Source organism: Strix aluco, chromosome 22 (assembly GCF_031877795.1).
Source record: "Strix aluco isolate bStrAlu1 chromosome 22, bStrAlu1.hap1, whole genome shotgun sequence".
NCBI classification, from domain to species: Eukaryota; Metazoa; Chordata; class Aves; order Strigiformes; family Strigidae; genus Strix; species Strix aluco.
In genome coordinates, this window is record NC_133952.1 from 8,704,560 (window position 1) to 8,760,378 (window position 55,819).

A 55,819-nucleotide genomic window follows, 5' to 3' on the forward strand; every position below is an offset into this window, starting at 1 on the left:
AATAGGTGCTGTACAGTGTCCCTAAAGCAGTGTTTCACAAAGGTTTTCCTTTTGTAGGTTCCTGGGGGGAAATAGGCAGTGAGGGTGGGGAGGTGAAAGCGGATGGAGTAGTGGTGATCAGCCCTGGGAGGAGAACTGCCTCTTGGCTGTTTGGCCGGAGTTAGAACTGGGACGTTGCTGGTTTTCTCTAAATTCCGCTTCTATATGATTACCAACTTCTAAGCATATATTCCTCATGCTTACAGGAAGCAAAGTGTGTAATTTTGCTGTAAAAAAAACTTAACTGCAGCTCTGCCACTGTCATCTTCCTGTTTACATGCTTTCCTTGAAATAAATTCACTGGGAGTCTGTAAAGAAAAACAGGAACGTGCAGGAAGGCTGTTCTCGCACTCGAGGCCTCTCCAGAGGTGGGACTTTGCCCTATTTAAAACCACTGAGCGTTCAAGAAAGCCACAGTGCTTTTGTAATGACACTGATCACCTGCAAGTTAGGTCTGCTCATCAAATGAGGAAAAGAAACGTAGAAGAGCAAGAAAAGAGCGTGAGGATGGGCTCAGCGGATCAGGAGGGAGCGTTGAACGTTAACGGGCTATGGCGGTGTGTGGGGTATGTTTAGTGGTGGGAGAAACAGTCCGGATCAGTCAGGAGAAGGAACTAACATCTTCTGTACGGCCAGGACTGATACTTGCAGAAGATGGAGCGAGAACTGAAGTGGAGACCGTCCGTAGATGTGGGAAGTGCCAGTCGGAGACGTGCAAATAGGGAAGGAGAAGATGGTGGAATGTCCTGCGTGTGTTGTACGAGCTCCGAGAGCTGCCTGCCTGCATCTCCCAGTATGCCATTGAGGTGAACGTCGAGTCCTGCTGGTTTAGGGGTTTCCGTTGTCTTTATTTGGAGTAAAACTTAGAAGCAGGGGTGGGCTGGCAAAAATGAGAATATAAAAACTTGTGTAAATTGAATGTGCCCTTGGAGGAGTGTTAGGACAAGAGGTGGGAGAAGTGCAGCGAGTGCTGTCTTTGGGGTATTCTGGCTTCTCTCCGGAAAGTGATTGTGAAGGACTGAAATAATCTAAATTTTGAGTAGGAGAGTTGGGCATTGCCTCTTGGACACCACAGGAGCCTCCAGGGGCCGCACCGCTGGACCCGCAGGAACGCAGCTGTGGGCTTCCCCGTGCCACGTCTGCGCCTCCTCCTTCAGGAGGGTGGCGGAGCCCACGGTGGGGAGACTTTCAAAGCTCAACCTAAGCCACAGACACCCTGATGCAGTGTTGGTGAGGGTCCTCTTCCAACCTGGAGCTTGAACCAAGACCTCGAGAGCTGCCATCGCACCAACATCTCCAGCGCTGGCTGCCTCGGGGCACCAGCCCCTCTCTTTCGGGGGTGTCGGTTGTACCGTAAGTAGGAAGCGGCTGCCGCGGGTCCAGGCCCATCTGCACGTCGTTTTCTGAGGATCCCAGACTCCGCTCAGCTGAAGGTCCTCGCTGTGCGCTGCTGCAGTGTCCCTCTTCTCCAGGTCTTGGTCTTTCCCTTCCTCTACCATCCTCTTGCTGTGCCCTCAGCTGGTGAGTCAGCTCTGCAGGACCCTCACAGTCTCCATCACCCTGTTCTTGCTTTACCTCGGGGGAACCCCCTTCGTCCGCAGCGGCTCCGCTTGGGGTTTGGAAGAAAACCAGAAAACCTTCAGCCCCTGGTTTTGGTGCCAGCGGAAGCGTTTCGGTAGGTCCTTTGATTGTGCGATGGACTTGAAGCACTGGCCTAAAGGAAGCCCTAAATGCTGCGGGATTTGTGGCCGGGAGCGGGACCTTTCTGCTTCCGCCGGCACCGGAGGGAGAGGAGGGGGCGTGGCCGAGGGACCGGGGGCGTGGCCGAGTGCCCAGGGGGCGGGGCCTTTCCCGTGGGCCGGAGGGGCGGGGCGCGCGGGGCCCCCCGTTGCCATGGCGCCGGGGGTGGGGGGGGCCCCCGCGCCGCATGGAGGCGGCAGCCGCTGCCGCCCCGGTGGGTGCCCGGGCTGGGGCGGGGGGAGCAGGCGGCTCCGCCGGGCCCCGTCGCTCACGGCTTCTCTCGGTTCCCCCGCAGGCGGAGGCCCCGGTGCCGGCAGAGGCCGCCCAGTGCTGGCTGCGGGCGGAGGGCGCCGCCGCCCCGGCCGAGGAGCAGCAGCTGGGCCCGGCCTGGCGGCTGCTGCGACGCGCCGAGGCCCGGCTCGGCGACCTGGAGCGGCGGCGGGCCGAGGAGATGAGAGATGTAAGGGCCGGGAGAAGGGGCCGGAGTTACCCCGTCGGTGTTTAACCCCTCCGGGCCCAAACACGCCCGCTGCCCCCGTGGTTCGCAGCAGCAGCATCGCGGGCGTTCACTGCCAAAAGCCGCTTTCCTCGTGCCCTCGAGAACTCGGGGGGGCACGACCCGGTTCCTCGCGTTGGGGCACTGAAAAGCACCCAGCGAGCCCAGTGTCTGGGGTTGAGAGTCCTCTGCCTCCCAGCGCCTTCAAGCCCCCATCCCTTCCTGCCTTTGACACCTTTCAGTCAAGTTTTTACATCCCCAGGTGTTACAAAGGCATAAAGAAGTAGCGTCCTACAAATGTTTGATGTTATCCTGTAAATATAGGGGGATGGGGAGCTATTTGCACCAACTGCTTGCTGGTGAGACGTTGGTAAACACTCTCAGCTATAGCGATGTTTTCTTTATTTCTAGGTGGAAAGCTATGTGGGTCACGTCCGTAACCTGATGGAGGAACGGGATGCCATCACCACCGAATATGAAAAAGAAAACGAACAGCTCAGGCTTGAGCTGACGCGGCTGCAGCTGCAGCAGGGTAATCCTTTCCCTCTGAAGCAGGGTCCAAGGAGATGCGTTGGCAGGTCGCGGGGTACGGGTAGCAGAGCTGGTTTAAAACTCTGAGGGCAGAGCAGCATTTCTCAGTGAGTTCTGCTAAAGCAGCGCGTGTGGTGTGTTTGGGAGGCTGGCAGAAGTGTTAATGAAATATTAGAACTGATTTGTAATTGACTTAAAGGTTCTTGTCTGCTTTTACTACCTTTATTCAGTGAATTGGACAGTTTCTCATTTTGTGTGGCTCTGTTGTTGCACTAAGCATCTTCCAGAGGCTGTTTGAAGAACAGAATTGATGGTGCTGTTTGTTTTCCCATTCTAAATTATTTGACAGCGACTTCTCACGTCGCAGAGCGTTGAGCTGTGTTCCCACTGAAGTCAGTGAATTTGCCATTGGATTTGGTTTAGACGAAGTCCACGTGTTTTTAAAAACAGCTTTGAAGGACAGTGGTCTGTTTGTGATGGTGATTCAAAACTTGTCCTGGGTGCTTATTTTAGTACAGGTGTTTTGCTAAAACAAATTGTTTCATTTGTATTTCACTTCAAATAATTTGCTTTCCTCTCAAACCCTGGGGTCACTTCCAGTAAGGGCAAATAGGTTTCGCTGGGTTTAGTTCTTGATTTTCTTCAGTGTTCGTATTGTGTTATGCTTTGAGTGCTGCTAATAGCACACTGCATATTATCCTGGGCCTGAGGTAAAACTGGGGGCGATAACACAGCTTGAACAGTTTCTTTGTTACGCACGCTTTATTTGGGGCAGCAGCTGTAGGAGTTTTGGGAAACCAATTGCAGTTTTGAGTCTGTTCAGTTTTGGCCAGCTGCTGGGTTTCGGGGAGGGTCTGATGGAGAGACTTTTCAAAGATGTGTGTGCTTAAGCACTGCCTGAAAATCTGGTTGCTCTGGGCACGTAAAGCCATCGTTTAGTGTTGAAAATGCTGGTGCGCAAGGGTTGAAATGACATCAGCCTCTGGGAGCTTTGCTGTGGCAGAAAATGTTCTTACTGATTCTTCTCCCATCTTCCCCACGAGGTGGCAGGCGAATGACAAAAACGTCCCAAAAGCTGGCTTTGCATTCATTTCCTCTAGAGGCTCTGCTCCTTTGGACTTTTTCCTTTTTTTTTTTTTTTTTTTAAAGTATTCTTGTGCCTGTTGGGCAATGATTAACACTGGAATGGAAAGAGATCCCTTACCCTGGTGGGTGGCTAGTTTGGAGCAAGCTGTCCCTGAGGAGCTTTGGTGCCACATGGTGCTTCTATGAAGCTTTCTGGAGGGTTGGTCTGGGGTATCGCTGTCAGACTTTGTTTTTTAAGACTTGTTATTACCTTACTGACAGTATTAGCTGTGGTCCTGCAATACACGTTGATAACTTAGTGATCTGGACAGCAGATGAAGCCCTGCCTTCCACCAGGCTGTCCTCTGCAGGAGGGACGCCAGCCCTGATGTGTTCTGGGATGCTTGTAGATCTTTTTCTTGAGGTCTTTTGCTTCGCAGGGCAGCTTCTTCATGGAAAAAACCACTGTCCATCTCTGGCCTGCTCCGGGTCTCTAACATACCTCTGCTGCAGGGTTCGATGCCACATCGCTGTGCTTATTCCCTGGGCCTCTGCTTTTCATCAGAGTTTGTGCAAACCAACCCAGAAATGCCCCCTGAGCTCTGTGGAGTGTAGAACAGGCTGAAGGTCTTGAAGTAGGTCCCACTCCCCCTCTTATTTTTGTGGGGAAACTGGTTGTCTTTAGTAGGGACAAGATGAGCAGATGAGGCTGGAAATGGGGCTGGAGAAGGGTCTTGTGGAAAGGCAGACCCTGGTTTACTGGGATTGTTAAACAAAAATGTGAGCAAGGCAAGAACAGGGTGGTGGTAGGGAGCTTTTGGGAGGCTCAAAATGATAACGAGTTCAGATGGGAAAGGGCAGTTGAGGACAGAGGCTGGTTCAAGCCTGTGGTTACAAAGGAGGGGCCTGACCTGCGAATGGTGAGGTGCGGGTGGACAGGATCTGTCCTGATCTTCCTGGGAGTCCCTCATCGGGAAGGGAAGGGGCAAAGACTCAGGTAAATGCAGGAGGAGATCACTTGGGTGGGCTCTGGGGGCTGAGCACACTCTCTCTTCCAAAAGCAGCCCACCAGATCAGAAGCTCCTTGGTCTGAGGATTGCTGGGAGCAATTTGATCTGCTAAAAGCTATTTCTGATGATAAAAAGTAAGTTTCTACTTACACGTTTACTTCTTGCCTGGAATGGGCCTGAAGTGTTACTGCAGGGAGCAGCCACTGCTGGTTTCATGTTGAGCTATGATCTGAGCTTTACCTCATTTGGTACCTCTGCCCAGAGTGAATTTTTCCCTTTCCTTGAGGCACTTCATAATCCATTTCTGATGGTTCTTGTCAAATACGCCTCAGTGTTTTTGGAGGGCGGATCGATAACTCATACACTGCATTTACCAAAAGCCTTTCTGATAAACAAATGTAGTGGCAGTAAAACACAGTGCTGTTTGGCGCTTGCCTTGATTTGTTTAAGAAGTGAAACTAAAAGAATAAATAGTCATGGCCTGAGCTTGCTTGTTGGAACAGCTGCGCTGCTTCAGTGCACCCAACGTGGACAAGAGGATGCAGCTTCCGTGGTGGGTGTGAGGATGCCAGTGAACTGCTTATTTCTGAGAAACTTCCTGGAGTAAGACACCTTTGCAAAGATAAAACTGGCTTCCAAAGAAGCGAGGGCAGAGGCGGCGCAGGAGATACGTGCTGGTGGGAGCACATCAGCGCGCTGGTGCGACCTCGCTTGTGCGAGGTGTTTGCGCTCCTCAAACAGGGTGTTGGGTGGGGTGGGGAAGGTGTTTGAGATACTCGTAAGAAATTAGTGGCTTTTGACAAGCAGGTGGTCTGTGCTGCGTACAGCAGACTCCCCTCGTCCTCCCAAATCCTCTTCCTCTTCAGCCTGTGGAAAATTTCTAGGTCTTGTTACCCCAAACTCTACTGCTTAGGTGTAGGGGAAGTACTTGCAAGTAAAACTGTCAGTGCAGGAGCCACCATGCGAGTTCAGAGCACTGGTCCTAAAGGTTGTCCTGGTTTTGGCCCTAAAGCAGAGCACTTTCAGCTTATTTTAGATGAGATTTGGCAAAAGTGGGAGGAAACTGCAAGGCAAGTTGAAGGCAAGGGGGATTTTTCAGCTGAGTATGAGCTGTGGGCTCTTCGTAATGCATATGGAGCAAGTGGCCAGTTGTTTTTAAACTCCAAACCACAATATTTTGCTCTGCTTCACGGAGGAGAGCTGCAAGTCAGCCATGTTTGACCTCTTTGTTGAACGATTTGTAATTTATAGCCACAGGGGAAGGCAAATGGGCAACCGCAGGGTGTTTTCCATCCATAGGGCTGGACAGAGCTGGCTGCAAAATGCAGAGTGGAAACATGCGATTGATTTCAGCCTTAGGATGTGGTTACACCGGGTCCCCTGTTAAATCCAGCGTGTGGAAGTGAGGAACAGACTCATCCAGAGCTGTGTATGTATCCTGTGTAAGACTATGAGGAATATTTGCTCAGCTTAACTTCAGGTGTCTAACTCTAGCTCCCTAAGCGGTGAAAGAGGGTGAATATCCCTCCTTCCTCCGTACAAAGTCCACAACTCCCCCCAGTTCCCATCCTACAGCACTTGGAAACCTTTATAATCTGGTTTGGGCTAAAAATTAGAAGCGGGGTTTGTTGGTTTTCTTTTTAATATGAATTACATAGGGAGGTTTTGAAAAACCCTTCCTTCGCTTAACAAGCTATTGGATCCAGTGCAGGCGTTGCTGCTCCCTGCGGGAGACCAAAAGTTCCTCGTATTCTGGCAGATAAATTCCCAGCCATGCAAACGAGGGGCTCTTTTTAACAACTGTTTGTTGCACAAACACAGCCATGCTCAGCCATAAACCAGCTTCTCTTGCAAATGTTGTTGTCATCTGTCTGCCTTGGAGACCATTGAATCTTGAAGTTTTTTCCCAGTACAGAGTCTTCCTAGCTATAATTTTGGGATAAACGGTGAACAATTGGCAGTTTAATTCTAAAAGGATTTTTTGCTACTTTAGTCCTCCAGGAGACCTTCAAACAAGAGGTCTGTGTTACCAGAAGCAGCCCTTAGCCTGGGTTTATAGCTGGTTTTGGAGGAATGGGTCAGGAGCACTGTTCAGGGAGTGATTTCTAAGGTCATGTTTTAAGAAGTACTCTGAGTCCCTTTGTGCCACGGGGTGCTGTTTCTCTGCCTCAGGCCCTCGTTGGTTCCTTGCTGTGCTTTCCTACCACATCACATGGGGTCCAGCACCCCAGTCTCCACTGTGGGCTGAGCACAATGCACCAGGCACTGCTGTACCTCACTGCTGTGTGTGGGGAGAAACAAAAGATACTCAGATCTACCTCCCTACCAAACAGTCCTTAGGAAAGTAGTGATACTCTACTTACATGAGTTACATTTTGTGTCTCTTCTTCCAAAGAAGATGTTTGTGATTGCGTGTCCATCTGTTTCATTTCTCTGTTGTTTAGTTTTCACCAAGCTGTATTAAGGGTTCAAAGGGTCGAGGATAACCAGGTTGGTGAAACTTAGCTGCTGGGTAGAAGAAAATGGTTGTGGTAACTCCCCCACGTAAAACGAGGCAGGAGAACTCAGTCTAGATGTAGCAGGTCCTATCGCTTGCTTGGCAGGCAGGGTAGTGGGTGCGAGCAGAAGCGTTGGGACAGATCAGAAACATCAGGACAGAGGGAATAGGGCTGGGGTAATAGGTAAGAACAAGGGGTATGAGGCAGCAAGGGAGGTGGGAAGCAAGAGAAAAGACTTTAGGAGCTGTTGGGCTGCAGGAGAAATGGGGACTGTTGTGGTGGGGAGTGTTTCGAGGAGGTAGGACACGGATCTGCAAGAAACTGTGTTTTGTTTGTTCCTTTGCTCACAGCAAGCCTTGTCTTGCAGAAGCCCAGCTGAAGGAGGTGGAGGAGATGCTGGAACAGGAAGGCTTGTTCGAAATAGCTCACAGTAATGCCAGCGAACAGATTGCTTATTTATTAGTAGAAAGAACAGCGCTGCTGGAGAAACTGGAGATGGCAGATCAGAAGTTGAATTCACCCAGCTACACGGACAGGCTGCGTGTGGCACAGCTTCAGGTACCTCCTGCTTTAGCTGCTCAGGCTGACTGGACGCCTGCTGGGGAAAAGAATGGCTTGGAGATCTTTTTTTTTAAGTAACATTTCTCCTATCTGTGAGGAGGCTGTGGATTCTTAATGCTGAAGTTGATTTCTGTGTTAATTTTCACACTTGTATGTTTACACTTGATTTGCTCCCGCTTCTTGCATAGGGATAGTGAATAGGATTCATTTTAACAGAAGGTTGAAGAGTTTGTGCCATAGTTAGTCTGAGGATCTTCACTGAGTAATAATGACTTTCTGTTAATCCATATTTCCTGATGATCCAGTGCTTAATTTCGGGTGACTGAGTTCCCCTGAAAACCATTAATTTAAGACAAAACTTGCCCTGTACTTAAGGGTGAGCTTAAAACTCCCTTGTCTTCTAGCTGCTGAGCTAGAGGATGGAACTTAAGCAAGCCTCTGGTTACAAGCTGAGTTCAGTAAATAAATTCCACAGCATGACTTGATGATTGGCAGGTTAGAGAGGACCATCCATGTCTTGATTTGTTGCTTTCGGAGGTCGAGATGAAGAAGGCTGACAAATGGTGGAGGAGCAGCAGCTACTGCGTGTTGGAGAGAGACGGTTTGTGACCCATCACCTCAGTTAGGGAGATCTCCCTCTCACCAAGGCCACCGATTTCCACCTGCTCCTGAATATGTCTGTTCCATGGAACTGGAGCCCAGGAGCTGCTGGCTCTTGTAGCTGCTTCTCCTGCACTGCTGTGCTTGCTGGCCTCATCCATAACTTATTCTGACAGCAATGGCTGTCGGACGTACAGGAGCACAGAAATTGCTGTGTTGGGCCAGATCTAGAGCCTGTTTAAGCCCTGCAGTATTTGTGAGACAGTGTTAAGTTTTTTTTCTTCTTTTTCCCAATCTCCTTCTGCCAGTTCAGCAGTGGCCAGGCCAGATTGCTCCTCTGGAGGGAGAGGGGTTGTTCCTGCCTGGGGACCCAGTGGCTGAGCTTAGGGGAGAAGGTCCCAGGCTGCAGGGGGGACACGAGAGGGCCAGGAGCTGAAGCCCCTGCAAAGTGCAGCTGCCAGCCAGGAATCAGAATCACAGAATCATTCAGGTTGGAAAAGCCCCTTGGGATCGAGTCCAACCCTCAGCCCGACTCTACAAAGTTCTCCCCTACACCACATCCCCCAACAGCTCATCCAAACGGCCCTTAAACACATCCAGGGATGGTGACTCCACCCCCTCCCTGGGCAGCCTATTCCACTCTCTGACCACTCTCTGTGAAAAATCTTTTCCTCATGTTCAGTCTGAACCTCCCCTGTTGCAGTTTAAAGCCGTTCCCTCTTGTTCTGTCACTAATCCCCTGGGAGAAGAGACCAGCACCAACCTCTCCACAACGTCCTTTCAGGGAGCTGTAGAGAGTGATGAGGTCTCCCCTCACCTTCTCCTCCTCACACTGAACAGTCCCAGCTCCTTCAATCTCTCCTCACAGGATTTATTCTCCAGGCCCTTCCCCAGCCTCATTGCCCTCCTCTGCCCTCGCTCCAGCACCTCAATTCACAGGAAGGCCCTCCTGGGGACAGATGGGACTGGCAGGGTTTGGTGACCTCTGCCTTGGAGTTGGCTGGGGCATAAGCAGGTGGAAGACTTGCAGACAGACCATTTCATCGCTGTCTCATCTTCTGTCACTACCGTGCACTTTCCACAGTTTTAAGTTTCTTGTTTTTCATTCGGATAAAACTGATTTGGAGTTGAAAAGCTTCTTGGCCTTTTTTGGGCGAGCTCGCTGAAGGAGGGAGGCTCGGCAGACCCAAACTCGCTGTGAAGCTCAGCTTGGTTTGGGCTGCGTTGCACTGTCTGACCAGAAGCCAAACGCAGACAGGGCAAGTATGTCATGATAGTTCTTCACAAATGCTCCCCTTGCCTCCAGCGGCATGCAGTGTCTGAACCTGAGGTGCTATTGTGTCTAGTAGTCCTTGATTAATTTTTCTTTTCCATTAATTTGGTTGCTTGTTAAACCCATGTAGTTTTCTTAATGTTCCCAGTATCTTATAGCAGGGACTTTCATAGTTCAGCTACTGTCACATCAAATTCCTTTCCTTTAACCTACCATCTTCTGGCTTCATTTGACACTCTCCAGCTCTTGCATTAAGAGGCAGTGAACAATTGCCTTTTTATCTGTCTTTTTTGAGCCACTTGGGATTTTACCGACCTCAAGAGTTTCCCTTCCTGGCTGGAGAGAGCCCAAGTCTGCGTAACTGTCGTAGGGTTGGGTGTCATTCAGGATTCACCTTCAGATGTAAATATCCACCTTGGAATCAAAGAACCTGTTTGCAGTGAGGCAGAGAAACTTCCCTGACGTGCTGTCTCCTGCTCTTGGATAGAAGATGCCTCTGCAAATCCTGAATAGTCTCCCCGTGATGCCTGTCACTTGATACAAATATTTGCTGCAAACACACCGTTTTTTCCTATGAAGCATCATGATGGAAACCCCACTGTAGTTACGAGGGGGAAGCAGAGCTGTGACCTTCCAATGAAATGCCACTTAAACCACATCTGCTGCTGAGCGTTTGCCCGGTGTGATTGGGTTTGCTCTTCCTTCAGAGCCGTGGCTGACAAAGGGAAGTGTAGGGCCAGGGCAGATGAAGGATGCAGCTGCCTGCAGGTCTGCTGTTGAATACACACCTTGCACAGAGCTCATCCTGCTGAGGAGGCAGCTGACTCCTAGCAGTCCCCTCTCAGGACCATTCTTGCTAATAATCCTGTAATTAACATCTTTCTGTAACAAGACTGCTCTTGACTGGGTAAAGATGGAGAGAGGGTTGTTGCAGCTGGGCTGGGTGAAGGACAGAGCCAAGGCAAAATCTTGTACGTGGAAATAATGTAGGCTGCCTGTGTGTGAAGAACAATGTGGGGTTTACCTGAATGCCTCCTGCTTCGTGGTGCCAGAGTCCCCTGGCAGGTAGACAGGCCTGTAATTACCTGACTCGTACCACTTTTCCTGCAGCTGTTTAGAGGAATGAGACTTACTAAAGGAAAATGTGTTCTTGCATGATCAAAACACATTATAAGCTTAATGGTCGTCGTTTCTAATCAAACACAACTTCTCTGCAGTTCTTATACTGAGCACCTTTATTTCTGTGTTTTTAAAACCAGATGGAAGATACATTGGAGAGCTATTTCCCAGGAAGACAGTTTCTCTAAACCAGACTGTTTACTCTCCCCAGATGATGTCATTGCTGTCCGTATTTGTGAACTAGAAACTGTTGATTAAGCACTCCATTGTTTGGGGTAGCATCACACTTGTTTTACAGAATCATTAGAATCACAGCAGTGTTACAGGTTAATAGGTTAATTGCTCTTGTTACTCTGTTTACTGGGACGTGTAGCCTTTCTTATTCTCAAATGACCTGTAACTTACTTGTTTCACTCTTAAACTGAAGGTCCAGGCATGTTCCTGTCTGTTACAGAAATGAGTGCAGCTTTTAGCTAGACTGCTGAAGCATAACTGATTTTTTTCTGATGCATCCTCGCTAATGCAAAAAGCCAGGGGACAAACATGCATCTTTGTGTAGTCGTCTCTAATATATACTTGGGGAAATGCTGTCTCTGTTCTGGTAGAAGGCATGGCACGTACAAACACTCTCACCCCTAGAACTGAAGTGCAAAATATTAATGACAACCAAGCGTTAGCAAATCCTTGATGCTGCTTTGTGTGTGCAGGCTGGAGGGGAGCAGAGATCTGGTAACTTGATAGTGGCTCAAAAGAGGGGGACATGGGGAAGTAACCTGGTACTCTGGTAAAGTGAGTCAAGCATTTCTTTGGGCAAAGCTGAGCCCAGAGGCTCTAAAAGGACGATGCCAAGGAGATCACAGGTTTTAAGAAAAAAGTAGCAAACCCATAGAGTTCCCAGTCCTAGCCGAGACAACTGTGGGATTTTCACAAGGATTTGGGATAACTCTGCTTGAAATGTTCTCTTCAAATACAAGGTGTGATTACCAAACCCCTTCTAATCAAGATAGGTTGAAAGTGAAAATCCTACACACTGGTGTCGAGGGGTATGTGGCAGCATGCTTTCTGGTGGTGATTTATTAACATCTCTTTCTGTGCAAGGATGAGTTTGATCACATTCATCAGACATTAGAAGATGAACAACAGCAGCATGAATCCACGCAGCTTACTGGAGAGGCACTGAATAAGGTAATACATTTGCATGTTTTCTTGCTGATGATGTGACACATAGTTGAGATTTCAAGCAGTGGGTCTGTTCTTGAGCACGCTGTGAGGTTTTTTACTGTTTTCAGCTGATGGGGATGCAAGTGAGCTCTGAGCTTCAGGCTGTGCAACCACATCAGGCTGGTGCTACGCGTGAGTTAATTGCTTCTGCTGAGAGCCAGGGTGAACAGCTCACCAGCTTTGGGCCAGGGCTGGCTTGTAAGCACTCACCAGCCTTTAATGATAAGTTAAAGAAATTATATTGGAGATGAGTGGACCAAAGTCAAGGGGGTGAGAAATAGCTCTTTTTATATCAGCTGAAATGACTTTTCTGTAGCATCACGAGTCAGTGGGAGCAATGTCTTTCTCCTGCATTCTAGGATCAAGTGCAGACTGGAGGAGGAGGTTAGCAGTGCAGGCTGGCTAGGAACTAGCTCCCACAACAGCTGTGGCACCACAAATGTGCAGAATTGGCTTGTCCTTGGAGCAAACTCTCATGGGGTGTGGTGGAGTCCTCTGCTTGGAAAACCTCATACATTATGTGTTTGAAAATGTATCTTAATTAATGGCATTGTGTCAGGCAGGGAAAACCAGAGCCTTGTGTAGGGAAACAGCCACACTGTGCTGTTCAACAGCTGTGTTCTAGCATGTGCCCAAGGTGAAGAGGGTTATCCACTGTGTGTCTGTCTCCTGCCTCTGCAGTGGCTTTCCCAAGCTCCTCACCTGCTTTCTGTCTGTGTTGCCACCCTGTTCTGGTAGCCCAGGAGTGGTGCAGAGGGGAGGACCTGCCTTGTGATTGCATCGTGGGGAGGGTTATCTCATTTCTGTTGGAGCATTAGCCCTTGTGTTTCAGTCCTACAGGGAAGAGCTGGAGAGGGAACAAGCGTCACGTGCACAAATTGAACGAGAGCTGGATGAGGCCACACAAAGGTTGCTGGCGGCCCAGGAAGAGATCCAGAGGTTGACAGACAAGCTGGATGCACAAAGAAAGGAGCAGAACAAAATCCGTAAGGGCTTCTCTTGTGACTGCGTGCTGCTCCTAATTACTGGCCTGTATTTAGCCCACCCTGGTTAGTGTAAGCCTTGGACTTCTCACCCAGGGAGTTGGAGGCAGGCTGTCCCGTGTCCTCTCTGTTTGTCATGTGGAAAAATTGGTGTCAGATGTTAGCCTGGTACCTAGGAGATGGGAACGCAGTCATTAACAGTCACAAATCAATTCATTCTGAGTGGGGAAGGCTGAGACGTGGGGTTATCTGACCCGTGATTACAGCAGCAGGTTCCTGACTGACTTCCTCTCCCTGGCTTATATACAGGGAGAAGAAATTCATGCCCTGGGAGGGGATGGAGAGGAAATGATGACTTGGTCCAGAAGCAGAGTAGCTCAGTAGCCAGTGTTAGCCCATCTGGAGCACTCCTCGCTAGGTCTTCAGCTGCTGTGTTTGGGGTGCTGCCTCCTTAGGAGCTGTTAGCTGGTGCTCATAACCTCAGCTTAGCAGCAGCCTCGAGTGGCTGGTTAGATTCTCCTCGCTGCTAATATTTGCTTAACCTCCTTATTAAAAGAATTGTTGTTGACCAACCCTTAAGTACTACATTTTTTAAAAAATACTGACTGTAAAAATAAACAGTTTTCTGGAGGGAAATCAAACTACTTGATAAAGCTCCTATTGGAGTGGTTGCTAAAGCCAGGTGTTTCATTGCTACCTCCTACAGGAGATTTTCCAAGCAAAACACTGGTTTGGGGATGCATTTTCTCTGGGTTACTTACATTGTTCCAAAAACTGTGGTGCGGAATTTCAGTGGAGAACAGCAAAATGTGATGAGATAACACATTCCTGCCCCGTGTGCCTTTGCAGAGACCGACTTAAGGAGACTGGTACCACCTGGGTAGGGTTTATGTGTGAATCGCAAGTCCTGATGCTCACCTTGCAGCTCACACACAACGCTCAGGCCTAGCTAAACCTTCTAGCCAGCCTCCAAACCCATCATTTACAGCCTTTTAATCAAAGGCAGGGAAATGAGCACTCTGCGGGCATCTGCTTTGTGTATTGATTGATACACGTGAGTCCTGGGGATGGAGTGAGCGTGGTGTTGCAGCCTCCAAACCCTACTGCTCCTCCAGATCACGGACAGGCTGCAGCGTGCGACTCCTCTTGGTGGATCGTAGCCTGCGTGGGGGAATCTGTGTTTTATAATCTTCTTAAGTATCGAATGAATATAAGGCTTTCCAAACTGTGAGTAAGGGTTTAATGCTTGTTATGTCTGTGTGGTTTATTATGCCGTGAGTATTAGTATGCAAAATTAGTGTTACAACACCTTAGTGGCTTTCCTGATGATGGATGCCTGCATGCCTTTTCCTCCTGATGCACTTCAGAGCCAGCTGCTCTGTAAATAAATTGATTTTGTAATACAAACCTAAAATGAAATCTCTGATCTTTAGTAAAACTCCACTTAAACAGTGTATTTTGGTTCAATGCTAACTTGCAGCTGCTTGCTTGCATTGAAGGGAAAATCCAGGATTGCTCCTGGCCAGTTTGTAGCCCAGTTATTGGGTTTTTGGTGATTAGAGATTTTAAATTGTGTGTCTAGCTGTCTGCTGCTTTAATTTTTTTTTTTCTTGAGTTTTCCTTCAACTCTGTGTTTGATAAAGTGCATTAAAAATGTTGCAGAGTTCAGTGTTCAGAAGCACACAAATGGTCTGCCACAGCAAAACTGCCTCTTTATTATCCTTGTAGAATCAGCCTCGTGGTCAGCCCTGCCAGCGCCCGAGAGCCGGGGGGAAAGGGGGGACGAGTGGAGAGAGAGGGGTAAGTCACGCTGCTCACAAGCGGAGAAGATCCAGAATTTTATCCAGGCTTTCTGCAGTGGTAAACAGGCTTGTCAGCAAAACGAACGCTTTGGTAGAAGCTGTTCCTTGCCTTTTATTTTAGATTACAAAACTGAAAATGCAGTATCAAAATCCTTCTTTGAAACAGCGGTTTGGGCTGATGGTTGGTTTTTGGTTTTTGTTTGTTTTTTTTTTTTTTTTTTCCTGCTTGGGACCAAGAAAGAAGATACATTTTTTATTTTTGTCTGAATAAAAGTCAAATTTAAGCTGAAATTCCCTGTGCCCAGCGTTGAGCTGGAAGGGGAAGAATCTTTGTTCACCTCTTCTGTAAGGAAAACTGTCTTCTCACTGGTTTTAGTAGGACACTGGTGTATACTCAGACACGTTTCTGTCAGTGTGCTCCTAATACAGACAGCTTTTCCTGTTTCTTACACTTGAAATATGAGATAGTCTGCTGTAATTGGTGTGATGGTTGCACAGGTTTATTGATTCACACTTGAAGGGTTGGTATGCAAGCATAATTTTTACTGTGCTGGCCACTTCATAAATATTAATGCTAGCACAGCACTGATACATTAACTGTTTCTGCTTGTAGCAAAGGATGAATTTTATGATAAAAATAAGCAATATGGCTGTTTGGGTTTTTTCAAAGCTTGCTGCAGTTGGTTGTGAAGGCCATACCTAAATATCTGAGGTGAGGCATTGTCCATGATCTGGAGGTGAACTGAATCCCTGGAATAACTTTGGAGAGACTCCTGTAATAAACATAGCACTGCTGTTGAACCTGGATCCCCAGAAAGATAAACCTCTGTGATGGGGGGAAGGGACCGTGTTCCCGTATGTGTGGGGAGCTCCCTCTGTGCTGTTGCACTCACACGCCCGTGTGTAAGGGCAAGGCAATTCCAGAAATCTTCCTCATGATAGCCCCTCTCTGAGCTTGGTCAAGGGCCAAACTGGTGCTGCTGACCAGTTTTTTCTGTTCTGTACAGACAGGACTGAGCTGCAGAAGGCCATGGAGCACAACAGCAGGCTGGACAAGGAAATTCTGACGCTGCGAGCACGGGTCCAAACGCTCGACTTGGAACGAAAAGCATTCCTCGATCTGGTGAGTACCCATCTCCTGCTGCTGGATCTCCTGCTCTGCCGTGGCACCACGAGCCTCACAGGATCACTCAGGTTGGAAAAGACCTCATCACTCTCTACAGCTCCCTGAAAGGACGTGGTAGAGAGGTTGGTGCTGGTCTCTTCTCCCAGGGGATTAGTGACAGAACAAGAGGGAACGGCTTTAAACTGCAACAGGGGAGGTTCAGACTGGACATGAGGGAAAAATTTTTGACAGCAAGAGTGGTCAGAGAGTGGAATAGGCTGCCCAGGGAGGGGGTGGAGTCCCCATCTCTGGGTGCATTTAAGGGTCATTTGGATGAGCTGTGGGGGGATGTGGTGTAGGGGAGAACTTTGTAGAGTCGGGCTGAGGGTTGGACTCGATGATCCCGAGGGGCTTTTCCAACCTGAATGATTCTGTGATTCTGTGTGATTCTGTGAGTCTGAGGCCACCCAGCTGGAGCAGCCACATGATCTCAAAGCTGAGTGGTTAATATTAATAAATCTGCAGTTTATCTACAGCAAATTTGAAGGAAATATCAGTTCTCTAAGACAGCAAGATGAACATTCACCAAAAATAAAAGCAAGTGTTTTCCTTTTGAAGGTTGAACAGCTCAAAGAGGAGATCTGTGAGTATCAGAAGAGCGAGAAGCAAGGACTTCCCTTGCCTGCGCCAGCTGAGACTGAAGAAGTCGCAGCATCCTCGCTGCAGGTATTTTCAAGGGCTTTTTGTTTACTGTCCTAGAAAGCAAACTGAACACATAGCCCCACTCTGAATTCCAGCCCTCTGCCAGAAATGAAGACACATGGCTTGTGGTGCAGAAACGCTTCTGTTTTCCTTTCTACGTACGCGTGCGTGCTTCCTGTGCAGGTGTGACGTAGGATTTGTGCTGGGCACGATGAATATGGTGTAGTTGAGAACGGTCAGTGCGAGGTTAATGGTTGGACTAGGTGATCTTCAAGGTCTTTTCCAACCGAGATGATTCTGTGAATACACTAATGTGTAGAGCATGTCTGTTGGTGTAATCTAATACTCGCTAGTGCCTTCATATTATTATAGGTCATGGGGGGAGTTTTGCTCCTGTGGGTGGTGGAGCAGCTGATGTAGCTCATGTTTTCTGGTTGTCTTGTTTGTTTACGAGACACTCTGGTAGCTTTGGAATCACATTGTGCTAAAATTTCAGTCTTCATTATGTGCTTACTTTTCATTTTCTCTTGACACAGGGCACAAAGGATGAAGGGGGGATTGAAGGAGTCTGCGTTTCAGGCAAAGCTGGCTCCGATCGAGAAGACAGATATCAGGGTAGTGAAATGCTTCATAAAAGGTGAGCAGTGTAGAAATCCTTCATCTGTTGTATTTTCACTGTCTTGTCTGGTGCTCTGGTTGCTGGTATTCTGTCTTGCAGAATGGATTTAAGTATTGGATTCTTTAGACAACTCTTTGATACTAACTTTGTTCCTCTGCTCCCAGATTAGAAGGTTTGGAGGTAATGCAGTCCTGAGTGGGTCTGTAGCCCTTGGTATCAAGAATATGGGCTGTTTTCTGACACTTTCTCCAGTTTGTTGCTTTCCTAAGAGAACAGGGTTGGGCTTTTGTGGTTCTCTGCAGACAGAAGTGTTGGTTTTGAAACTGTTTTGCTGCTGGGAAGATTCCTCTGGATTTGGTTGCTGTCCAGGGCTTTCAAACTTAAATGTGTAAACCGGGATTTTTTAAGGGAAGTCAAAGCTTTGTTCTCCTGTGGCCTGCTCAGGAAACTGCTGCGCCTCTTCTAGCAGGTTTATGGAGGAAAGGGGATCTGATCCCATCCCTCTGACTCTTTTTTTTTTCCCTTCAAATGCCCAAGCCTGTTCCCCCACCTCAAGCAGCTAAGTTTGCCATTGCCTCTCTGCTGTTAGCATCCTCGTGCCTGACCAGCTTTCTCCCCAGAACTTGTTACTTGGATAGAGCCGGTTACCACTAATTAATCACTAAATCATCACCTAAGTAAGAGCAGGCACAGGTCATGCTGGATGTGAGACTTGAAATTAGCAGGACAGAAGCATTTCACAAACACATTGGCTTTTCCTCGCCAGCAGTAAGCGGTTTGGATGCGCGTCGATATGTTTGTGTGGCAGTTGCAGCCTTGGTGATGTCGGTCTCTGGTGCGTAGGTGCCGAGAGGTGATTGAAAACATCGAGGGCCGGAATTCGCAGCTTCTTCACAGGCTGAAAAAACTGGAGCAGGAACACGAGGATTTGGTTGAGCGCAATGAAGAGCTGGAATCAATTCTGGGAGAGACACAGCTCCAAACCAAGCAGGAGAAGGACCAGTTTGAGAGTGAGGTGGAGGGACTTCACCGGAAAGTAAGTACGGAATGGAAGAAATACAGTTTGGTTTTGTTTAATTCTAGCTACTTTTCTCTCTGCATATTGATTAGTAAAATAAAACAATGTTTGACCTAAACCTGCATGCTGCTTTGTTTAGTTTGACAAGAAATGCAACTAGCAAAATCTGCCGGTTTCGGGAAAGAAGGGGAAAATTCCAGCAGTGAGTAAATGATGCTTGCTTGGAGGTGCAGATTCCCCCAGTGTCACAGCAACATTGTCTTTTCAAGCTCCTGTTCCCCCTCCCTGGTGCTTGGGCAAGCAGAGTTAACTGGCTAATGGACCTCCTGCATCCCCGGGAGTGAGATCAGGCGACGCTCCCTTCCCTTTCTGTACGTGTGGGCTCTGCATCCTTCAGTTTCTTGGCTGAACTGAAGCAAAGCCTTTTTGTTTCAAATTCAAGTTGTGTCTTTTCTCTGGAGCTATTTCTTCTGAAGCTTTTATAGCTTAGAAGCTCTGATTTCCCCTGAGAGGCTGTCTTAGATGGCATCAGTGCTCCTGATGGACTTTAGTGTTGGTCTTCTGTAGGAACTGCTTTTCCATGTTGGGTGGTTGTTTTTTATGCCTGTGGTTCCTGCTGAAGAGCAAGTTCCAGGAAGCTCCAAGTCCTCTTGAGGCTCAGAAGAGAGGCAAGAGGTTTTCCTGAAGCCCAGGGGTTGTCCCTTAACCTGGCAGCCATGACAGAAGTCTAGGCTTTGACTTGAATCCCTAACCCCTCTCGAGACCTGTCCAACAGGTTTAAATGGTCAGTGTGGGACACTGGTGATCCATGATCCCAGGAAAGGTCACCAGTTAAGCATGCTGGTGATAAAAGATTGTGCTTTTGGCTTTTCCCCAAGCACAGCGTCTTGGAGACCTGCCAGCCCATGAGGCAAACACCTGGGTGTGTGGGGCCAGGATCTGGACTGCCGGGGGGACATCCCTGCTGAAAATAACAAATTGGAGGGGACAGTGAGTTTCTCTTGTCACCAGTTATTTCTTGCTGCAGCATCTGCTGTTGAATGGGGCAGGCGTGGCTGGACACGTTTTTTTTAAAGAGCTGCAATAAGCTAATTCATCTGGAGAAGCTCTGCTCAATCTTCATCAAGATGTGACCTTACCAGTTTCTTCCTAACTCATGTCCTGCTTGATTTTGGGCACCCTCAACCCAGGGCAATCTGGATCTTTTCCTGTTAAAGGACAAGACCACTCAGATCATCCTTTGACTTTAGGAGGTTGATGGAAAGTCTTTGTTGTTTCCACTCATTTGTGTGTGACAATCAGGGAACCTCTGGGAACTGACAGACACGAAGCATCATGTTGATTATCCAATTTACCAGAACCATGGCAATATTAGAGATCTCCTTGCGAGACCTTCAGAGCCATCTCCATCCACGTTTTAAGCAAGGATTAGGTTATTGCTGAGGCTTCTCAGCCTGATGCTGCCTTTGTCAGTGTGGTCTTTAGCCACGAATTACTGGACGGACTCTCGATCCCTCTGGAGGTCGCTCTGTGAGGAGCACCTGCACTTAGGGGACTGGTTTGTCACTGCTTGCCCCCAGGGAAAATACCGTTTGCAGTGTTTGTGCAGCATCACTACCAGGGCACGTGATCCCTTACAGACAGGGCAGCTGAAGAATTTGTAGCCAGAGAGAACAGAGGAAGCCAGGAGTTGGTCTTGCTATATGGGTGAGTGGGCTTCACCCCAAAAAGGCTGGCTGAGGAGGTCTTTCTTTTGGGTGGAGTCCTGCTGCCTGCCCCAAAGCTCTTCCTTCCCTGGGCTGAGTCACCCTCTCCCCTCTGTCTGTGGTTAGGAGATGCTCTCTGCAGTGGTCCTGGATTGCCGGGCAGCAGGACCAGTCTGTATCCCTTGAGGACCTTGGATTTCTGAGGTGAGGAGGAAGGGAGCACACAGGTTTTCAGTCAGGAGCGAGCGGTGCTTGCACACGTCCATATACTTGTTCCTTGGCTCAAGAGACTCATTGCCCCTCTCTGCACCCTCCTTTCAGGGAGTTGCAGAGGGCCATGAGGTCTCCCCTCAGCCTCCTCTTCTCCAGACTAAACCCCCCCAGTTCCCTCAACCGCTCCCCATCAGACCTGTGCTCCAGACCCTGCACCAGCTCCGTTGCCCTTCTCTGGACACGCTCGAGTCATTCAATGGCCTTTTTGGAGTGAGGGGCCCAAAACTGAACCCACTCATCGAGGGGCGGCCTCACCAGTGCCGAGCACAGGGGTAAGAGCCCTTCCCTGTCCCTGCTGGCCACGCTAGTGCTGATGCACCATGACTGTGCTTTTGTATAAATCAGGGTTTATTCAGCACAGATAAAATGTTTCCCACTTTCTCACTGAACTACAATAAATACAACCCTCTACAAATCAAACAAGATGTGTTTCCAGTTTGGAGAAATCCCTTCTTTGTTCAGTGTAGCGTTAAACAGATCCCTGGGATTGCTGCTTTGCGGGGTGCAGGGTGAACGCAGTGGGGAGCACCGAGTAGCCGAGGAGATGCAAGGCCTTGTGCCTGGCATGAGCTCGGCAGCCGCTGTAGCTGAAAAAGAGACAGAAAAGAGGCACGTGGGGCAGCGGGGGAGCGAGGGGCAGATTGCAGGATGGAAGAGGAGGTGGGTTAAACCTCAGCTAAGTCCGGCGCCTGCTCAGATGGAGGGCTGCAGAGCTGCACCCTTCATCTCCAAGGGGCTTTTGGGTGTGTTGGAGGTCCTGAGGGAAGGACTGCTCGCAGGCAGGTGTGCCTGAGCCTGGAGAAAGCAGCGCTGCTGGGTGTTTGCCAGGCTGCCCTATGTGAGAAGGACTTGGAAGTCTTTTCTGATTTGGCACACTTACAAAAATCTTGGCTGATTAGGCCACTGACTCGGAACGAGGACGCCAGGATACAATGTGAGTATTGTTCTGCTGTTGGCACAGGACTTCAATGCACAACTTCAATGCTTAAAAGTTAAAGTCTTGGAGGAAAAATAAGCAAAATGATGGAAATGTATAGCTGGGTATCCACTTCATAACCAAAAGTTGGCTGGGGGTGGGGAGGGGAGGTGTATTTTGCCTTTGAGATGCCTTCCAGAACTCCAAAGTCTTGTTGAACCCCAAACTATCATCTAGCCATGCAAGAGGAGGGGGTTTATTGCCCTCTAGCTCTTCTGTAAGAGGCCTGGGTGTTTCACCCCACTGATTTGCTTTCAACACCTAGGTTGGGTAGCATCATTTGTCTTAAAAACCAGTATCACATCTCTTGTTTGAGATCGTTCCCTGCTGGGAGCCTTAAGAGATGCACCTCGTGCCTGAAGCCTGTTGGTGAAAGCAAAATTTCTGAGCTTTGACATGCTGCTTTGTAACCACTTTAAATGGACTGGGATTGGCAGAGGCTGGGCGCTTTGGCTTCCCTTTGGAAATGAATGAAAAATGATCTGTGAATAAGTGCAAAGAAAGGAGGGTGAGAAAGGCATAAGGCATCTTATGTGCTTCACCACAGGCTCATCTGTATGAGTGGAGCGATGGATGTTGCACGTATGAGCACGGTGTATGCTGTGTGCAGAGGAAGCTGGACTTCATCTGCAACAGACTTTTATCTGCTTCCAGTGTCCCCGCTTGCTTTGTGGCCTTGTTCAGTGAAAGCTCAGCTCAGGCAGCTGGGGAGGCCAGCTTGCTGCTTTTAGAAATCAGAAAACCAGCACAAACTTTCTTCAGAGCATAAGGAGCTGAAAGGAAAGGCTGCTGAGCGCTGTGCTGGCAGGAGGCAGAGCAGAGAGGCTGTGAGTGCTGAGATCGGATTTAGCAAAAGGGTCTGCAAGAACCACAATGGGGAGGAGAAGCTGGATTGCTCCTGACCCCCTTAAGGCCTTTAAAACTGTTCCCACGAGATTGGTGTGGGCCGCACCTCGATGACTGGGATCAGTTTTGGGCCCCTCACTCCAAAAAGGCCATTGAATGACTCGAGCGTGTCCAGAGAAGGGCAACGGAGCTGGTGCAGGGTCTGGAGCACAGGTCTGATGGGGAGCGGCTGAGGGAACTGGGGGGGTTTAGTCTGGAGAAGAGGAGGCTGAGGGGAGACCTCATGGCCCTCTACAACTCCCTGAAAGGAGGGTGCAGAGAGGGGGGATGAGTCTCTTGAGCCAAGGAACCAGCGCCAGGACAAGAGGGAATGGCCTCAAGCTGCGCCAGGGCAGGGTCAGACTGGCTCTTAGGAAGGATTTCTTTGCAGAAGGGGTTGTTGGGCGTTGGAATGGGCTGCCCAGGGCAGGGGGGGAGTCCCCATCCCTGGAGGGGTTGAAGAGTCGGGTTGACCCAGCGCGGAGGGATCTGGTGGAGTTGGGAACGGTCAGGGTGAGGTTCATGGTTGGACTGGAGGAGCTTCAAGGGCTTTTCCAACCTTGATGATTCTGTGAGATCCCTCACAAGGGCAGATGCTTCGGGGGAAAATGGAAATGCAGAGTGAGCACTTGTCCAGACAAACTCTTGCCTGCTGGGAGAAGCACAGAGGTCAGTGTTTTGCTGGCACAAGTCAAGAGTCCTCAGAGCCTTGCAGGAGGGAGATAAAACCTTTGGGCAGTGGAGGGACCCAGGACAAGTCCTGGTTGACCGGGTCAAACGTCTACTTGGATGAGATGAGCTGTGGGGGAGCGGGCACTGCGACAGCATGGGACAGGAGGCTGGCCTGTTATATAAATCAGGGTCTCGTGGGGTCCTCCGTGTTGGGAGAGCAGCATGTAGAAGGCCCACAAGTTGGTGGAGGCCTTGAATTTTTACCATGTGTCTGGGTCATTTCTCCCCTTTTGTGGAGCAGGGTTCTTTCATTTTCTGACTTGCCCTTGGACGGCTTCTTCAGCCTTTGAAGCTGCAGGATGAAAGATGAGCTGGAGCTAGCCCACGCTGGTGACTGTCCACGTCCCCTCCTCCTTGCTTCCAGACATGGGGCTTATTCTTTAGTAGCAGCACAAGGAGCAATTTAGTAGTAGTTGTGCATTTAATACTAGTTGTGAGTACTGGTTTGGTTTTAACTTGTGGTTTGTCTATGTTAAGATCACAAGTTTAGAAACAGAGTTACTTGAAGTGCAGAAGAACAAAACTGAGATGAGTGGGGAAGAGCAGGCATCGTCTGGAGCACAAGAGATGCGAGAGGTAAGAGGTTTTCTTTGGGAAAGAGATAATTTTGTTTAGAAACATATTAAATGAGCATCTCCTCTGAATGCCTTTTGTCACCATCTTCTGAGAATTTGTAGCCCATCAGCTTGTGCAAGACAGATGGATGTCTTTGGTGGGAAGCAGCTGACATGCTGGTATGATCTCCATGATCTCCACTGGTCAGAGAGTGGAATAGGCTGCCCAGGGAGGGGGTGGAGCCCCCATTCCTGGGTGTGTTTAAGGGTCATTTGGATGAGCTGTTGGGGGATGTGGTGTAGGGGAGAACTTTGTAGAGTTGGGCTGAGGGTTGGACTCGATGATCCCGAGGGGCTTTTCCAACCTGAATGATTCTGAGATTCTGTGATAACTCATCTCTCTTATGAGATTGTCTTGCCTTCAGCACTGCAAGCTGAGGAGCTTGTTGACTCCCTGGTGAGGGTGAAGGGTTTACATGTGTAAAGGTGCTTGATTCTTGTTTAGGGCTTAGTGAAACCGAAGTAGGTGCATTTACAAGGCTGTTTGGGGCTGGCTTTGCAGTCGTTTTGTTACATGTGGGAGAGGGCCTTCCTAAGGTCCCAAGCATCTTGGGTCAGGTGGAGGCTCCAGGCCTTCAGAGATGTCCTGCCAGCCCTGGGTATAAGGTGCAGGAACCCTCTTGAGAACCATTTTTCCTATCCTTCTTTCTAGAAGACGCATTTTCTGCAGTGTGTTTCTCTTTTGCTAGAGTAAATGATGCTGTAGAAGTGACTCTTAATATTGCTTGTTCCAGATGTTGGAAAGCTGTCAGGAAACGATAGAGAAGTTGGGAAGTCATCTTGGAGAGCGGAGAGAATGGAGAAAGCAACTTGCATCTGAGCTTGAACTGTTACGAGAAGATCTGAAGGCTGAGAAGAAGGTATTGGGCAGCCAGGTACATAGAGCTCCTGCAGTGGGATTCCCTGCAGGAGACACTCGCCGTTGGATGACTCCATAAAACATCCCCAGTTGCTCCCCAAGTGCATGGCTTGACTTCTCTCGATGCATTTCTCTAGTCCAGCCTGTTTCAAAGCTTCTTTGGCAGATGTTTTTAAATCCATCTGCTTTAATGGAACTGTTTCTGACTGTAACTTATTCTCCCTTTCAGTGAATCTAACAACAAAACAGTAATTCCAACTTTGTAGCCAAAGCCCCCTTCTCTGGAGGGCAGAGTGGAAGTTTTCAGACTTAGGTATTTATTGCAGAGTTACTTGTGACCATGAGCCTTCGTCTCACCACGTCACGACATGGCAGGGTACTTGTAGATTTGAGCCAAGAGCTCCCTGCAGAGCAACAGCACGGTCACCCATTAGCAGTGATTGCTTTTCTGAGGTTGATCAACTGGCTAATTCTGAATCTGGTTAACGTGGGTCCTCTTTAACATCAGTAGTATTCTTTCTTAACCAGAATATGGCATGTGAAGAAGTCAGAACACGTATGAGTCAGAGAAGTCTACATGAGCAGCTTGCTGGGATCCCAGCGCTGCTTTTTGTTACGTGCCCCAAGGACCTCAGTCCGCTTTGGTTGAAGGAATTTAACTGCTGGATAGACTTCTGGGGGGTTTATCTCTCCTGGGAGAGTTGCTGGTGCTCTCATCTTCCAGTTGGGCCATAGAGGAGAGAGAGAATGTGACGCCAGCACAATTGCACAAGGAACAGGCGTAGGTAGGAGAGGGGCTGAAAATGGGGCTAAAAATGTAGGAGAGCTGCAGATGTGTGGCCTGGATCAGGCAGACAAGGGGGACCTGAGGGAGACTGGCAAAGGTGGGGGTTCCCTCTGTTACAAAACCCATTTTTTAGCACTCTGAGAGGCCTTAAACCAGCTGTGAGTCACATCATTTCCTTGAACATAAATAAAAACCAGTGAAAGTCCTGAACTGTTGGCACAACTGCACATACACAAGAGTCTGACTGGAGGAACAGTGGCATCTAGAGGACAGGACTTTTGTAGTGCTGTTAAGCAACAGCTTCACCTTGTAAAAGCTCGGGATGCAGACCAACCCTTGCTGAAGAGTGGTTTAGGAAGGGGCTAGGTCAGTCTGTGAATACGCACGTGAAAAGGAATTCTCTGATTTGAGGGGTGGTGGGGAAAACAGGAGGAGTCACTCTTTAATCTTTGTATCCCAATAGTTCAATCTACTCATAGTCCAGGGACCTTTTAATCAAAATCCTACTAAGTCCCTGTAAGCTTGGTTGCAATTCAGCCACCAGTTGCCTGGTGGTTTTGCCGAAGCAAAGGACTATTTTCCAACCAAAGAGATCACAAGATGAAATCCAGTGGCCTGTGTTAGACTAACAGTCTTTAAAATAGAGGACTTGGCATGTGTTTGGTGGGATTCCCAGCTTCACAGATGGGTTCATTCCCTTTCGATAGAGCAGCTGTATGGAGACAATTCGTTTACCAACGAAGTATTGGACGTTAGCTTGGTATGAAATCATTGAGTTCTCATGGGAGATACACACCTGGAGGTCAAGATTTGAGGTTGTTCAATGTTGTGTTTGTCAGGATGTCCAACACCTAGAACGGGCGAATAAATTGGATAGTATTTTTGGTTTTGTGAATTTTAATGGTGTGCTACGAACTGATGCTATGCAAAGAGCTCTTTGCATTTGTTGGGACCTCTCTTTTTGTTTTCAAGAGGTTTTTGGACATTTGAGAGGAGGAAGCTTTTTCTGAGCTTGTAGTTTGGAGTGTATTACATCCACTAACTCCTGTTGTTTCCTCACCAGGGGTTGCCTGACTCAAAATCAGAGCTTACAAGCCATTGTAATAACTTCCTGAGTCTCCAAAGAACATCAGCAAGCAGGGATGTAATTAATGTATCCCATGAGACACTACAAAAAGATAGTGCTTTGTTAGATACAAAGGTGAGGAATGTAAAGACACCATTGTTCTGGTGTCTGATGCAGACAGAAGCTGCTAGTGTGTGTTGCTCAAATTGATAAGTAAATTCATCTTGGTGTAGATAAGAAAACCTGGAATTGAAATATTAGTACTAGCATACAGTCAGGAAGAGCTATGGATTAAAAAGCTTTAGGAATCAAAGCAGTTGCTAGTGTTTAGTGGGCTGAGTAGTATTTTAATTTGAAGGATTTTGGTTCACCTCTGCTTAGCAGGAGATACTAGCCTAGGCAGATTCTGGTCCCGAGCCAGTCTGGGCGTTTCTGTGTCCTTATGCACTCCTTGTGCCTTCCTTTCTTGCCCCTTTTATTTTCTTGGTATCCTCTCTTCACATCTCAGGTTTTGGGTCTGCCATTGCTTGGTGTTAAGGGTTTAGGAGACGTTGAAAGCAGAGAGCAGCCATCTGCAGAAAGTTGTTTTGGGCTGACTTGGGTGGAGGATGCTCTCCATGTGCGACAGCTGAATACACACCTTGTACTCTTCCTGTTTTCCCAAGAGTTGTTAGTTTTGTAAAGAGATACAGCACATGATATAAAGTGCTGAGAACTGCAGATGGGCAACAGAAGAATGAAATCAAATAAAGAAATGTGATGTGATGATAGTTTAGACAAAGCTACGTCCCGTGCAGAAAAGAGGACTTCTTCATTTTAGCTGCAGAATCAGAAGCCATGTCTTGATGGAGTCCTCAGATTGCCTTATACTACTCAAAAGGTTTCCATGAAACCAAAGAAAATCAAAGTCGTGGTGTTTTCTGACCTTACAGGTCTCTGAACTCCTACGAGAAAAAGAACAGATTAACAAAGTCGAGCAGAAACATGAAGATCTATGTACAGATGAAAAGACATATGAAGAACAGATGGCTAAAGTAGTAATTTTGGAAGAACAGGTCAAAAACTTGAGGGATGAACAAGAACTGCTCTGGTAAACCTTAACACGGCCTGTGGTACTTTCTGCTCCTTATCTTTGCTGACTAATATTTTGTCTTTTACAAATCCCCGTAGTGCTGCTTCTGGCAAAAATGGGCACAGCAGCTTTGCATCTTCCTTACTGGGTAATCGTCCCTCTGCAGAGATTGTGGTGAATAAGCATTTCCCTTAGTGACACCATGATCAGTCAGGAGTAAACCTTCTTTTCTGCAGCTCTTCCAGATTCTGAATGGCATAAATGAGCGCTGTCCTTAGGAAGGAGGCTGCTTCTCTTGGGGTGAGGTAGTACTTGGACTAACGCCGTTGCAGAAAGCTCCCATCGTGGGCTTGGGCTCCCTGGGGCTAAGTGCTTCCAGCAGCTGCTCATACACATCCTGCTGTGGACTTCAGTTGTCCTTGGAGGGCAGGTGTCAGCAAGCATCAGGGTTGTAAATAAACCTCTTACAGGTCCCCTGACTCCCCTTTTTCAGCAGCTCAATACAAATTTGGAGTTGGAGCATCTACGCTCAGGCTCTCATTAGTAAGTAAAAGCTTGGGTTAGATCCAGTATACAGTCAGCTCAATTACCTGGATAACTAGGTACTCAGATAAGGTAAAACCAGGCTAAGACAGGTAGGTTAGCTTATAAGGCCATATAGTTTGGATTGAGATCAGTTGGACAGCCTGCCTGGGAGATCTGAGCCCGTACTTCCACACAGCGAGGCGTTGTGCGAGGGCTGCTGTGCTGCTTGCGAGCGCAGACCCGCTCACGTGGCCCCACACGAGTGTTTCCTTAGCTGGCAGTTAATAACCTACTCACGAAGGACTGAGAGCTCACCCTTCGGATGCTTTTTTTTTTTTTGTGGGTCAGTGTCCAGGGAAGACTGACCCTTGCCCAGGACTGCTAAACCCGGGATTAAATCCCCTTTGGAGCCTCCCGAGATGCTTGAGCGTTGCCTTGAGTGTTTCACTGGAATCTCATATCCCAAGTTTTTCCCCTTCCGAGGGTGGTTTCCCTTGGATGTGTATAGTTATCTCTCTCCTTTCCTATTTCTCCTTCAAGTTTTGAATTACTAGAAAGCAACAAGAAGAGGGAGGAGCTAGAAAAGCAGCTGAAAGAGAGCAATGAAGAAAAACGGTTGTTACTGGAAGAAATTGCCCAGCTAAAACAAGATATCCTGACTACCCGGGACCAGGGTGACAGCACGCTCAGAGAGACTTTGAGGATAAATCAAGGCATGGCACACAGAGACAACAGGTTTCTCGTGTCGCAGAGCTCTGCAGGCAGTTTAGATGGGAGTGTTAAACAGGTATGGGCAGCTTTGCCATCTGCACTGTACTTTTTTTCACTAATTTAGTGTCAAAACCTAATTAAAGTGGACTGGAAGCTGGTCCTGTAGGTGTTAGCACGCAGTGGGGAGATGAGGCTGACTGATTTCCTTGGAGAAAATGTTTGGAAAGTATGAATGTCATCGTCTCCTTCTGTTGTGTTTTTGGATGTAGCGGGAGTTTGGATACACTGAACGACCCCCTTAGTGCACACAAAAGAAAGAAGTTATACAGTCCTTCAGTGCTGTTTTAAACTTTTTTGGAGCTCTTTCTCAGCTCCTTGTTGAAGTGTGGGAAATAGAGCTGGCTGGGTATTCCCACAACAGCCTTGCTCTTGCTGTAGGCAGTTGTTCCTCCTCCCTGCTCCTCCTTGGGATTTTCTGCTCCTGCACTCCAGTGCTTGAACCCCTCGAAGCAGCTGGGTTCTGCTGCAGCCCCGTGCCCGTGTCTCAGTTGCTGCTCTCCGACTGCTCTGCTGGCAGGCAAGACCCCTCTGTGTCAGTACGTTTAGCTGCGTTTTAAATGCAATTTGTTCACCTTTCTTACCATGTGATCTAAAAAAGAAGGGGAGGAGCCCTGCCAAAAGGGGAAGAAATGATGAAGGGATCCAGGATGGGGAGTCTGTGAAGGAGCAAGGATTATATGCAAGAGTTTGGAAGAGAAGAGAGGACAGGGTGGCCTGTAGGCAGGAGAGGGAGTGGAAGGGGGAGGATCAGAGTTGTGTTGATACCAAGAAGCAGCAAACATGTACAGTTAGAGCAGACCAAGACCCAAGGTTTAGAGGGAATGCTGAAAAACCTCCTGGTAGAAGCAGGTGGGGAAAAAAACCCCACAAAACTGATCTTGAGGACAAATGACATTGCCAGGTCCTGCAGTGCTGGCTCAAGACTTCCCAGCTTGGGAATTTATCTGAGGATTTATCTGAGAAGGGAAGCTTGATCTTCAGAGGCTTTCATCTGGTCCCCAGAACAGAGGGTGAAGATGCAAAGCGGGAGTGCAGATCTACAGGTGGCTGAAAGCAATGCTGGGAAAAAAGGTTTTGATATGCCAAAGGTGGGAAGAGCTTTTAGACTGTGTACAAGGTACTTGCAAGAAGGTGGGTGAACCAAAGAGCTCAGTTACCTTCCGAAAGGTAGGGAGGCTCTGCAGAGGGATTTGGCCAGGCTGGAGCGATGGGCTGAGGCCAGCTGGGGGAGTTTCAATAAGGCCAAATGCCGGGTGCTGCCCTTGGGCCACAACAACCCCCAGCAGCGCTACAGGCTTGGGGAGGAGTGGCTGGAGAGCTGCCAGTCAGAGAGGGACCGGGGGGCGGGGGGGGGTGTGTGTGTGTGTGTGTGTGTGGTGTGTTGATTGACAGCCGGCTGAACAGGAGCCAGCAGTGTGCCCAGGTGGCCAAGAAGGCCAATGGCATCCTGGCTTGTATCAGCAATAGCGTGGCCAGCAGGGACAGGGAAGGGATCTCACCCCTGTGCTCGGCACTGGTGAGGCCGCCCCTCGATGAGTGGGTTCAGTTTTGGGCCCCTCACTCCAAAAAGGCCATTGAATGACTCGAGCGTGTCCAGAGAAGGGCAACGGAGCTGGTGCAGGGTCTGGAGCACAGGTCTGATGGGGAGCGGCTGAGGGAACTGGGGGGGTTTAGTCTGGAGAAGAGGAGGATGAGGGGAGACCTCCTGGCCCTCTGCAACTCCCTGAAAGGAGGGTGCAGAGAGGGGGGATGAGTCTCTTGAGCCAAGGAACCAGCGCCAGGCCAAGAGGGAATGGCCTCAAGCTGCGCCAGGGCAGGGTCAGACTGGCTCTTAGGAAGGATTTCTTTGCAGAAGGGGTTGTTGGGCGTTGGAATGGGCTGCCCAGGGCAGGGGGGGAGTCCCCATCCCTGGAGGGGTTGAAGAGTCGGGTTGAGCCAGCGCTGAGGGATCTGGTGGAGTTGGGAACTGTCAATGTTAGGTTAATGGTTGGACTGGAGGATCTTCAAGGTCTTTTCCAACCTAAACGATTCTGTGTGATTCAGTGAAAGCCATCGCAGACCGTCGGTGACCACCGTGACAGGTTAGTTTTAATAGGGATTTGTTCTCTTGTCCAGGTTATTGCATCGAGACCTCAAGAGTTGTATTGGCTTCTCTGAGGGGATGGACAGGGTAGGGAGCAGGATATAGTGTGGGGACAGAAAAAATGCTTGCCTGGCTCTACTCATCTCCGTACTTAAATACCCTTAAATCCTACTGGTATACTTCTACTTTTCTTAATTACCAGTCTTTATTTTTCCTTGAAATTAATTTCCGTGTAACCTTTGTTGTTTTGCTGTTTGCGCAGAGTCTGTCCAATGAGAGATTCCAGCAGCAGGAGGAAAAAATGCAGCAACTGCAACAGAACTTGCGTCGAGTTCAGAACTTGTGCAGCTCAGCCGAGAGGGAGCTGAGATACGAAAGGGAGAAGAACGTCGACTTACAAAAGCAAAATCTCTTGCTCCAACAGGAATGCACCAAGGTAGGAACCACAAGCAGGGAGAACTGCTTGGAAAGAGCATCACATAATTTTACAAGCTGTGGGAGGTCTGAGGTGCTGATTTCAACAGACTGGACCTCACTGACATTTGTACAGTATCTGGGCTCTCAAGCGTGCTCTGCCTCAGCTCCATGGAAATTGCACTGCCTCCAAATAAAACACCTTGTACTTGCTCCCTCTATTTCTCTTTTGTTCTTGTTCACTCTCTGGTAATCCCGTTGCCCCTTTCCTAATCAAGACGTTTTAGATTTTTTTTTTTTTTAGATGATACATGCTGAAGTGCAAACTTGATTTCTCCTTTTGAACCTCAGGTCAAAGCTGAGCTGAAGCAAACCCAGGCAAAACTCTCGGACACAACTGAAACATGCTCCTCTCTCTCAGCGCAGTGGGAAAAAAGCCAGCAGAAGGTCAAAGAACTTGAACAAGAGCTCCTGAAGTGCTCCCAGGCTGATAAATTGCAGAGCAGCCTGCAAGAGAAACTTGCACAGGAGAAATCCAAAGTATGTGAAGCACAAAAAAAGGTAACTCATCAGTGTGAGCTAAGTTAGCGGGAGGTGTGTTTTTACACCTTTTGCACAGTTTTGTGCAGCTGTAGTTCAGAAAAAACAAGCACTAGCAGCTCATGAACTGGTTCCTTGAAGACTATTTTGCTAGTCTGTTTTGAGATCACTTGGCTAAGTATTTTAGAAAAAATGTCTATTAGTGGAAGCATAATCAAGACAGTAGAAGCCAAATCTGATGGCTCAACTCCTGTCTCTAAAGCTCAGTATCTCTGAAAATACTGGTAGTAGGGCTGGCAGGTGCAGGGAGCCCCGATCACGTTCCTGCCAAGGAGATTTGCTGCTGTTTGCTATCTGATAAATGGGAGAAGTTTGTGTTTTCCGTGGTATTGATTCTGCTGTGTGGCTGCACTAATTGTTGGATTCAGTTTTGAAGTGTGCAGGATCAAATCAAGTGCAAAAGGGTTTGTTGTTAATTGATGATGTAGTGTCTGATCCAAAATCTGGTAGCCGTTGGAAAGGTTTTACTTTTAATGGACTTTGACACAAAGACACACAGAAGTACTTTTGAGTAGAAGCAAGCAAATCTTTCATTCCCGTGACCCAGATACTGAGGGATCAAAGGGATCTGAATCCCTTGGATTAAGATACTGGCCTATAAATTCAGAAAGTTTAATCTGTGTCCAATTTTAATCCAAGATTTCAAAACTCCAGCAAAAGCTAAAAGATTCACAACACCAGCTCCTGCTGGCAGAGGCCCATGTTTCAGACAAGAAACTCCTGGAGGAGGAATTAAAGGAGGCCCGAGAAAATGAAGCTCGTGTGCAGCAAGAACTTCATGAGGAGCTGATGAAAAGGTACCCAGGGCTGGGTAAGGCCTGTGCTGTGTGCGGAGGGTCCATGTGTGCCGGGAAATACTGCTGTGCCAGTCTGCAGCTCCCTGCCTGGCTCTAGGTGGCTTCAAGGAGTCGCTGCACCACTGGTTTTACCTCCTATCTCTCCTTTTGACCTGCTGGAGCTCCGCAGGGTCCCCTCTTTATGAGATTTAAAAGATTTTTGGAGGCTTCTGCTGCCTCGGAAAGTGCATGGCCCCTCCTGCTAGTCCAGTGATTTGTTTACCCTCTAGATTCCAGCAGGCCCCTTTCTTGTGCAGCTGGGATTGATGGTCCCAGAGACATCGTGCACCCTTTCCTGTGCCACTGGGACACGGGGACAACGAGGATGTAGTGATTTCTTTTCACAGAATGACAGAATCATTCAGGTTGGAAAAGCCCCTCGGGATCATCGAGTCCAACCCTCAGCCCGACTCTACAAAGTTCTCCCCTACACCACATCCCCCAACAGCTCATCCAAACGACCCTTAAACACACCCAGGGATGGGGACTCCACCCCCTCCCTGGGCAGCCTATTCCACTGTCTGAGAAAAGACAGTGGACACTCAATGTTGCCCGGGGCAAGCGCAGAGCAGCGTGATGTTTTTAGATCACAGCCAGCCTTGAAGTCACGGTGGCACGTCACGGGCTCGCCTCCATGTCAGTGTCTCACTGTCACACCATCTTGCTTTTAGGAAGCTCCTGGAGCAGCAGGTGGAGGAGCTGCAGCAGCAGCTCCGGCAGTCGCGGGAGACGGAGGCGTCGCTGGCCAAGATGCACATGGAGCTGCAGGCCAAGACTCTGCACGTCCTAGAAGATGAGAAGAAAACTGATTCAAGCGAGGTGAGCTGTGGCACGGGTGGGTCCTCATCACCCCGGGGGATGCTGTGCAGGTGGCTGACGCCAGAGCAGACCACTGAGCTGTAGGGGAGACGGGACCATCTGGGTGTGAAATCTGTATGCGGGAACTGCAGAAACAGGGTCAAATCCAGCCAGGTGCTGAGCCTTTGCAGATCCCACTGATTTGAACAGGAGCTGGAGGAATCACAGAATCATCAAGGTTGGAAAAAGACCTTGAAGCTCCTCCAATCCAACCATGAACCTCACCCTGACCATTCCCAACTCCACCAGATCCCTCAGCGCTGGGTCAACCCGACTCTTCAACCCCTCCAGGGATGGGGACTCCCCCCCTGCCCTGGGCAGCCCATTCCAACGCCCAACAACCCCTTCTGCAAAGAAATCCTTCCTAAGAGCCAGTCTGACCCTGCCCTGGCGCAGCTTGAGGCCATTCCCTCTTGTCCTGGCGCTGGGTCCTTGGCTCAAGAGACTCATCCCCCCTCTCTGCACCCTCCTTTCAGGGAGTTGCAGAGGGCCATGAGGTCTCCCCTCAGCCTCCTCTTCTCCAGACTAAACCCCCCCAGTTCCCTCAGCCGCTCCCCATCAGACCTGTGCTCCAGACCCTGCACCAGCTCCGTTGCCCTTCTCTGGACACGCTCGAGTCATTCAATGGCCTTTTTGGAGTGAGGGTTGGAAAAGCACCATCCCATCTCACATAGGTTTCCTGGGGATGCAGCTCCGAGGGCAGTGAAAGAGGACTTAAGGGAGAGGGGAAGAGGCTGTCCCCTTTTCCTGCAGAGCCTGGAGCTTTTTGCAGGAAAATTTTGGCAGAGTCCACTGCCTTGGAGGATGCATTATCGCCCTCTGCCCTGTTGAAGCCCAGAGCCCCACAAGCAGCACATGGTCCCCCCTCTTTAAGGGGAGGAGGCAGAATGGTGGATATTATCTCTACTGGGAACCACTGAGATTTATGAGAAGCTTTGGAGACCAGACTGAAATGAGGCAGAGGGACCCGTACAGCTGCAGACACACACACACACAAATAAAAACCAGATGTTTTCCAGCACCTCCAGTGTCAGAAGGAGTATCAGAAGCTTTCAGAGCAACTTTCACTGCTGAAGGAGGAAAACAAAGCCCTTTACGAGGAAGGAGTCCGTCTCCTGAACCAGAAAGATCTGTGTGTCAGGTAATGACTGAAGCAGCAGGGGATGATGTGTAGACACACAAAAACCCACCCAGGAATTGCCGTTTAAGTGCCTGACAGTGACACTGGATTTGACTGTTCCGTAGCCTTTCTGGCCTCTCCTGTTGAAGGCATTTAGCAGAGAGATCTGCCTTAACCTGACGCCCCGTGTGCGTTTACGTTCTGCATCGCCTGTCTGCTGCCGTGCTCTCCTTGGCAGCTGGAGGCAGTGTGGAAAACAAGCAGGTGCTTGGGGCGGGGGGGCTGCTGTTTAGGGTCTGGCATTGCCAGAGATGCTTCACGGAGCTGCTCGTTTCTCCCCAGAGCACTTTTGATCTAATTTGAAGCACAGTAGCCTTTTTGTCATGAGTTTTAAGCCAACATGGGCAAATATCCCTTATGTGGTAAAGATTTATCTTTTTTTTTTTTTGACATTGTTTTCCCTTCTGTCCAAACTGGATATAAATAAAGAAGAACACTGCCTAAATGGGACAAGTTTGAGGGGAAGAGCAACAACCACCAGTCTCAGTAGAGACAAATATTTAACCCCAGTGTTGCAGCTCTAAGAAGTGCCCACTGAAGTAGCTCTTTCTGCAGCCTCTTTGCCTGATCCTTGCTGTTTAGGATTCTTCTTTTTCAGCCTTTTTTTTCACCCCCCATACACAAGTACTTCCCCTTAACCATCCACATCCCCACCCAAATAAATAACTTACACTTTCACTGTTACTTCCAGTTTTGGTGAGTTTATAACCCTGTTTGGTATAAGGAGCTAAGAGGGACGAGCACAAGGATTTGTAAAGCTGGGAGTCAGTTTTGGGAATGCTTTGGGTCTTTTCCCTCAATCAGTTTCCATTTGGTTGACACTTAACAGTGTAACCTTTGCAACAAAAAAGCCCCCAAACTGATCAGTGAAAGACATAGTCTGGAAAGTCAGTGTTCTCACTCTGCCTTTAGCTGCGCAGCCAAAAGTTGCTGGGTCCCAGTTCAGGCTTTGAAGAGCCTGAATAAATACAGGACATCTCCTGCCTTGATCTTGACCCAGAACACAAAAGCATTTCGCAGCCTGATGTTTGTCTCCTGCCTCCTCAGGAAATATAACGAAATGCAGCTCCGCCACAAAGACAAGATCCGCAGAGCCAAGGAGACCTTCATCCACGAGGTGAAACAAAGGGACAGCAGAATTAAACAGCTTGAAAATGAGCTCAGCGAGTCAAAGCTCCAAGTGGAAAAGGTGAGAGAACACATCAAGGGCTTCTCCCCCGAGGGAGCAGGCTGCAGTGTGTCTTCCAAAAAGTGCTGTTTAGGAAAAAAGGAAATGAGGTTTAGGAACAGCTGGTTTGCAGGTAACGGGATTGTGCTGTTAAAGAACCAGTCAGAGCACAGAGGGCTCTGCCTGATGTGCTGCTCCTACTCCCTGCGCAGGACAGATGCTGCCCTGGGAAACAGCTGGCAGTGCCGAGGGGCTCCAGCCCATCCTTGTAGGAACAAAAAAAAAAAACACCAAAAGGAAATTCATGGCTCAAGTTTGCCCTCAGGGGAACCTGTGTCCTCAAATCCCATTCAGAAACTGCCTGAGCTCCATTGTCTTTTGCCTCAGAAATATTACTGCTGGGAAGTGACTCAAAAGCCTCTTTTAGGGGTATGTTACATCAAATAGCATTATCACTTCTAGGAGTGAACGTGCTCAGTGGTGACCCCTTTGGTAACGCGCTCTGAGGTTTACAGAGGACAGGGAAGAGCGAAGTGTAACGGCTGGTTGTTATTTCTTCTGCGACACTGCTCAGGGGAAGGTGCTGATTGCACAGATCACTGCTGAGAATGAGAAATTACTCCAGGAAAGAAGGCGGCTCCTCCAGAAGATAACTGACCAGGAGGAAACCCCTTGGAGCAACCGGGCTACGATTGCCACCCTGCAGAGCAGGTAGGCACTTAATGATGCCCATACAGAACCACAGAATCATTCAGGTTGGAAAAGCCCCTCGGGATCATCGAGTCCAACCCTCAGCCCGACTCTACAAAGTTCTCCCCTACACCACATCCCCCAACAGCTCATCCAAACGACCCTGAAACACACCCAGGGATGGGGACTCCACCCCCTCCCTGGGCAGCCCATTCCACTCTCTGACCACTCTCTGTGAAACATTTGTTCCTCATGTCCAGTCTGAACCTCCCCTGTTGCAGTTTAAAGCCGTTCCCTCTTGTTCTGTCACTAATCCCCTGGGAGAAGAGACCAGCACCAACCTCTCCACAACGTCCTTTCAGGGAGCTGTAGAGAGTGATGAGGTCTCCCCTCCCCTTCTCCTCCTCACACTGAACAGTCCCAGCTCCTTCAATCTCTCCTCACAGGATTTATTCTCCAGGCCCTTCCCCAGCCTCGTTGCCCTCCTCTGCCCTCGCTCCAGCACCTCGAGATCTCTCTCGTATTGAGGTGCCCAAAACTGGACACAACCCTCCAGGTGTGGCCTCACCAGTGCAGAGCACAGGGGGACTGTCACCTCCCTGCTTCTGCTGGTACCTCCGGGAGCCTGCCCCCTCCCAGTGCTTCTCCAGTTTTATGCCTGTTTCTCTTAAGAAATCCAGAGGAAAGCCTGAACTGTGCACCAGTCACTACTGCTGTGGCTTTTAATTGCTGCAGGATGTAATTAGCCCCTTTCCCCATCAAAGCTCTCGACATACAGCTGAAGGCTGTAGAGGCCAGAGGGTCTGCAGCTGAAAAGGAAAATGCTCCTTTGAGAACGTAGCGTGGCTGGAAGGAAAATAACTTGTGCTTTGTCTGTGTAACGTGCTCAGAGCGAAGATCGTGGGTGAGCAGAGCGTGCGGCTGCACGAGAGCAAACTCCAGCTCCCCGGCCACGTGCCCACCTCGCCGCGCACGCCGAGGAGCATCCACGCTCCCAGCACGGAGGTGAGGCTCTGAGAGGGCTCGGGCTCAGCAGACAGCTTGCAGGAGCTGATGTCTCCTGCGAGCGCGGGGTGGTGTTTGTAGCTGCAGCTGAGGGTGCCGGAGAAGAGCTGAATCGATCCTTGGGTTGGGATGGAAAGGGGCAGCAAACACCCCGAGTGCGACGGCTTTATGGGTGAGGAGGGACTCTGGGGAGCTGCAGCTCGGTGCCCTTGGCACACTGCTCCACCCCCGAGCTGCTGTCTGATGAGATCCTGTGACACAAGGACAGAAATTGCACTTTGGCTCTTTTGCAGATTTGAGAGGTGTTAAAAGACCTGAGTTTTAAGTTCGCTTTAAAATTAGGAGAAGTAACACAGAGCAGTGTGCTTGGGCAAGTTACTTCTGTCAGCCAAAAAAGGTCAGAGCAAGCTGACGGATAATGTCGACTAAATTGCACTGAATGGAGATCTGCCTTCCCCAAAACCTCGGGTTGGGATTGACCAAGTTGATGAAGAACTCTGGGGGAAGAAATGAAGGAAAATCCAGGAAAGTCCAAGATTGTGTTCCGACAGCTCCTCAAATCAAAGAGGTGGATTTGGAAGTTTGTTGGTACATTTTGAAATTTGGAGGGAACCCAGTTTGGTTGGAAATGAGCTCTTAAGGGTGAAAGCGCCGTTTGGGGCCTGGCAGAAAGAGCTGTTTGTGTGTTCCACTCTGTTTTATTTCTTTCTGTTTGTTTCACCTGGGCTAGTTCGGTGGGGTTTTTCAGTTTAAATTCAGACCCAAAGGACAAAGCTATGATTTAGAACCTCAGTGGGGCTGGAGTTCATGGGGAGAACTGTCAGTGGAGCCGGGGGAACTGTAAAGACCAAGACTGTACGTTGAAATTCGGGGTCTGACACGCACCTCCTCCTTTGAAAGTCTCTGTTCCTCCTTCCAGGGCTTGAAGAGCGTGAACTTCTCTGAACGCCAGCTCCAGAGTAAGGTGTTGCCATCTGCCCGTAGCAGGTACCGTGGGGCAAACGGAGGAGGCAGGGAATGCCTCTCTGCATGTGGTGAGGGAGAGGTTGAGCACTTTGGCTGCTCCCCCCTGTGCTTTCACCTCCAAGGGTCTTTCTTCTCTCTTTGTTTTGGTTTGGTTTTGGTCAAATTATAGGAAAATGGTATTAAAAAGACTCTGGAACTAGTGGGATGGAGAAGTAAACTCTTCAAAATATGTGGGGGAACGCTGTGGGTTTAGAAATCATCTTGGTGCCCAGTGGTTTTGGAGGAGTGTCTTTACACAGGAGGTGATGAGACTTCGAGGGCCAGTGCTGCCTGGCGCGGTGTGACCCACGTCGCAGGCTGTGCTCAGGAGGGAGCCTGAGCTGCTCCTCCGCTGGTGTAAGCCAGGAGCACCGTGATCTGTGCCAAAGGGGCGAGGGGAAGGCAGAGACACTCTGCGCCTCTGGTCTGTGCGCGTGGCAGGCTTGGTGACAGCCTTGGGGTGCTGTGGAGGGTGCTGGCCGGTCTGGGGGGTGCTGGGGTGGGTGAGGGCCATCAGCTCCTTGGCTGGTGGAAGCGTATTGGAGCCTTATCCCTGCGCTGCCTGCCAGGGATGCTGGGAGGGACGTTGGGGCCGTGCAGGTGGTGGAGGGTCAGGTAGAGTTTGCAGAATGACTTGAGAGAGGAAATTTGTTTTCAGCTTCCCATCACGAGAACCGCCAGACTCGCTCAGCCCCCCGAAGGCCGCGCAAGACACGAAGCCTGCAGGAGGAGCTGAAGGCCAAGACTCCTCCTCCTGCTTATCCCCCTCTCAACCTTCTGAGATCGGCTACTTAAATGTAGCTTCGCCTGGAGACACCACAGCCTCCCAGCTGCAGGAGGAGAGTCAGAGCATCAGCTCCGAGAACTTCTAAAGGGGAAGGGTGTTTGTAAAATGTTAGCTGGACTGCAGGGTTTTGGGCTTCTCTTGCTGGGGGATGACGAGGACTGCAGGGGAGAATTGCCACATTGACTGAGTTGGTAATTTCTGGTTCAGCTGTAGTATTCAACAGCTTTATTTTCAATGTACCCAACTGTAAATGTGTGTGTATGTGTGTGTGAGATCCCACACGGAGGCTGGAATTTGTAGATAAACTCAGGAAAATGGAAGAGGGGTGGGGTGAAGCGTATCTTCCCCTGAACCCTAATTCCTGGTCCAGTCCAAAACTACCAGTTTTGTAAATAAAACTCGGAGAAGTTCCCTTTCACCACGTGCCTGCTTTCCTCCATTCCCCTCGATCTGTGCTCAGAGGCCGGTCATTCCTCTTTTTGCACGCCCTTACCCCTGCATTTTGCTTTGTGCAAGCCTGGGGAGGGGAGCGCGGGGTGTCTGAGCACTGAGGGAGGGGATGAGAAGGTGTGGAGAAGGAGGATTGGGGGAGGGAAAGGAGGGGCTCTGAGAGCGAGGATGGTGGGCAGAGGGGCCAGGAGGCAGATGAAGGGAGATGGAGGGGACGAGGGAAATGGAATAGGAGCAGGAGAAGGGAGGGGAGCTGAGCATGCGGAGAAGGAGAGAGGGTGGGTCTTGAGTGCTCCCTGACAGTGCTGGAGGCTCTGTGAGGATGCTTGGGAGGGGGTGGAAGGAGTCAGCTCATGCGGAAAAGGGGTGTAGCAGGGATCTGTGCATGCAGAGAGGGAAGCAGAAAGGCTCAGAGTGTGAGCTGTGGGGAAGAGGAGGGGTCTGACCGCACGAGTGGGATTGGAAGGTCTGTGCCTACTCAGGAGGGCAGGGGATGAATCGGAATCGCAGTTTGCACGAGGGGGAACCAAGGAGATGGCAGTGCTCGGAAGGGGAGAGGTGCTCAGAAAAAATGCATTGGCCTGGAGGGCGTCTGAGCATGCCTGGTGGGGGCTGGAGGGGACCTGATCGGGCACAGAGGGCCACAGTGGGGATAAGAGCGGTCCCCAAGGGAAGAGAGCAGGTCTGCCCCGGGAGGGAACAGCGGATCTCTGAGGAGAGTGACGGGATCTGCGCACACGTAAGATGAGGTTTATTCAAAACCTACTTGGCTCCAACCACAATTACAACAAAATTTTTTTTCCAATCTGCCCTGCTCCTCTGCAGCTGTGCTGACGGCACAGTTAAAGATACTTGCTTGGAATTTGTCATCTTGTTCTCCACTCGGGCTCCTCTGTACAAAACCCATCTCAAAACAATTTCAAATAAGCTTTGTCCAAGGCAGATGGTCCCCTGCAGCTGGAGATTCTCCACTGGTGTGACTTTTCAGCAAGGACTCCTGAAACTTAAGTTATCTTTGAGGGGTTTTTTATTTTCAACTTGACTTTTTTCACCCTGCCAGTCTCCTAATCTTGTGTCTCTGTCAAGGAAGACACCATGTTTGTGTCTGCTCAGGTGAGGTTCAGTGTTGCTTGTCTGTGACTCTTTGGGTCTCGCTGGGGAGAGGGCAGTGGGTGGGTGGAGACAGCTCTGACACGGGCTGTGGGCACCTGGAGGAGGCGCCGGGGAGACCTTATTGCAGCCTTTCAATACTTATGGGGGCTTGTAGGAAAGATGGGGACAAACATTTTAGCAGGGCCTGTAGCAATCGCACAAGGGGTAATGGTTTTAAACGAAAGGAGGGTAGATTCAGACTAGATAGAAGGAAGAAATTCTTTATGATGAGGGTAGTGAACCACTGGCACAGGTTGCCCGGAGAGGCCGTGGATGCCCCGTCCCTGGAAACAGTCAAGGTCAGGCTGGACGGGGCTCTGAGCAACCTGATTGAGTTGAAGATGTCCCAGCTCATTGCAGAGGGGTTGGATTAAGTGACCTTTAAAAGTCCATTCCAAACCGTTCTGTGATTTGAGGATCCCCCCAGAGCCCCCAGCATGTCTTGGGGTGCACAGAAAGACACATCCAGGGGGTTGTGGGTGCCCCACTGAGCGGTCCGGGCTGTCCCCAACAGCACATCGTGGTGACCAGGGTGCCCCTAAAGGTGCACGAAGGAGTCCAGCTTTTCAATCTATCCTAAACAGACAGAGGGACCTCAGGAAAAAGTTCAGGAGTCAGGAGTCCTTGAGAAACAAATACAGAAAAACACAAGCAAAGCTTTCATACATCCATCACAGTTTACTCTTCATAACCGTCAGAAATTCGTTTGTTTGAGCCCTTGCATTCCCTTTCAGTGGCCATCAAAGTCCCTGTGCAGCCCTTGACCCAAGGCAAGGACTCGGCCCTTTTATTCAAGAACATCAACATCCTGCTGTGCCGAGGAAGGAGAGTGGTCTGGAGGGTCTCAGAAGACCCGCTGCGAGATGGGATCAGACAGGGATCCTGGCTAATGCTTTTCTCCAGGGACGTTTGGTACGTTTTCAGTGCTCCCTCTAACTCCTTTGCAGCCAGGTCAAAGCCGTGGCCTTGTTCAGTTTTTCCTCGGGACTTGGGGCTGGGCCTGCCCTCCTGCTTCCAGAAAGCCACGCCTCAGGGCTGAGCTTGTCAGGGGTCTCTGGAAGGGTGCAGGGGTGGGTCACCAGAAAGGCACATCCAGGGCTCCGGAGATGCCCTGAAACACACACCCTGTGAGAATGGGACACCCTGAGGTGGGGCCGGACGGCCCCTCGGGTGCCACAGGGAGCCCGCGGTCCTTTCCCTCTGCCCGAGGGAGGGGAGACTGTGCACGGGGAACACCGGTGTATTCCCCCGGCCCTTGTGGTGCGGGGCCTCTCCTAGTCGGGGTTAACATCTGCTCCCTTCCAGCCGGCAGCTCCGTAGACCTAGAGAGCAGGAGGTACGGATTAAACATCCTGTCCCTGGGTGTCATTTCTAAAGAGGACGTATTTGTATCTATCTCCGTGCTCCCCCATTTAGTCATTTCTCCACAGGTTCCAATTGCATATCTTGGCAGCTGGGGCACCCATCACGCCTTGCCTCCTGCCCCAGTGGTACCTGCACTAGCGGGAGGGGAGCAGAGCCCTGTCACAGGCGGTGGGGACAGCCCTGAGCCGTCCCCTCCCTGTCGCAGCTGGCACCTCCTCGCTGCAGCTTTGGCAGTCAGGCTCACCCGAGCCTGCAGAGCTTCGCACAAGGCCACTGACCGGAGGCGGGAGCAAGGTCGACAGAGCTGCACTCCAGGGCTCCTCCGCACCGCTCACCCGCAAGGGCTCCACGGGCGACGGAGCTGCCAAAGCCATTCCTGGAGAGGCGGCTGTTCCGGGCGCCGCCTGTGGCAGAACCCTTTTTTCTACAGGCCTCCATGGCTGCTTTCACTCTCCAGAACGGGGTAGGCAAAGAATTTTCACCAACTTTCCTGAGCGTTTTCTACCACTTTAATAACTCTCCGTCAAAATGTCGCTGTCGGGCGGAGTTGCCCCAGAAGGGATATCCCAGGCTTCGCTGACATTTGGCGGAAGAGCAGATGTCCGGGGACAATCCCCACCAGATCTGGTTTTACGTTCGCTGGTGGCTGGGAGAGAGAAAGCAAGATCCAATGTTAGTTCTAGAGCAGAGCGAGCCCACAAAGTCAATGGACAACTATCAACTGCGACAGGACGCTGTGAAGGTCTGGAGAGATTTAAGCCCACAGAGGAAACCAGAAAGAATGAAAGGGACACACGCAACGGAGGAAATAAGATTTTCCATGCCTGACCATCAGGCAACTAGCTTTCTAAAGCCCGCGAAAGAAACTCCAGAGGAACCATTGTTATGAAATTCTTCTCTGGAGAGCCCGCTCCCTGTTTTGGGTTTCCAGCTAACAAGACCTGCTTTATGCTCGGCGGGATAAGCAAGCAACTTCTCTCTCCTGGTTCCACGTCACCAGGAATTACATGGAAAAGGCTTCCGCTCTTTCAGTATCCCAAGCAAAACCCAACCGTAATCCCTAACCCACCCGAGCACTGAAGAATCACACCTGGAGCTGCTTACCTGAGCCCGATGGGTTTACGCTCGGTCCCCTGGTCCCCTGGTCTTGCTCACACTCCGCTTTCTGACTGCCGTTGCTCCTCCTGGCTTCTGCTAGCCTCTCATTAGCCCTGTGAGAAATGCAGGAGCGTGCAAGAACGGCTGTTGCTCATAGTGGCACCAAGTGGTTCCCCAGGTGTGACACTGCACTGTTGGGCTGAGGAACACAGACTTCCGAGCCACCCACACGTGCTGCTGCTCGGGCTTCCAAGCAGTCTGTGTTAGGTCTTTGTCAGACCTTTCCCAGAAGGTAGTAAGGACTCGGGGCTCTTTCCCTCCTCCCACGGTAAACACACACTGAAGGTGCACCGTTATAACGGACAGCAAATAGATTATTTTTGCCTCACAGGCTCCTCTTCTGTCCCCTCTGCCTTTCCCCGTGTGTCTCTCCTCAGCTGGAGGGTAACAGCAGAAGGGGAAGGGAGCTCCTCTTTTGCACCGTACGTGCAGGAAGGGGAGGTGGCTACAGAAAACTGTTAAAAGAAAACTCACTAGAACACCCTCCGGACAGGCCTGGTCAGCTTGGTTACTTCAGGGTCCGTCAAGAGAAACAAAACCAGGCCTCTGCCATGGGAGAGCCCACGGCGGGCTCTGGAGAAGTGCGCACATCATGCTGACCAGATCCAAGAAAGGGACGTGGGTTGGGAAAGCCACGATGAAAAGGGTCCTATTGTACTACGTGGGGAAAAAAAGAAAACGTTGGGACTTACTTATTTAATTTGATTCTGAGAACTCTTGCGATGTCCTCCATCACCAAGAAACGCTTGTCGGAGCTCTTTAATTCTGCCTGTGCACAGGCCAGGAGCAGGGCGGTCGACTCCTGCTTGTCCTTTGCTCTCTCCAGCTCGAGAGCCTGAGCTCTAATGATCTGCTCCAGGTCGTTTCTCCAAGAGGCGACAGCGGTCTTGATCTCTTCTACTCTGGCTTCAGCGGCTGCCTGTACCTACAAGAGAAGATGCAACTTCAAGAAACAGGAAGACAAAGACAATGCCCACCCCTCTCAACAAACCTGCTCTTTCCGCCGCTTTTACAGAAAAGCTCTTAAACAGCCTAAACGCTGTCTGCACGAGGAGCAGCAAAACGGCTGCGTGTTTTTCACGCGCACTGGTGCCACGACACACGACACACAGACTCTGGCGCAGCCTTTTGCAGCTCCCCGGCTTCCCTACGGGAAAGCCAAACCCACAGCACTAACAAAGAGAACCACGTGCCCGAGACAAAACACCTAAAAGTCGTGACCGCAGCCACAAATGGACGCAACGCCGACCACAGATACAAATGGAACATGAACTGACCTCCAAAAGTAGACTCAGATATTGCTCCTCTTCCGGCGCTGTTGTGGTGTGACCCGCGCCAGGAGTCGCCAAGCGAGCTGACAGACTTGTCACCGTCTGTCCCATCTCCTTATTTAGAGCTTCGAGCTGCAGAGATTTTTGGGACTGCAGCTCCAGCTGTGCGGAGAGTTCGCACGCCTGTATGTGGGGAAAAACAATCTGCCTTGAGCAGAGGGGTCTCAAATCTCGGTGAAACTCCATCCAACGGATGCATCGAGATCATGGCTGTCAGTGCCCTGAGTTTGTATTTCAACCCAGGGAAAAGGCGCTTGGATTCCTGAAAGTAAGTGCGCCTTTCAAGCCCTTGCCAACAAGACTGCTCCAGCTTCCACCCGTCCCTCCTTTCCAGAAAGGCTCCGTGGCAAAGGCGCTCCACTCCTCCTGCAGCATCATAGCACGTCCGTGCCTCTGGAGATGCTCTTTGGCATTTCACCGCGGTCGCTGCCTTTCATTTGGCTTCCACCACGCTCCTGTCGTGCCCCGTCCCTTCTCCCACGCACACCCCTGTGCTAATGGCTGGGGAGGACAGTGCGGGCGGAGGGACAAGAGCTTCAAGGCCTTCCTTAGAGGGAGGGCGAAGCCTGGCTTATGAGACAACGGCAAACCAAGGTCACTTTCCTTGCCCCCAACCACCACTGCCAGAGAACTAGACACCATCTTTGTGCAGAGATCGACAGAGGAAAAACCTTGCAGGGAGAACAACCAAGGCCAGAGACATCAGGGGGCACGTGGCTTGTGGTTTCATCTCACGGCCACAACGTTTGGACGGTGTGGGAACAGAAGCGAGACTCGGAAGAGCACAGCTGCTTTGTTCTTCCCCACCCACATGCTGCCCCCAAGCCACTGCTTTGCCCCTCAGCCTCGAAACAAGCCCCCTGAAGAGCCGCATCAGCTTGGCAAGGCGAGAGGGCAGCAGAAAGGAGCTAAAAGCACCCTCTAGTCTGACGCTCGTGACGTCCGCAGACAAATCTCTCCTGGATTTGTTCCCAGAATATTGTCTGCTGAAGGAAAAGAACACTTCAAAGACATGAACATGTTGACAGGCTTTGCATACCTTGGCCTTAGCCTTGTCCAGGTCCTCCTGCAAGCGGGAGTTCTCTGCCTTCAGGCGACCGTACTGGTTCGTCAAAGCCTTCAGTGCAGTTTCTGCTGTGTGCTGCTTTCTGACAGCATCAGCGAGCTCTCCTTGCAGCTGTGCCTCTCTTCTCTAGGGAAACAACGGCACAGGAGTACAAATTAAAAGAAGCCCAAGTGCGTAGTTTTACTTCCAGTTACTAGTTCACAGGCCGAGATCACTTTTCTAAGTGCATCGCAAAGCAAAGCCATCGCATCCACGGGCAGAAGAGGGCATCTGCACAGCTGATGGTCTCCAGCCACCCCTGGCGAGCGAAGACAGCTCCAGAAATGTCATCTCTTGGGGAAGATTTCTGTCTCCCAGCACGTTCTCCTCGGAAGATGCCGAGACTGTGCCTTTGTGGGGTTTGGCTTGTTCCTTAAGTTAATGCTAAAATCTAACGGGATGCCAACGCGGGAGCTGTCGTTGGACTGCAGCCCTTTCTCCAGCGACCCGAGCCAAGGCTTCCTAGAGCCAGCTCTGTGTATCATCCTTCCCGCCGTTGTTCTGCTCCACAAACGAAACCCAACGCGGGCCTCAGCGTTTCTACGTACGTCTGTGTCTATAAACATCTCAAGGCTTGTCAGAACCTTCCGCGATTCCAACAAACCCAGCGCAAAACAGAACCAAGCCGAGCGAAGGACTCCCGCGCACGGACCGTACACCTGCTGACTTTTAGAAGCGCCAGACAGCCTTGGGAACTGCTCTCCTTTAAGTCAGTCTTGGTCAGCGCTCACCTCACCTCTTTTTCTACCTTGTCGGCCTCGCATGTAGAGGCACCACCACTTACCATTTGTTCCAGGCAGCTGTTGTTCTGCGCGTCTCCCAGCTGCTGACGCAGCAAAACGTTTTCACTTTGGAGCTGGGCCAGTTGCTGCTGCAGCTCTTCTGCCTTCTTGATGGCATCTTCTCTCTTCTGCTCTTTAAGAAGGCATACACCATACCAGTCCAGTGTCTGCCTCTTGCTCTCTTGTAATTCTCTTTCTGTCCAGTCTAAAGCCGATGTCTTTTCCAAGAGGGCATTTTTCAGTTGCTCCACTTCCTTTTCCAGCCCATCAGCTTTTCTTTCGGCTTTGCTCAGCTGCTGAGACAAGCTCTCGTTTTCTTCTCGCATCTCAGCCATGTCCTCATGGAGCTTTCCTTGCACGCGAAGGCATTGGTGACATTCTCTCAGAAACACTTGCCCATCGACCCTTTCAGATGGCTGATGTGTCCCAGGGCTCAGGTGGGAAGGGGATGAATCTGACCCCACCGCCGGTATTTGGGCTCCGGCATCTTCTGCCTGTTCAAAGTTGAAGAACACAAATGGACAGCACTTAGGAAATCAGCTCAAACCAGGAGGTAGCAGCAGCATTTCATACAACCAGGCGAGGACTGTCAGCAGCTTGACAGCAGATTATCAAAGAGTTTTCAATAACTCTGCCTTAGACATTATTCCTGGAAAAGTCTTGCTTTGCAGTGGCATGGAACCTAATCCTAAAAGGAGGACTCGAATTGAAAATCTTTGGTTTGGCATACCTCCTGCCCAAAGCTCTTGCTCTCCTTGACGCCTTCTTCATCTGATGGCGACGTACGGACGGCCGACTCCAAGCAGGCGGCAGGCTCATCTACATTAAAAACACACGTTTTTGAAACCAGAGTGAGCTAACACAGCTCCTTGATGCCTACAGTGCTTTCCCAATCATCGTGCTTGCAGAGACAATCCTAGCACAGCCACACACCCCAAACCCAGGGGGACTTGTCAAAATGCAGATTCCAGACACGTCTCTTTTCCTGCTGGGGAATTCGTCTCCTCTAGCGCACACGCCTTTTCCGTGTGCCAGGGGGATGACGGGATGGCTCAAAGTGATCAGAAATGAGCCCCGAAGGAATGAGCGTCTCGAGAATTCTGCTTTCCAGGGACAAGGCCTGGCAGTGCATTTTTTCCTGGATCATCAGCCACACCACATCATCCTTTCCAAACGGCCCGTCTCCACGGCAAGCCGCCAGAAGGGCAGGCGACAGGCCTTCTCCCCATCCCTCCTCCACACCAGAGTCCTACCTGCTCTCCGCAGGGCGGGTGCACGCGGCCATGCTGCAGCAGCTGCTGCCCCACGGGGAGCGCTGGATGCTGACACCCCTTTGCCTTGGCCTGGAGCAGCTTCTCCCTTCTTCTCCCGCTTGCTGGGGTCCACAGGCCGCGCGCTGCCACTGCGCCTGCGCCTGGAGAGACAAAGAGCAGAGCCAGTCGTAGGCACAGCTCACGGCAAGGAGAAGGGCCTGTTGTTGCCCGCCCTTTCCGTAGTGACCTCCCTCGAGGACGAACACCCACAGGCACAAAGCTAAGCCCCAGGGGAGGAAAAGAGCCCCGGAGCTTCCCAGGCAGCGCCCGCCTGCCTGCGCCCCGTTACCTGTCGGCCTTGTCCCGGCAGTCGGTGTCGCGCTCCTCCACCAGCGGCCGCGCTGGGGCCAAGTTGCCGCTGGTGGCTGCACGGTGCAGCTCGTCCCGGCCCTCCGGCTGGAGCTCATGGCCACCGCTGCTCCTGGAGGACTCGGCACCCTCCCCTGCCCCCATGCTCCTGGCCCTCCCGCACAGCCACCGCCAGATCCTCCTCATGGCCCGGCGGGGATGGGCACTGAACCGCCTCCCCTCGCTCATCCCTGGGGAGCGCTGCCAGGCAGGACTTAGTGGGCACTGCCGGGTGCCGGCTGCCAACAGAGGAGCCAACCCCAAGGAGTGGCAGGGCACGGGCAGCTGCCTGCGGGCTGAGCCACCACCAGCAGCGATGGCAGCACCGGCACCACCAGCACCAGCTCCACTGGCAGCTCCACCAGCACCTGCACCAGCAGCACCAGCTCCACTCGCAGCACCAGCTCCACCAGTGCCACCAGCACCAGCCCACTGGCACAGCACTGGCAGCACCACCAGGTACTGTGTGTGCAGGGCCTGGGACAGAACCCCTTGTTCTGGGGGCCGTGCGCTGACATCATAAAGGGCTCAATGGGGGCTGGGAGTGTCCCGGGTGCTCAGAACCTCTCTGCGTGTACACAGGCCACGTTGCCAAGGGAAACAGCCCCTGGCGCACTGTCTCCAGGGGCACAGGGTTGCCCAAGGCCACCTCTCCAAGGCTCCCACCTCCCTGCACGCTCTGTGGACCCCTGTCCTCCTCTTGCCTGCAAGGCTCGCCGGCGTGGGAGACAGACGGGCTCGGCAGAGCAGGCTCTCGCCAGCAAGGCTCCCTGCAAGCACAAGAGGCGGTGGCTGGACACCCCCATGTCCCTTTTTGTGCTTCCTGGGTTCTCAGCCTGACTTTTGGGACACCCTGGACCCCTTGGTGTGCCTCTCTCTGCATCCCTGGAGCCCTGGCTGTCGCTTTAAGGGCACCCCAAGTCCCCGGGCTCCATTTCAGGATGCCCCTACACCTCGCTTTGCTTTCTGGTGTGCCCAGTCCCCCTGCACGTGCCTCCAGGGATGGGGACTCCCCCCCTGCCCTGGGCAGCCCATTCCAACGCCCAACAACCCCTTCTGCAAAGAAATCCTTCCTAAGAGCCAGTCTGACCCTGCCCTGGCGCAGCTTGAGGCCATTCCCTCTTGTCCTATCGCTTGTTACTTGGCTCAAGAGACTCATCCCCCATCTCTGCACCCTCCTTTCCGACAGCTGTAGAGGGCCATGAGGTCTCCCCTCAGCCTCCTCTTCTCCAGACTAAACCCCCCCAGTTCCCTCAGCCGCTCCCCATCAGACCTGTGCTCCAGACCCTGCACCAGCTCCGTTGCCCTTCTCTGGACACGCTCGAGTCATTCAATGGCCTTTTTGGAGTGAGGGGCCCAAAGCTCAACCCACTCATCGAGGGGCGGCCTCACCAGTGCCGAGCACAGGGGTGAGATCCCTTCCCTGTCCCTGCTGGCCACGCTATTGCTGATACAAGCCAGGATGCCATTGGCCTTCTTGGCCACCTGGGCACACTGCTGGCTCCTGTTCAGCCAGCTGTCCATCCCCTCCAGGTCCCTCTCTGACTGGCAGCTCTCCAGCCACTCCTCCCCAAGCCTGTAGCGCTGCTGGGGGTTGTTGTGGCCCAAGGGCAGCACCCGGCATTTGGCCTTATTGAAACTCCCCCAGTTGGCCTCAGCCCATCGCTCCAGCCTGGCCAGGTCTCTCTGCAGAGCCTCCCTACCCTCGAGCAGATCAACACTCCCACCCAACTGGGTGTCATCTGCAAACTGACTGAGGGTGCACTCGATCCCCTCGTCTAGAGCATCAGTAAAGATGTTAAACAGGAGTGGCCCCAAAACCCAGCCCTGGGGGACACCACTCGTGACCGGCCGCCAACTGGATTTACCTCCGTTCACCACCACTCTTTGGGCCCGGCCATCCAGCCAGTTTTTTACCCAGCACAGCATGTGCCCATCCAAGCCGCGAGCAGCCAGTTTTGCCAGGAGAATGCTGTGGGAAACGGTGTCAAAGGCCTCGCTAAAGTCAAGGCAGACAACACCCACAGCCTTTCCCTCACCCAATAAGCAGGTCGCCCTGTCGTAGGAGGAGATCAGGTTTGTCAGGCAGGACCTGCCTTTCCTAAACCCGCTGACTGGGCCTGATCATCTGGCTGTCCCGCACGTGCTGTGTGATGGCACTCAGGATGAGCTGCTCCGTCAGCTTCCCGGGCACCGAAGTCAAGCTGACAGGCCTGTAATTTCCCGGATCATCCTTCCGACCCTTCTTATAGATGGGCGTCACATTGGCCAATCTCCAATCTGTCGGGACCTCCCCGCTCAGCCAGGACTGCTGGGAAATGATGGAAGGCGGCTTGGCGAGCACCCAGCCAGCTCCTTCAGCACCCTCGGGTGTATCCCGCCCGGTCCCACAGACTTGTGTGTGTCCATGTGATGCAGTAGGTCACCGACTGTCTCCTCCCGGATTGTGGGGGGGTCCTTCTCCCAGTCTCTGTCTTCTGGCTGAGGAGGCTGGATTCCCTCAGTACAGCTGGATTCCCTCAATACAGCTGGTCTACAAGCTTTGCATGTGTGTTCCTTCATTTCTTTCTCAAGGACTCCCGAGTCCTCAACTCTTTCCTGATGTCCCTTTGCCTGTTTAGGTAAGATTGAAACGCTCGTCAGGCTCCCCACGGAAATCCCCGAGAGCAGACTCAAGGCCTTCAGCGGACACTTGGGCAACCCCTAGAATGAGATAAGGGGAGCTCGAACAAAGACGCACAGAGACCCCGTTACAGGGAAAATGATTTTGCTGATTTAGGAAGGCGGCACCTGGACTTTACTTCACAGCGCACGCGCTGGAAAGAAGGTCAACTAGTGAACGCCGTGAAGAAGACTGCTTACTTCTTCCCTCGACCACCAAAGACCCGCACCCTGTTTTCTCTATGCGTGCCCAGACTATGTAAATGAATTCCAGGAACTCATTGTCATGAGAAACCCCTTTCCAGGAAATCCCATGCATGCGTGTGATTTGCGTGGATGTAAACTGCTGTCCCTCGCTAATTCCTGGGAGCCCGTATGGCGGAGAATCCCCAGGGCGCCCCCAGCGCTGCTCATCCAAGAATTCCTGCTGAGCAGTTCTGTTGGACTCTGCCTGTTCGTCTCCTTGTCTCATCCCCCTGATGCACGCCAACACCTCCTCCTCAGGTGCCGCTTGCCAGAGCCCACGGCCATCTCCCGCTGGGCACTGGAGACCCCTCTGTGCCCTCCGTGCACCGCCCTGCGGCCGCCCCAGCCCAGCACGGGGCTGGAGAACCAGGCCCTGCTGAGGCCCGGCCCTGCCGAGCGTCCCGGGCAAGTCCCCGCGGCAGGACCCGTCCCGGCGGGCGCAGGCAGGGCTCTCCCCGGCGGGGCGGGCACCAAGGGACGGAGGGGGCCCTGCCAAGAAGGGCTTTGCTTCTGGGAAGCTTCGAGCTGCCCGCGAGGGCTGAAGGACAGCCCGGCCCAGCCCGCGGACCCCGCTGCTCCAAGCCCTCCGCCACGTCTCCCGACACCCTCCCGGCGGCCTCCGGCGCCTCGGGGCAGGAACGGCCGCAGGGCCGGCTCCGGGGCCGCCTGGGCCCGCAGGGAACGCGCTGCTGGGCCCCCAGCCCCCTGCGATGCCGGCCGAGGGGCCGCGCTGCCCGCTGCCGCCGCCCGCCCTCCGCGGCAGCGCCGGGCTCCGCGCCCAGGGGAGGCCTCAGCCCCGCCCGGCCCCGCCGGCACTTCCGGGGCCGGAGCCGCTGCCGCCGCCGCTTCCGGCGGCACTTCCGCTTCCGGGAGCGGCGCGTGCCATGGCGGTGCTGGCGTCCAACCCCACCAACCCCGTGGTCTTCTTCGATGTCACCATCGGCGGGCAGGTGGGCTCGGGCGCTGCGCGGCGGGGCCGGGGGCGGCAGCGGGAGGGGCTGCGGGGGCTCGCTGGGGGGGGCGGGGGTGCGGGGCTCGCAGGGGCCGGGGGGCAGCCGGGGGGGCCCGGAGCGGGGGGGCTCGCGGGGGGGCTCCGGGAGGGGGGTGGCGGGGTGCAGGGCGGGGGGACGTGCCGGGGTTCCCTGGGGGTGTAGGAGCGACGTGGGGGGGTGCGGGGGGGGTCGAGTGCTGGTCGTGGGGTTGGCGGGGGGCGACCGAAAGCGCTCGGAGGGGAGCAGCGGGAGGGAGGTGCGGGGCAGTCGGGGGCTGTGGGGCTGCAGGGGCGCGGGGGGAAGGGCTGGCAGCAGGGCTGCAGGGCAGGGGGTGGGGGGTGCGGCGGGGGGAGGCTGGGGGGGGTGTGTGTGTGTGTGTGTGTGTGTGTGTGTGAGGGGCCCAGGGGGCTCATGCGGCCCCGTCTCCCCAGGAGGTCGGCCGCATGAAGATCGAGCTGTTCGCCGACGTCGTACCCAAAACAGCAGAGAACTTCAGGTGAGGAGCAGGCGGCGTTTGTGCAGCTCAGCCCGGGTGGGGGCTGTGAAGACTTTTGGGCGCAGGAATGGCTCAGGTGGCAGAGTGGCCAGTCCCCCCAGAGCCGCCGCACTGCTTTGCTCCTCTCTGCGTTCCCAGAGAGATGCGGCCGTGAGCACCCCGATCCCCTGGGGAAGGGCACCTGGCTGGAAGGGGAAGGGCTGCGGTCCCGCTCTGCTCCCTCTGCGGAGCTTCTCGAGCGCTCGGTGCCCTTGGAAAAGGCCGCACCTTAACGGCAGGGCCACGCAGGTCTCTTGGCGCTGACTGAAGGATGCGCCGCTCGGGCGTCCCGCTGCCACGGTGTTTTGCTGATTAAGGATACCAATTAAACTGGGACACCAGAGTGAAAAGAGTAGGCGTACTTTACTGGTGATAACCAAGTAATGTAACAGCCTAATACAGAAAACATGCAGTGAGAAGAAGCAGAACAGTGCACTTAAAGCAACAAGCAGGAAAATACAGGGTAATGCATCAAATCATTACTGCACGAGAGAGAGAGAGAATAGTAATTAAGAGAAATACATCACCCCTTGCATATATTATCATCATCACCCAGACCCGCAGTCGCTGGGGAGCCCCGGTTACAGCGAGGATTTGGAGAGCCTGTCCCGGCAAGTGGGAAATCCTACGCGGTGCGTCCACCCATAGGTGAGGCACCCAAAGTCGCTGCAAACGGGCCCAGCCTTATATACCAGAGATCGACAAGCCAGAGTAACTGGCACCTTTGTTTTGAGCGGGAAATATCTGGTTTCATTCTCCTGTTGGATTCCACCCAAAGCCTGGCCAGGGCTCGGCGGGGGAAACCAAGGGAGTTTCTAACAAGGCCAAATACTTGGGTTCTCAGCCTTGAACAAGGCTGCGAAAGGAAAGCTGGATACATTCTCTCCTCTCTACTGATTATATTTTGTCTTTCACGAGCGAGTTTACATATTTTACTAATGACTACATGCTAAGTTAGCAGCTTCAGCTTGGGGCCTGTTGTTCAGGCTGCAGTATTCCAGTGCTTTAGCACTTTTTACACCAGCATAAATAGGTTGTTATAACTTAGTACAATACCTACTAGCACAATGGTTATCAGTTATAAAATATACAGGATTCATCTATAGGTCAACTCTGGCTTGAGCCTGTTGTCCGAGCCCTAGCACTTCACACGGCAGAGATGGATGTACCCTGTTCTCTGTGAAACACGGGGTCTGCTCCACGTTCACTGCCCCTCACGGCCTCGGTGTTAAATATCTGCGCTCCTCAACTGCAGGCAGCAGAGCAGTCTGTTTTAAAATGGCAGTGGGGAGGAGTTGCTGCCGGTTCCGTGGCACTGGGGTCATCCCCGGTGCAGCGAGGGCACTCCTGCACACCAGTCAGTGCATGTTGGCTGAATGCAGCCCTCTGTGTCCTCCGGGGGCAGATGTGCCTCACGCTCTGCTCTCCTTTTTGTCTTGCAGGCAGTTTTGTACGGGTGAATTCAGGTAAGCGGGTTACGGGGTCCTTTAAAGTAGCCTACTCAGAGAAACAGGGCTGGGTGAGCAGGAAGAAGGCTCACTTGGAAGCGTTTCTTACTCTGCCAGGACAACATGAAGGAGTTGCAGAAAACCGCTCTGACGAAGTTGTGATGAGCTCGGTGCGTCGCAGGGGTGGCAGATTGTTCCCTTTGGGCATGACTTTGTTCGTGCTCAGGGTGCTCTGAAAAGCCCTGTCTGCAAATCCCGCCTGCTCGTGCTGCAGATGGCAGTGGGATCCCCTAAAGGTGCTGGTGTGGGTGTTGTAGGGAACCGTGTCACTTAGCGGGCAGAGCCCACTCGAGGTTTGCCTTTGCCTCTGGTAGCAGCAGCGGGGAGCCAGGCTGCAGCACGGGGTGGTATATCAAGGCAGTAGTAACGTGTAGGACAAGCCTTTGGGACTCTGAATTCCTGGGAGGGTTTTGTGTTGGGATGTGCAGTAAGTTGCAATGATTTTCCTTTTCCTTTCCTTGCAGGAAGGATGGTGTCCCTATAGGTTGTAAAGGAAGCACTTTCCACAGGTAATTCCTCTGCTTTTGTTTAGGCACTGCAGTAGCAGCCTGAGCTAGATGTGGTTTGGAGAGCTGCCTCGGGCATTATTGGTCCGGGAGGCATCTGTAGGTCTTGGCTGATACCGTCCTTGCGTAGCTCTGGGGCATTTGGGGGTCTGTCAGGTGTGTACGCTGGGGTCACTGGGAGGGATCCCCCGTGCCTGGGGTGTCAGGTCAGAGATCACGTTCTGGCATCTGTCCTCTAATCACTATCCCTGCTCGAGCAGCAATGGGTCCCAAATTACCCAACAGCAACGAGTAGTTAAGCTTTGTTGCAGATTTTAGACTGTAGCATTCACAGAGGCTGATAACTGTCGCTGTGCAGCGAGGCAGAACGCCTGTTTGCCCCGTGCGAAGCTTCTTGAGACATTTGTCTACTGAGAACTGAGTATTGTTTTACTTCTTTAGGGTAATAAAGGATTTCATGATCCAAGGAGGTGACTTTGTAAACGTAAGTACTGCTCTATTCCTTTTGTGCTTTTCCTACGTGGTACATTAAGCAGCTGTTTCCAAGGGTCCGTGCTGCTCTGTGGGATCTGTTGGCTCTCTTTTGCGGTACTCAGTAGTCACTGGAGGATTCCTCCTACAATTGCTGCTGTCTTACTGCCACAGACTATAACGTACTTGAAGCCAAATCTTGGGTGAGCATAGCTTCTCACAGAATCACAGAATCAACTAGGTTGGAAAGGACCTTGAAGATCATCTAGTCCAACCATTAACCTAACACCGCCAGTTCCCATCTACACCATATCTCTCAGCGCTATGTCAACCCTACTCTTAAACACCTCCAGGGGTGGGGACTCTACCACCTCCCTGGGCAATCCATTCCACTGCCTAATAACGCGTTCTGTAAAGAAATACTTCCTGACATCTAGTCTAAACCTTCCCTGGCGCAGCTTGAGGCCATTCCCTCTTGTCCTATCGCTTGTTCCTTGGTTAAAGAGACTCATCCCCCGTCTCTGCACCCTGCTTTCCGACAGCTGTAGAGGGCCATGAGGTCTCCCCTCAGCCTCCTCTTCTCCACACTAAACCCCCCCAGTTCCCTCAGCCGCTCCCCATC

At 51.5% G+C, this 55,819-nt stretch overlaps 2 protein-coding genes across 6 annotated transcripts; one reads left to right on the forward strand and one right to left on the reverse strand.

The window, feature by feature from the left end:
• Positions 1–1,964: 1,964 nt before the first annotated feature.
• CCDC30 (coiled-coil domain containing 30) lies at positions 1,965–39,692 on the forward strand. 5 transcript variants are annotated; one of them, XM_074847914.1, is made up of 26 exons: positions 1,965–1,993; positions 2,075–2,239; positions 2,687–2,807; positions 7,747–7,937; positions 12,031–12,117; positions 12,986–13,139; positions 14,865–14,936; positions 15,946–16,061; positions 16,662–16,769; positions 17,282–17,382; positions 18,208–18,400; positions 23,432–23,530; positions 24,303–24,443; positions 26,278–26,415; positions 27,213–27,370; positions 28,418–28,664; positions 30,994–31,167; positions 31,497–31,706; positions 32,385–32,542; positions 33,253–33,400; positions 34,459–34,580; positions 35,667–35,808; positions 36,362–36,498; positions 37,368–37,482; positions 38,402–38,469; positions 39,146–39,692. In XM_074847914.1, the coding sequence occupies exons 1-26, from the start codon at positions 1,967–1,969 to the stop codon at positions 39,357–39,359; spliced, it is 3,606 nt and encodes a 1,201-aa protein (XP_074704015.1). In that variant the 5' UTR covers positions 1,965–1,966; the 3' UTR covers positions 39,360–39,692. The 5 variants fall into 5 exon arrangements, with proteins under 5 accessions (XP_074704015.1, XP_074704016.1, XP_074704017.1 ...); XM_074847915.1 differs by lacking the exon at positions 26,278–26,415; XM_074847916.1 differs by lacking the exon at positions 26,278–26,415 and having other exon boundaries at positions 24,303–24,428.
• Positions 39,693–41,081: 1,389 nt separating this feature from the next.
• LOC141933472 (uncharacterized) lies at positions 41,082–49,404 on the reverse strand. The gene is made up of 9 exons (XM_074848182.1): positions 48,220–49,404; positions 47,871–48,031; positions 47,348–47,436; positions 46,620–47,111; positions 45,770–45,922; positions 44,677–44,853; positions 44,092–44,324; positions 43,346–43,452; positions 41,082–42,887 (listed from the first exon to the last, which is right to left on the reverse strand). The coding sequence occupies exons 1-9, from the start codon at positions 48,465–48,467 to the stop codon at positions 42,751–42,753; spliced, it is 1,797 nt and encodes a 598-aa protein (XP_074704283.1). The 5' UTR covers positions 48,468–49,404; the 3' UTR covers positions 41,082–42,750.
• Positions 49,405–55,819: the final 6,415 nt, after the last annotated feature.

Bases quoted from the DNA above. Each gene is read 5' to 3' on its own strand.
- CCDC30 (XM_074847914.1), top strand. From the start codon at position 1,967: ATGGAGGCGGCAGCCGCTGCCGCCCCG. The intron at 16,062-16,661 runs GTGAGTACCCAT...TTCCTTTTGAAG, and splicing joins GAAAAGCATTCCTCGATCTG to GTTGAACAGCTCAAAGAGGA. The intron at 31,168-31,496 runs GTAGGAACCACA...TTTGAACCTCAG, and splicing joins TCCAACAGGAATGCACCAAG to GTCAAAGCTGAGCTGAAGCA.
- LOC141933472 (XM_074848182.1), bottom strand. From the start codon at position 48,467: ATGAGCGAGGGGAGGCGGTTCAGTGCCCATCCCCGCCGGGCCATGAGG. The intron at 48,032-48,219 runs GTAACGGGGCGC...TTGTCTCTCCAG, and splicing joins TGCCGGGACAAGGCCGACAG to GCGCAGGCGCAGTGGCAGCG. The intron at 44,325-44,676 runs GTCAGTTCATGT...CTTCTCTTGTAG, and splicing joins ATCTGAGTCTACTTTTGGAG to GTACAGGCAGCCGCTGAAGC.